The sequence below is a fragment of the Martes martes genome (genome assembly GCF_963455335.1).
Source record: "Martes martes genome assembly, chromosome: Y".
In the NCBI taxonomy this organism is placed as follows: Eukaryota; Metazoa; Chordata; class Mammalia; order Carnivora; family Mustelidae; genus Martes; species Martes martes.
In genome coordinates, this window is record NC_137907.1 from 11229446 (window position 1) to 11299305 (window position 69860).

Consider the following 69860-nt stretch of genomic DNA (forward strand, 5'->3'; position numbering starts at 1 on the left):
AATGTGAGGACGGAAGTCTGAGAACACAAGCTAGGGTGAGATTTCGGGCGAGGGCACTCTGCAGAGGCTGAAATGAGATCTCCTGCATCTGGAGACAGGGCGAAGATCCGACATTGGCTCAGGTTGGAGACTGTGTCCATGATGGCCCCATCAGTAGGTGGGGCCCTCCCGAAGCCTTGGAGGTTTTCCCATGCTGGGAGTTGTGAGATGCTCCAAACCGCAAGGATTCCTACTGTGGGACAGTCGAGTCCTGTGAGATGGCACCAGGACGCCCGATACAGAAAGACTGCAGTGCAGGGTGCTAAGGATGGATGCCTGGGCACCCCACCTCACATTCCAATTGTCTCCTAGCGACAAGGCAGGTTCGATTGCTGGCTCTGGGGGAGCTACGCAGGGCGTTGAGTGGAAATGGACTCTCCTGAGGATGTGTCATAATGTGGGTTTGTGTCCATGGAGACCTAGGAATGTGGCAGTGGCTCTGGGGCCCGGAAGGATTCTCCGAACTTTAGGATTGGACACAGCTCCAAAGAGTAAGTTTCCCCTGTGGAGATGAGAGGTGTTCTGATGGGTGCCTCAGGAAACCTCCGTTTTCTGGTATTGGAATCCAGGCCTCTGAGGAGAGACGCCTGGAAACCAACCCAAGGGTTCAGATGAAGGCCTAACAGACTGTCCGGTTCCAAGTTCTGTCTCTGGGGACATCCGTCTGCTTTTCTGAGTGGAGGCTGTTGCTCAGCTTGTGTCAGATCACCCCTGTGTGTCCAGGGCAGCCTAGACTCTTGGCATGGCCTCGGGGATCTTGGAGCCTTCTCCTAATCTGTAGGTTTGTGGCCAGTGGAATGGGCAGAGTTTCCTTGGAGAGGGCAGGCACAGTCGTGCGCTGTGGCCCCAGGGGCCCCAGCGTTGAGGGTGTGTGGGACAGGGCTGCGGGGCCTGAAGTCTGAAAAGACAAACTCGGCTTAGGTTTGGGGTCTAGGGTATGGCAGGCCCCATCTACCGACCGTGCTGGGAGCTGCTCTGGATTTGAATGAAGGGCTAGTGTGCGTCCTTTTCTCAGGCTTCTGTCTCTGGATTTTGTGAAAAGGAGAGCTGTGGAATGGAGGGGTGGCCTCCTGGGCCATGGATGAGCCTCCCTCTCTGGGGATTTGGCCTGGCTTCCAAGAGTTTCAGGTCATTCTGTGGGAAGGGAGGAGTCCTGTACTCTGCCTCAGGTGTCCCTCCCAAAGAGGGATTCCAGAGCAGAGCCCTGAGTACCGGCGACTGGAAAACCAAAACTCGGGTTAGGATGTCGGCCCAAGGGGCGTGGGAAGCACCCTCTGCGGGCTCTTGGTCCAGCCACGAGAGACCTGATTTGAGCACGAGGCTTATGGTGAGGGTCACAATGCGTCTTTGGGCCCAAGGCGACCCTCAAGCATGGGCGTGGCCTCATGGGGCATGCAGGTTTCTCCTACCCTGAAGGTGGGACACCAGGCCAACAGCAAGGTTTCTTGGATGGGGATGGAGGAGTTCAGATTTCTGCATCAGGTTCCCTCCTGTCCAGTGATTGGAGATAAGGTCTAGGTTCTGAATCCTGAACACCCAGCTTGGTAAGAGATGACAGCCTAAGGTCATGGCCGGTCTGATGTGATGGGTGTCTGTCGGGATGTCAGGGCTCAGGCAGTGTCAGGCAGAGCACGGATGCCCATGGCAACCCCGAGAATTGGAGTGCAGTAGAGCGGCGTGCAGGTGGATCCTAATTGTGTGTTTCTGGGTAGTCGCCTAGGGCAAAGTTTTTCTTCTGGTGGGAAGGCAGACTGCTGTATTGTGGCTCCAGAATTCCCAATCTGGAGGTCTTGGTGGCCAGGAATGTGAGGACGGAAGTCTGAGAACACAAGCTAGGGTGAGATTTCGGGCGAGGGCACTCTGCAGAGGCTGAAATGAGATCTCCTGCATCTGGAGACAGGGCGAGGATCCGACATTGGCTCAGGTTGGAGACTGTGTCCATTATGGCCCCATCAGTAGGTGGGGGCCCTCCCGAAGCCTTGGAGGTTTTCCCATGCTGGGAGTTGTGAGATGCTCCAAACCGCAAGGATTCCTACTGTGGGACAGTCGAGTCCTGTGAGATGGCACCAGGACGCCCGATACAGAAAGACTGCTGTGCAGGGTACTAAGGATGGATGCCTGGGCATCCCACCTCACATTCCCATTGTCTCCTAGCGACAAGGCAGGTTCGATTGCTGGCTCTGGGGGAGCTACGCAGGGCGCTGAGTGGAAATGGACTCTCCTGAGGATGGGTCATAATGTAGGTTTGTGTCCATGGAGACCTAGGAATGTGGCAGTGCCTCTGAGGCCCGGAAGGATTCTCCGAACTTTAGGATTGGACACAGCTCCAAAGAGTAAGTTTCCCCTGTGGAGATGAGAGGTGTTCTGATGGGTGCCTCAGGAAACCTCCGTTTGCTGGTATTGGAATCCAGGCCTCTGAGGAGAGACGCCTGGAAACCAACCAAAGGGTTCAGAGGAAGGCCTAACAGACTGTCCGGTTCCATCTTGTGTCTCTGGGGACATCCGTCTGCTTTTCGGAGTGGAGGGAGTTGCTCAGCTTGTGTCAGATCACCCCTGTGTGTCCAGGGCAGCCTACACTCTTGGGATGGCCTCGGGGATCTTGGAGCCTTCTCCTAATCTGTAGGTTTGTGGCCAGTGGAATGGGCAGAGTTTCCTTGGAGAGGGCAGGCACAGTCCTGCGCTGTGGCCCCAGGGGCCCCAGCGTTGAGGGTGTGTGGGCCAGGGCTGCGGGGCCTGAAGTCTGAAAACTCAAACTCGGCTTAGGTTTGGGGTCGAGGATATGGCAGGCCCCATCTACCGACCGTGCTGGGAGCTGCTCTGGATTTGAATGAAGGGCGAGTGTGCGTCCTTTTCTCAGGCTTCTGTCTCTGGATTTGGTGTCAAGGAGGGCTGTGGAATGGAGGGGTGGCCTCCTGGGCCATGGATGAGCCTCCCTCTCTGGGGATTTGGCCTGGCTTCCAAGAGTTTCAGGTCATTCTGCGGGAAGGGAGGAGTCCTGTACTCTGCCTCAGGTGTCCCTCCCAAAGAGGGATTCCAGAGCAGAGCCCTGAGTACCGGCGACTGGAAAACCGAAACTCGGGTTAGGATGGGGGTCCCAGGGGCGTGGGAAGCACCCTCTGCGGGCTCTTGGTCCAGCCACGGAGAGACCTGATTTGAGCACGACGCTTATGGTGAGGGTCACAATGCGTCATTGTGCCCAAGGCGACCCACAAGTATGCGCGTGGCCTCATGGGGCATGCAGGTTTCTCCTACCCTGAAGGTGGGACACCAGGCCAACAGCAAGGTTTCTTGGATGGGGATGGAGGAGTTCAGATTTCTGCATCAGGTTCCCTCCTGTCCAGTGATTGGAGATAAGGTCTAGGTTCTGAATCCTGAACACCCAGCTTGGGAAGAGATGACAGCCTAAGGTCATGGCCGGTCTGATGTGATGGGTGTCTGTCGGGATGTCAGGGCTCAGGCAGTGTCAGGCAGAGCACGGATGCCCATGGCAACCCCGAGAATTGGAGTGCAGTAGAGCGGCGTGCAGGTGGATCCTAATTGGGTGTTTCTGGGTAGTCGCCTAGGGCAAAGTTTTTCTTCTGGTGGGAAGGCAGACTGCTGTATTGTGGCTCCAGAATTCCCAATCTGGAGGTCTTGGTGGCCAGGAATGTGAGGACGGAAGTCTGAGAACACAAGCTAGGGTGAGATTTCGGGCGAGGGCACTCTGCAGAGGCTGAAATGAGATCTCCTGCATCTGGAGACAGGGAGAGGATCCGACATTGGCTCAGGTTGGAGACTGTGTCCATTATGGCCCCATCAGTAGGTGGGGGCCCTCCCGAAGCCTTGGAGGTTTTCCCATGCTGGGAGTTGTGAGATGCTCCAAACCGCAAGGATTCCTACTGTGGGACAGTCGAGTCCTGTGAGATGGCACCAGGACGCCCGATACAGAAAGACTGCTGTGCAGGGTACTAAGGATGGATGCCTGGGCATCCCACCTCACATTCCCATTGTCTCCTAGCGACAAGGCAGGTTCGATTGCTGGCTCTGGGGGAGCTACGCAGGGCGCTGAGTGGAAATGGACTCTCCTGAGGATGGGTCATAATGTAGGTTTGTGTCCATGGAGACCTAGGAATGTGGCAGTGCCTCTGAGGCCCGGAAGGATTCTCCGAACTTTAGGATTGGACACAGCTCCAAAGAGTAAGTTTACCCTGTGGAGATGAGAGGTGTTCTGATGGGTGCCTCAGGAAACCTCCGTTTGCTGGTATTGGAATCCAGGCCTCTGAGGAGAGACGCCTGGAAACCAACCAAAGGGTTCAGAGGAAGGCCTAACAGACTGTCCGGTTCCATCTTGTGTCTCTGGGGACATCCGTCTGCTTTTCGGAGTGGAGGGAGTTGCTCAGCTTGTGTCAGATCACCCCTGTGTGTCCAGGGCAGCCTACACTCTTGGGATGGCCTCGGGGATATTGGAGCCTTCTCCTAATCTGTAGGTTTGTGGCCAGTGGAATGGGCAGAGTTTCCTTGGAGAGGGCAGGCACAGTCCTGCGCTGTGGCCCCAGGGGCCCCAGCGTTGAGGGTGTGTGTGAAAGGGCTGCGGGGCCTGAAGTCTGAAAACTCAAACTCGGCTTAGGTTTGGGGTCGAGGATATGGCAGGCCCCATCTACCGACCGTGCTGGGAGCTGCTCTGGATTTGAATGAAGGGCGAGTGTGCGTCCTTTTCTCAGGCTTCTGTCTCTGGATTTGGTGTCAAGGAGGGCTGTGGAATGGAGGGGTGGCCTCCTGGGCCATGGATGAGCCTCCCTCTCTGGGGATTTGGCCTGGCTTCCAAGAGTTTCAGGTCATTCTGCGGGAAGGGAGGAGTCCTGTACTCTGCCTCAGGTGTCCCTCCCAAAGAGGGATTCCAGAGCAGAGCCCTGAGTACCGGCGACTGGAAAACCGAAACTCGGGTTAGGATGGGGGTCCCAGGGGCGTGGGAAGCACCCTCTGCGGGCTCTTGGTCCAGCCACGGAGAGACCTGATTTGAGCACGACGCTTATGGTGAGGGTCACAATGCGTCATTGCGCCCAAGGCGACCCACAAGCATGGGCGTGGCCTCATGGGGCATGCAGGTTTCTCCTACCCTGAAGGTGGGACACCAGGCCAACAGCAAGGTTTCTTGGATGGGGATGGAGGAGTTCAGATTTCTGCATCAGGTTCCCTCCTGTCCAGTGATTGGAGATAAGGTCTAGGTTCTGAATCCTGAACACCCAGCTTGGGAAGAGATGACAGCCTAAGGTCATGGCCGGTCTGATGTGATGGGTGTCGGTCGGGATGTCAAGGCTCAGGCAGTGTCAGGCAGAGCACGGGTGCCCATGGCAACCTCGAGAATTGGAGTGCAGTAGAGCTGCGTGCAGGTGGATCTTAATTGGGTGTTTCTGGGTAGTCGCCTAGGGCAACGTTTTTCTTCTGGTGGGAAGGCAGACTGCTGTATTGTGGCTCCAGAATTCCCAATCTGGAGGTCTTGGGGGCTAGGAATGTGAGGACGGAAGTCTGAGAACACAAGCTAGGGTGAGATTTCGGGCGAGGGCACTCTGCAGAGGCTGAAATGAGATCTCCTGCATCTGGAGACAGGGCGAAGATCCGACATTGGCTCAGGTTGGAGACTGTGTCCATGATGGCCCCATCAGTAGGTGGGACCCTCCCGAAGCCTTGGAGGTTTTCCCATGCTGGGAGTTGTGAGATGCTCCAAACCGCAAGGATTCCTACTGTGGGACAGTCGAGTCCTGTGAGATGGCACCAGGACGCCCGATACAGAAAGACTGCAGTGCAGGGTGCTAAGGATGGATGCCTGGGCACCCCACCTCACATTCCAATTGTCTCCTAGCGACAAGGCAGGTTCGATTGCTGGCTCTGGGGGAGCTACGCAGGGCGTTGAGTGGAAATGGACTCTCCTGAGGATGTGTCATAATGTGGGTTTGTGTCCATGGAGACCTAGGAATGTGGCAGTGGCTCTGGGGCCCGGAAGGATTCTCCGAACTTTAGGATTGGACACAGCTCCAAAGAGTAAGTTTCCCCTGTGGAGATGAGAGGTGTTCTGATGGGTGCCTCAGGAAACCTCCTTTTGCTGGTATTGGAATCCAGGCCTCTGAGGAGAGACGCCTGGAAACCAACCCAAGGGTTCAGATGAAGGCCTAACAGACTGTCCGGTTCCAAGTTCTGTCTCTGGGGACATCCGTCTGCTTTTCTGAGTGGAGGGAGTTGCTCAGCTTGTGTCAGATCACCCCTGTGTGTCCAGGGCAGCCTAGACTCTTGGCATGGCCTCGGGGATCTTGGAGCCTTCTCCTAATCTGTAGGTTTGTGGCCAGTGGAATGGGCAGAGTTTCCTTGGAGAGGGCAGGCACAGTCGTGCGCTGTGGCCCCAGGGGCCCCAGCGTTGAGGGTGTGTGGGCCAGGGCTGCGGGGCCTGAAGTCTGAAAAGACAAACTCGGCTTAGATTTGGGGTCGAGGGTATGGCAGGCCCCATCTACCGACCGTGCTGGTAGCTGCTCTGGATATGAATGAAGGGCTAGTGTGCGTCCTTTTCTCAGGCTTCTGTCTCTGTATTTTGTGAAAAGGAGAGCTGTGGAATGGAGGGGTGGCCTCTTGGGCCATGGATGAGCCTCCCTCTCTGGGGATTTGGCCTGGCTTCCAAGAGTTTCAGGTCATTCTGCGGGAAGGGAGGAGTCCTGTACTCTGCCTCTGGTGTCCCTCCTAAAGAGGGATTCCAGAGCAGAGCCCTGAGTACCGGCGACTGGAAAACCAAACTCGGGTTAGGATGGGGGCCCAAGGGGCGTGGGAAGCACCCTCTGCGGGCTCTTGGTCCAGCCACGGAGAGACCTGATTGGAGCACGAGGCTTATGGTGAGGGTCCCAATGCATCTTTGTGCCCAAGGCGACCCTCAAGCAAGGGCGTGGTCTCATGGGCCATGCAGGTTTCTCCTACCCTGAAGGTGGGACACCAGGCCAACAGCAAGGTTTCTTGGATGGCGATGGAGTTGTTCAGATTTCTGCATCAGGTTCCCTCCTGTCCAGTGATTGGAGATAAGGTCTAGGTTCTGAATCCTCAACACCCAGCTTGGGAATAGATGACAGCCTAAGGTCATGGCCGGTCTGATGTGATGGGTGTCGGTCGGGATGTCAAGGCTCAGGCAGTGTCAGGCAGAGCACGGGTGCCCATGGCAACCTCGAGAAATGGAGTGTAGTAGAGGTGCGTGCAGGTAGATCCTAATTGGATGTTTCTGGGTAGTCGCCTAGGGCAACGTTTTTCTTCTGGTGGGAAGGCAGACTGCTGTATTGTGGCTCCAGAATTCCCAATCTGGAGGTCTTGGGGGCTAGGAATGTGAGGACGGAAGTCTGAGAACACAAGCTACGGTGAGATTTCGGGGGAGGGCACTCTGCAGAGGCTGAAATGAGATCTCCTGCATCTGGAGACAGGGCGAGGATCCGACATTGGCTCAGGTTGGAGACTGTGTCCATTATGGCCCCATCAGGAAGTGGGGGCCCTCCCGAAGCCATGGAGGTTTTCCCATGCTGGGAGTTGTGAGATGCTCCAAACCGCAAGGATTCCTACTGTCGAGTCCTACTGGCAGAGTTTCCTTGGCGAGGGCAGGCACAGTCGTGTGCTGTGGCCCCAGGGGCCCCAGCGTTGAGGGTGTGTGGGACAGGGCTGCGGGGCCTGAAGTCTGAAAACTCAAACTCGGCTTAGGTTTGGGGTCGAGGGTATGGCAGGCCCCATCTACCGACCGTGCTGGGAGCTGCTCTGGATTTGACTGAAGGGCGAGTGTGCGTCCTTTTCTCAGGCTTCTGTCTCTGGATTTGGTGTCAAGGAGGGCTGTGAAATGGAGGGGTGGCCTCCTTGGCCATGGATGAGCCTCCCTCTCTGGGGATTTGGCCTGGCTTCCAAGAGTATCAGGTCATTCTGCGGGAAGGGAGGAGTCCTGTACTCTGCCTCAGGTGTCCCTCCCAAAGAGGGATTCCAGAGCAGAGCCCTGAGTACCGGCGACTGGAAAACCCAAACTCGGGTTAGGATGTCGGCCCAAGGGGCGTGGGAAGCAACCTCTGCGGGCTCTTGGTCCAGCCACGAGAGACCTGATTTGAGCACGAGGCTTATGGTGAGGGTCACAATGCGTCTTTGGGCCCAAGGCGACCCTCAAGCATGGGCGTGGCCTCATGGGGCATGCAGGTTTCTCCTACCCTGAAGGTGGGACACCAGGCCAACAGCAAGGTTTCTTGGATGGGGATGGAGGAGTTCAGATTTCTGCATCAGGTTCCCTCCTGTCCAGTGATTGGAGATAAGGTCTAGGTTCTGAATCCTGAACACCCAGCTTGGTAAGAGATGACAGCCTAAGGTCATGGCCGGTCTGATGTGATGGGTGTCTGTCGGGATGTCAGGGCTCAGGCAGTGTCAGGCAGAGCACGGATGCCCATGGCAACCCCGAGAATTGGAGTGCAGTAGAGCGGCGTGCAGGTGGATCCTAATTGGGTGTTTCTGGGTAGTCGCCTAGGGCAAAGTTTTTCTTCTGGTGGGAAGGCAGACTGCTGTATTGTGGCTCCAGAATTCCCAATCTGGAGGTCTTGGGGGCTAGGAATGTGAGGACGGAAGTCTGAGAACACAAGCTAGGGTGAGATTTCGGGCGAGGGCACTCTGCAGAGGCTGAAATGAGATCTCCTGCATCTGGAGACAGGGCGAAGATCCGACATTGGCTCAGGTTGGAGACTGTGTCCATGATGGCCCCATCAGTAGGTGGGGCCCTCCCGAAGCCTTGGAGGTTTTCCCATGCTGGGAGTTGTGAGATGCTCCAAACCGCAAGGATTCCTACTGTGGGACAGTCGAGTCCTGTGAGATGGCACCAGGACGCCCGATACAGAAAGACTGCAGTGCAGGGTGCTAAGGATGGATGCCTGGGCACCCCACCTCACATTCCAATTGTCTCCTAGCGACAAGGCAGGTTCGATTGCTGGCTCTGGGGGAGCTACGCAGGGCGTTGAGTGGAAATGGACTCTCCTGAGGATGTGTCATAATGTGGGTTTGTGTCCATGGAGACCTAGGAATGTGGCAGTGGCTCTGGGGCCCGGAAGGATTCTCCGAACTTTAGGATTGGACACAGCTCCAAAGAGTAAGTTTCCCCTGTGGAGATGAGAGGTGTTCTGATGGGTGCCTCAGGAAACCTCCGTTTTCTGGTATTGGAATCCAGGCCTCTGAGGAGAGACGCCTGGAAACCAACCCAAGGGTTCAGATGAAGGCCTAACAGACTGTCCGGTTCCAAGTTCTGTCTCTGGGGACATCCGTCTGCTTTTCTGAGTGGAGGCTGTTGCTCAGCTTGTGTCAGATCACCCCTGTGTGTCCAGGGCAGCCTAGACTCTTGGCATGGCCTCGGGGATCTTGGAGCCTTCTCCTAATCTGTAGGTTTGTGGCCAGTGGAATGGGCAGAGTTTCCTTGGAGAGGGCAGGCACAGTCGTGCGCTGTGGCCCCAGGGGCCCCAGCGTTGAGGGTGTGTGGGACAGGGCTGCGGGGCCTGAAGTCTGAAAAGACAAACTCGGCTTAGGTTTGGGGTCTAGGGTATGGCAGGCCCCATCTACCGACCGTGCTGGGAGCTGCTCTGGATTTGAATGAAGGGCTAGTGTGCGTCCTTTTCTCAGGCTTCTGTCTCTGGATTTTGTGAAAAGGAGAGCTGTGGAATGGAGGGGTGGCCTCCTGGGCCATGGATGAGCCTCCCTCTCTGGGGATTTGGCCTGGCTTCCAAGAGTTTCAGGTCATTCTGTGGGAAGGGAGGAGTCCTGTACTCTGCCTCAGGTGTCCCTCCCAAAGAGGGATTCCAGAGCAGAGCCCTGAGTACCGGCGACTGGAAAACCAAAACTCGGGTTAGGATGTCGGCCCAAGGGGCGTGGGAAGCACCCTCTGCGGGCTCTTGGTCCAGCCACGAGAGACCTGATTTGAGCACGAGGCTTATGGTGAGGGTCACAATGCGTCTTTGGGCCCAAGGCGACCCTCAAGCATGGGCGTGGCCTCATGGGGCATGCAGGTTTCTCCTACCCTGAAGGTGGGACACCAGGCCAACAGCAAGGTTTCTTGGATGGGGATGGAGGAGTTCAGATTTCTGCATCAGGTTCCCTCCTGTCCAGTGATTGGAGATAAGGTCTAGGTTCTGAATCCTGAACACCCAGCTTGGTAAGAGATGACAGCCTAAGGTCATGGCCGGTCTGATGTGATGGGTGTCTGTCGGGATGTCAGGGCTCAGGCAGTGTCAGGCAGAGCACGGATGCCCATGGCAACCCCGAGAATTGGAGTGCAGTAGAGCGGCGTGCAGGTGGATCCTAATTGGGTGTTTCTGGGTAGTCGCCTAGGGCAAAGTTTTTCTTCTGGTGGGAAGGCAGACTGCTGTATTGTGGCTCCAGAATTCCCAATCTGGAGGTCTTGGTGGCCAGGAATGTGAGGACGGAAGTCTGAGAACACAAGCTAGGGTGAGATTTCGGGCGAGGGCACTCTGCAGAGGCTGAAATGAGATCTCCTGCATCTGGAGACAGGGCGAGGATCCGACATTGGCTCAGGTTGGAGACTGTGTCCATTATGGCCCCATCAGTAGGTGGGGGCCCTCCCGAAGCCATGGAGGTTTTCCCATGCTGGGAGTTGTGAGATGCTCCAAACCGCAAGGATTCCTACTGTGGGACAGTCGAGTCCTGTGAGATGGCACCAGGACGCCCGATACAGAAAGACTGCTGTGCAGGGTACTAAGGATGGATGCCTGGGCATCCCACCTCACATTCCCATTGTCTCCTAGCGACAAGGCAGGTTCGATTGCTGGCTCTGGGGGAGCTACGCAGGGCGCTGAGTGGAAATGGACTCTCCTGAGGATGGGTCATAATGTAGGTTTGTGTCCATGGAGACCTAGGAATGTGGCAGTGCCTCTGAGGCCCGGAAGGATTCTCCGAACTTTAGGATTGGACACAGCTCCAAAGAGTAAGTTTCCCCTGTGGAGATGAGAGGTGTTCTGATGGGTGCCTCAGGAAACCTCCGTTTGCTGGTATTGGAATCCAGGCCTCTGAGGAGAGACGCCTGGAAACCAACCAAAGGGTTCAGAGGAAGGCCTAACAGACTGTCCGGTTCCATCTTGTGTCTCTGGGGACATCCGTCTGCTTTTCGGAGTGGAGGGAGTTGCTCAGCTTGTGTCAGATCACCCCTGTGTGTCCAGGGCAGCCTACACTCTTGGGATGGCCTCGGGGATCTTGGAGCCTTCTCCTAATCTGTAGGTTTGTGGCCAGTGGAATGGGCAGAGTTTCCTTGGAGAGGGCAGGCACAGTCCTGCGCTGTGGCCCCAGGGGCCCCAGCGTTGAGGGTGTGTGGGCCAGGGCTGCGGGGCCTGAAGTCTGAAAACTCAAACTCGGCTTAGGTTTGGGGTCGAGGATATGGCAGGCCCCATCTACCGACCGTGCTGGGAGCTGCTCTGGATTTGAATGAAGGGCGAGTGTGCGTCCTTTTCTCAGGCTTCTGTCTCTGGATTTGGTGTCAAGGAGGGCTGTGGAATGGAGGGGTGGCCTCCTGGGCCATGGATGAGCCTCCCTCTCTGGGGATTTGGCCTGGCTTCCAAGAGTTTCAGGTCATTCTGCGGGAAGGGAGGAGTCCTGTACTCTGCCTCAGGTGTCCCTCCCAAAGAGGGATTCCAGAGCAGAGCCCTGAGTACCGGCGACTGGAAAACCGAAACTCGGGTTAGGATGGGGGTCCCAGGGGCGTGGGAAGCACCCTCTGCGGGCTCTTGGTCCAGCCACGGAGAGACCTGATTTGAGCACGACGCTTATGGTGAGGGTCACAATGCGTCATTGTGCCCAAGGCGACCCACAAGTATGCGCGTGGCCTCATGGGGCATGCAGGTTTCTCCTACCCTGAAGGTGGGACACCAGGCCAACAGCAAGGTTTCTTGGATGGGGATGGAGGAGTTCAGATTTCTGCATCAGGTTCCCTCCTGTCCAGTGATTGGAGATAAGGTCTAGGTTCTGAATCCTGAACACCCAGCTTGGTAAGAGATGACAGCCTAAGGTCATGGCCGGTCTGATGTGATGGGTGTCTGTCGGGATGTCAGGGCTCAGGCAGTGTCAGGCAGAGCACGGATGCCCATGGCAACCCCGAGAATTGGAGTGCAGTAGAGCGGCGTGCAGGTGGATCCTAATTGGGTGTTTCTGGGTAGTCGCCTAGGGCAAAGTTTTTCTTCTGGTGGGAAGGCAGACTGCTGTATTGTGGCTCCAGAATTCCCAATCTGGAGGTCTTGGTGGCCAGGAATGTGAGGACGGAAGTCTGAGAACACAAGCTAGGGTGAGATTTCGGGCGAGGGCACTCTGCAGAGGCTGAAATGAGATCTCCTGCATCTGGAGACAGGGCGAGGATCCGACATTGGCTCAGGTTGGAGACTGTGTCCATTATGGCCCCATCAGTAGGTGGGGGCCCTCCCGAAGCCTTGGAGGTTTTCCCATGCTGGGAGTTGTGAGATGCTCCAAACCGCAAGGATTCCTACTGTGGGACAGTCGAGTCCTGTGAGATGGCACCAGGACGCCCGATACAGAAAGACTGCTGTGCAGGGTACTAAGGATGGATGCCTGGGCATCCCACCTCACATTCCCATTGTCTCCTAGCGACAAGGCAGGTTCGATTGCTGGCTCTGGGGGAGCTACGCAGGGCGCTGAGTGGAAATGGACTCTCCTGAGGATGGGTCATAATGTAGGTTTGTGTCCATGGAGACCTAGGAATGTGGCAGTGCCTCTGAGGCCCGGAAGGATTCTCCGAACTTTAGGATTGGACACAGCTCCAAAGAGTAAGTTTACCCTGTGGAGATGAGAGGTGTTCTGATGGGTGCCTCAGGAAACCTCCGTTTGCTGGTATTGGAATCCAGGCCTCTGAGGAGAGACGCCTGGAAACCAACCAAAGGGTTCAGAGGAAGGCCTAACAGACTGTCCGGTTCCATCTTGTGTCTCTGGGGACATCCGTCTGCTTTTCGGAGTGGAGGGAGTTGCTCAGCTTGTGTCAGATCACCCCTGTGTGTCCAGGGCAGCCTACACTCTTGGGATGGCCTCGGGGATCTTGGAGCCTTCTCCTAATCTGTAGGTTTGTGGCCAGTGGAATGGGCAGAGTTTCCTTGGAGAGGGCAGGCACAGTCCTGCGCTGTGGCCCCAGGGGCCCCAGCGTTGAGGGTGTGTGTGAAAGGGCTGCGGGGCCTGAAGTCTGAAAACTCAAACTCGGCTTAGGTTTGGGGTCGAGGATATGGCAGGCCCCATCTACCGACCGTGCTGGGAGCTGCTCTGGATTTGAATGAAGGGCGAGTGTGCGTCCTTTTCTCAGGCTTCTGTCTCTGGATTTGGTGTCAAGGAGGGCTGTGGAATGGAGGGGTGGCCTCCTGGGCCATGGATGAGCCTCCCTCTCTGGGGATTTGGCCTGGCTTCCAAGAGTTTCAGGTCATTCTGCGGGAAGGGAGGAGTCCTGTACTCTGCCTCAGGTGTCCCTCCCAAAGAGGGATTCCAGAGCAGAGCCCTGAGTACCGGCGAATGGAAAACCGAAACTCGGGTTAGGATGGGGGTCCCAGGGGCGTGGGAAGCACCCTCTGCGGGCTCTTGGTCCAGCCACGGAGAGACCTGATTTGAGCACGAGGCTTATGGTGAGGGTCACAATGCGTCATTGTGCCCAAGGCGACCCACAAGCATGGGCGTGGCCTCATGGGGCATGCAGGTTTCTCCTACCCTGAAGGTGGGACACCAGGCCAACAGCAAGGTTTCTTGGATGGGGATGGAGGAGTTCAGATTTCTGCATCAGGTTCCCTCCTGTCCAGTGATTGGAGATAAGGTCTAGGTTCTGAATCCTGAACACCCAGCTTGGGAAGAGATGACAGCCTAAGGTCATGGCCGGTCTGATGTGATGGGTGTCGGTCGGGATGTCAAGGCTCAGGCAGTGTCAGGCAGAGCACGGGTGCCCATGGCAACCTCGAGAATTGGAGTGCAGTAGAGCTGCGTGCAGGTGGATCTTAATTGGGTGTTTCTGGGTAGTCGCCTAGGGCAACGTTTTTCTTCTGGTGGGAAGGCAGACTGCTGTATTGTGGCTCCAGAATTCCCAATCTGGAGGTCTTGGGGGCTAGGAATGTGAGGACGGAAGTCTGAGAACACAAGCTAGGGTGAGATTTCGGGCGAGGGCACTCTGCAGAGGCTGAAATGAGATCTCCTGCATCTGGAGACAGGGCGAAGATCCGACATTGGCTCAGGTTGGAGACTGTGTCCATGATGGCCCCATCAGTAGGTGGGACCCTCCCGAAGCCTTGGAGGTTTTCCCATGCTGGGAGTTGTGAGATGCTCCAAACCGCAAGGATTCCTACTGTGGGACAGTCGAGTCCTGTGAGATGGCACCAGGACGCCCGATACAGAAAGACTGCAGTGCAGGGTGCTAAGGATGGATGCCTGGGCACCCCACCTCACATTCCAATTGTCTCCTAGCGACAAGGCAGGTTCGATTGCTGGCTCTGGGGGAGCTACGCAGGGCGTTGAGTGGAAATGGACTCTCCTGAGGATGTGTCATAATGTGGGTTTGTGTCCATGGAGACCTAGGAATGTGGCAGTGGCTCTGGGGCCCGGAAGGATTCTCCGAACTTTAGGATTGGACACAGCTCCAAAGAGTAAGTTTCCCCTGTGGAGATGAGAGGTGTTCTGATGGGTGCCTCAGGAAACCTCCTTTTGCTGGTATTGGAATCCAGGCCTCTGAGGAGAGACGCCTGGAAACCAACCCAAGGGTTCAGATGAAGGCCTAACAGACTGTCCGGTTCCAAGTTCTGTCTCTGGGGACATCCGTCTGCTTTTCTGAGTGGAGGGAGTTGCTCAGCTTGTGTCAGATCACCCCTGTGTGTCCAGGGCAGCCTAGACTCTTGGCATGGCCTCGGGGATCTTGGAGCCTTCTCCTAATCTGTAGGTTTGTGGCCAGTGGAATGGGCAGAGTTTCCTTGGAGAGGGCAGGCACAGTCGTGCGCTGTGGCCCCAGGGGCCCCAGCGTTGAGGGTGTGTGGGCCAGGGCTGCGGGGCCTGAAGTCTGAAAAGACAAACTCGGCTTAGATTTGGGGTCGAGGGTATGGCAGGCCCCATCTACCGACCGTGCTGGTAGCTGCTCTGGATTTGAATGAAGGGCTAGTGTGCGTCCTTTTCTCAGGCTTCTGTCTCTGTATTTTGTGAAAAGGAGAGCTGTGGAATGGAGGGGTGGCCTCTTGGGCCATGGATGAGCCTCCCTCTCTGGGGATTTGGCCTGGCTTCCAAGAGTTTCAGGTCATTCTGCGGGAAGGGAGGAGTCCTGTACTCTGCCTCTGGTGTCCCTCCTAAAGAGGGATTCCAGAGCAGAGCCCTGAGTACCGGCGACTGGAAAACCAAACTCGGGTTAGGATGGGGGCCCAAGGGGCGTGGGAAGCACCCTCTGCGGGCTCTTGGTCCAGCCACGGAGAGACCTGATTGGAGCACGAGGCTTATGGTGAGGGTCCCAATGCATCTTTGTGCCCAAGGCGACCCTCAAGCAAGGGCGTGGTCTCATGGGCCATGCAGGTTTCTCCTACCCTGAAGGTGGGACACCAGGCCAACAGCAAGGTTTCTTGGATGGCGATGGAGTTGTTCAGATTTCTGCATCAGGTTCCCTCCTGTCCAGTGATTGGAGATAAGGTCTAGGTTCTGAATCCTCAACACCCAGCTTGGGAATAGATGACAGCCTAAGGTCATGGCCGGTCTGATGTGATGGGTGTCGGTCGGGATGTCAAGGCTCAGGCAGTGTCAGGCAGAGCACGGGTGCCCATGGCAACCTCGAGAAATGGAGTGCAGTAGAGGTGCGTGCAGGTAGATCCTAATTGGATGTTTCTGGGTAGTCGCCTAGGGCAACGTTTTTCTTCTGGTGGGAAGGCAGACTGCTGTATTGTGGCTCCAGAATTCCCAATCTGGAGGTCTTGGGGGCTAGGAATGTGAGGACGGAAGTCTGAGAACACAAGCTACGGTGAGATTTCGGGGGAGGGCACTCTGCAGAGGCTGAAATGAGATCTCCTGCATCTGGAGACAGGGCGAGGATCCGACATTGGCTCAGGTTGGAGACTGTGTCCATTATGGCCCCATCAGGAAGTGGGGGCCCTCCCGAAGCCATGGAGGTTTTCCCATGCTGGGAGTTGTGAGATGCTCCAAACCGCAAGGATTCCTACTGTCGAGTCCTACTGGCAGAGTTTCCTTGGCGAGGGCAGGCACAGTCGTGCGCTGTGGCCCCAGGGGCCCCAGCGTTGAGGGTGTGTGGGACAGGGCTGCGGGGCCTGAAGTCTGAAAACTCAAACTCGGCTTAGGTTTGGGGTCGAGGGTATGGCAGGCCCCATCTACCGACCGTGCTGGGAGCTGCTCTGGATTTGACTGAAGGGCGAGTGTGCGTCCTTTTCTCAGGCTTCTGTCTCTGGATTTGGTGTCAAGGAGGGCTGTGAAATGGAGGGGTGGCCTCCTTGGCCATGGATGAGCCTCCCTCTCTGGGGATTTGGCCTGGCTTCCAAGAGTTTCAGGTCATTCTGCGGGAAGGGAGGAGTCCTGTACTCTGCCTCAGGTGTCCCTCCCAAAGAGGGATTCCAGAGCAGAGCCCTGAGTACCGGCGACTGGAAAACCCAAACTCGGGTTAGGATGTCGGCCCAAGGGGCGTGGGAAGCAACCTCTGCGGGCTCTTGGTCCAGCCACGAGAGACCTGATTTGAGCACGAGGCTTATGGTGAGGGTCACAATGCGTCTTTGGGCCCAAGGCGACCCTCAAGCATGGGCGTGGCCTCATGGGGCATGCAGGTTTCTCCTACCCTGAAGGTGGGACACCAGGCCAACAGCAAGGTTTCTTGGATGGGGATGGAGGAGTTCAGATTTCTGCATCAGGTTCCCTCCTGTCCAGTGATTGGAGATAAGGTCTAGGTTCTGAATCCTGAACACCCAGCTTGGGAAGAGATGACAGCCTAAGGTCATGGCCGGTCTGATGTGATGGGTGTCTGTCGGGATGTCAGGGCTCAGGCAGTGTCAGGCAGAGCACGGATGCCCATGGCAACCCCGAGAATTGGAGTGCAGTAGAGCGGCGTGCAGGTGGATCCTAATTGGGTGTTTCTTGGTAGTCTCCTAGGGCAAAGTTTTTCTTCTGGTGGGAAGGCAGACTGCTGTATTGTGGCTCCAGAATTCCCAATCTGGAGGTCTTGGGGGCTAGGAATGTGAGGACGGAAGTCTGAGAACACAAGCTAGGGTGAGATTTCGGGCGAGGGCACTCTGCAGAGGCTGAAATGAGATCTCCTGCATCTGGAGACAGGGCGAAGATCCGACATTGGCTCAGGTTGGAGACTGTGTCCATGATGGCCCCATCAGTAGGTGGGGCCCTCCCGAAGCCTTGGAGGTTTTCCCATGCTGGGAGTTGTGAGATGCTCCAAACCGCAAGGATTCCTACTGTGGGACAGTCGAGTCCTGTGAGATGGCACCAGGACGCCCGATACAGAAAGACTGCAGTGCAGGGTGCTAAGGATGGATGCCTGGGCACCCCACCTCACATTCCAATTGTCTCCTAGCGACAAGGCAGGTTCCATTGCTGGCTCTGGGGGAGCTACGCAGGGCGTTGAGTGGAAATGGACTCTCCTGAGGATGGGTCATAATGTGGGTTTGTGTCCATGGAGACCTAGGAATGTGGCAGTGGCTCTGGGGCCCGGAAGGATTCTCCGAACTTTAGGATTGGACACAGCTCCAAAGAGTAAGTTTCCCCTGTGGAGATGAGAGGTGTTCTGATGGGTGCCTCAGGAAACCTCCGTTTTCTGGTATTGGAATCCAGGCCTCTGAGGAGAGACGCCTGGAAACCAACCCAAGGGTTCAGATGAAGGCCTAACAGACTGTCCGGTTCCAAGTTCTGTCTCTGGGGACATCCGTCTGCTTTTCTGAGTGGAGGCTGTTGCTCAGCTTGTGTCAGATCACCCCTGTGTGTCCAGGGCAGCCTAGACTCTTGGCATGGCCTCGGGGATCTTGGAGCCTTCTCCTAATCTGTAGGTTTGTGGCCAGTGGAATGGGCAGAGTTTCCTTGGAGAGGGCAGGCACAGTCGTGCGCTGTGGCCCCAGGGGCATCAGCGTTGAGGGTGTGTGGGACAGGGCTGCGGGGCCTGAAGTCTGAAAAGACAAACTCGGCTTAGGTTTGGGGTCTAGGGTATGGCAGGCCCCATCTACCGACCGTGCTGGGAGCTGCTCTGGATTTGAATGAAGGGCTAGTGTGCGTCCTTTTCTCAGGCTTCTGTCTCTGGATTTTGTGAAAAGGAGAGCTGTGGAATGGAGGGGTGGCCTCCTGGGCCATGGATGAGCCTCCCTCTCTGGGGATTTGGCCTGGCTTCCAAGAGTTTCAGGTCATTCTGCGGGAAGGGAGGAGTCCTGTACTCTGCCTCAGGTGTCCCTCCCAAAGAGGGATTCCAGAGCAGAGCCCTGAGTACCGGCGACTGGAAAACCAAAACTCGGGTTAGGATGTCGGCCCAAGGGGCGTGGGAAGCACCCTCTGCGGGCTCTTGGTCCAGCCACGAGAGACCTGATTTGAGCACGAGGCTTATGGTGAGGGTCACAATGCGTCTTTGGGCCCAAGGCGACCTTCAAGCATGGGCGTGGCCTCATGGGGCATGCAGGTTTCTCCTACCCTGAAGGTGGGACACCAGGCCAACAGCAAGGTTTCTTGGATGGGGATGGAGGAGTTCAGATTTCTGCATCAGGTTCCCTCCTGTCCAGTGATTGGAGATAAGGTCTAGGTTCTGAATCCTGAACACCCAGCTTGGTAAGAGATGACAGCCTAAGGTCATGGCCGGTCTGATGTGATGGGTGTCTGTCGGGATGTCAGGGCTCAGGCAGTGTCAGGCAGAGCACGGATGCCCATGGCAACCCCGAGAATTGGAGTGCAGTAGAGCGGCGTGCAGGTGGATCCTAATTGGGTGTTTCTGGGTAGTCGCCTAGGGCAAAGTTTTTCTTCTGGTGGGAAGGCAGACTGCTGTATTGTGGCTCCAGAATTCCCAATCTGGAGGTCTTGGTGGCCAGGAATGTGAGGACGGAAGTCTGAGAACACAAGCTAGGGTGAGATTTCGGGCGAGGGCACTCTGCAGAGGCTGAAATGAGATCTCCTGCATCTGGAGACAGGGCGAGGATCCGACATTGGCTCAGGTTGGAGACTGTGTCCATGATGGCCCCATCAGTAGGTGGGGGCCCTCCCGAAGCCTTGGAGGTTTTCCCATGCTGGGAGTTGTGAGATGCTCCAAACCGCAAGGATTCCTACTGTGGGACAGTCGAGTCCTGTGAGATGGCACCAGGACGCCCGATACAGAAAGACTGCTGTGCAGGGTACTAAGGATGGATGCCTGGGCATCCCACCTCACATTCCCATTGTCTCCTAGCGACAAGGCAGGTTCGATTGCTGGCTCTGGGGGAGCTACGCAGGGCGCTGAGTGGAAATGGACTCTCCTGAGGATGGGTCATAATGTAGGTTTGTGTCCATGGAGACCTAGGAATGTGGCAGTGCCTCTGAGGCCCGGAAGGATTCTCCGAACTTTAGGATTGGACACAGCTCCAAAGAGTAAGTTTCCCCTGTGGAGATGAGAGGTGTTCTGATGGGTGCCTCAGGAAACCTCCGTTTGCTGGTATTGGAATCCAGGCCTCTGAGGAGAGACGCCTGGAAACCAACCAAAGGGTTCAGAGGAAGGCCTAACAGACTGTCCGGTTCCATCTTGTCTCTCTGGGGACATCCGTCTGCTTTTCGGAGTGGAGGGAGTTGCTCAGCTTGTGTCAGATCACCCCTGTGTGTCCAGGGCAGCCTACACTCTTGGGATGGCCTCGGGGATCTTGGAGCCTTCTCCTAATCTGTAGGTTTGTGGCCAGTGGAATGGGCAGAGTTTCCTTGGAGAGGGCAGGCACAGTCCTGCGCTGTGGCCCCAGGGGCCCCAGCGTTGAGGGTGTGTGGGCCAGGGCTGCGGGGCCTGAAGTCTGAAAACTCAAACTCGGCTTAGGTTTGGGGTCGAGGATATGGCAGGCCCCATCTACCGACCGTGCTGGGAGCTGCTCTGGATTTGAATGAAGGGCGAGTGTGCGTCCTTTTCTCAGGCTTCTGTCTCTGGATTTGGTGTCAAGGAGGGCTGTGGAATGGAGGGGTGGCCTCCTGGGCCATGGATGAGCCTCCCTCTCTGGGGATTTGGCCTGGCTTCCAAGAGTTTCAGGTCATTCTGCGGGAAGGGAGGAGTCCTGTACTCTGCCTCAGGTGTCCCTCCCAAAGAGGGATTCCAGAGCAGAGCCCTGAGTACCGGCGACTGGAAAACCGAAACTCGGGTTAGGATGGGGGTCCCAGGGGCGTGGGAAGCACCCTCTGCGGGCTCTTGGTCCAGCCACGGAGAGACCTGATTTGAGCACGACGCTTATGGTGAGGGTCACAATGCGTCATTGTGCCCAAGGCGACCCACAAGTATGCGCGTGGCCTCATGGGGCATGCAGGTTTCTCCTACCCTGAAGGTGGGACACCAGGCCAACAGCAAGGTTTCTTGGATGGGGATGGAGGAGTTCAGATTTCTGCATCAGGTTCCCTCCTGTCCAGTGATTGGAGATAAGGTCTAGGTTCTGAATCCTGAACACCCAGCTTGGGAAGAGATGACAGCCTAAGGTCATGGCCGGTCTGATGTGATGGGTGTCTGTCGGGATGTCAGGGCTCAGGCAGTGTCAGGCAGAGCACGGATGCCCATGGCAACCCCGAGAATTGGAGTGCAGTAGAGCGGCGTGCAGGTGGATCCTAATTGGGTGTTTCTGGGTAGTCGCCTAGGGCAAAGTTTTTCTTCTGGTGGGAAGGCAGACTGCTGTATTGTGGCTCCAGAATTCCCAATCTGGAGGTCTTGGTGGCCAGGAATGTGAGGACGGAAGTCTGAGAACACAAGCTAGGGTGAGATTTCGGGCGAGGGCACTCTGCAGAGGCTGAAATGAGATCTCCTGCATCTGGAGACAGGGCGAGGATCCGACATTGGCTCAGGTTGGAGACTGTGTCCATGATGGCCCCATCAGTAGGTGGGGGCCCTCCCGAAGCCTTGGAGGTTTTCCCATGCTGGGAGTTGTGAGATGCTCCAAACCGCAAGGATTCCTACTGTGGGACAGTCGAGTCCTGTGAGATGGCACCAGGACGCCCGATACAGAAAGACTGCTGTGCAGGGTACTAAGGATGGATGCCTGGGCATCCCACCTCACATTCCCATTGTCTCCTAGCGACAAGGCAGGTTCGATTGCTGGCTCTGGGGGAGCTACGCAGGGCGCTGAGTGGAAATGGACTCTCCTGAGGATGGGTCATAATGTAGGTTTGTGTCCATGGAGACCTAGGAATGTGGCAGTGCCTCTGAGGCCCGGAAGGATTCTCCGAACTTTAGGATTGGACACAGCTCCAAAGAGTAAGTTTACCCTGTGGAGATGAGAGGTGTTCTGATGGGTGCCTCAGGAAACCTCCGTTTGCTGGTATTGGAATCCAGGCCTCTGAGGAGAGACGCCTGGAAACCAACCAAAGGGTTCAGAGGAAGGCCTAACAGACTGTCCGGTTCCATCTTGTGTCTCTGGGGACATCCGTCTGCTTTTCGGAGTGGAGGGAGTTGCTCAGCTTGTGTCAGATCACCCCTGTGTGTCCAGGGCAGCCTACACTCTTGGGATGGCCTCGGGGATCTTGGAGCCTTCTCCTAATCTGTAGGTTTGTGGCCAGTGGAATGGGCAGAGTTTCCTTGGAGAGGGCAGGCACAGTCCTGCGCTGTGGCCCCAGGGGCCCCAGCGTTGAGGGTGTGTGTGAAAGGGCTGCGGGGCCTGAAGTCTGAAAACTCAAACTCGGCTTAGGTTTGGGGTCGAGGATATGGCAGGCCCCATCTACCGACCGTGCTGGGAGCTGCTCTGGATTTGAATGAAGGGCGAGTGTGCGTCCTTTTCTCAGGCTTCTGTCTCTGGATTTGGTGTCAAGGAGGGCTGTGGAATGGAGGGGTGGCCTCCTGGGCCATGGATGAGCCTCCCTCTCTGGGGATTTGGCCTGGCTTCCAAGAGTTTCAGGTCATTCTGCGGGAAGGGAGGAGTCCTGTACTCTGCCTCAGGTGTCCCTCCCAAAGAGGGATTCCAGAGCAGAGCCCTGAGTACCGGCGACTGGAAAACCGAAACTCGGGTTAGGATGGGGGTCCCAGGGGCGTGGGAAGCACCCTCTGCGGGCTCTTGGTCCAGCCACGGAGAGACCTGATTTGAGCACGAGGCTTATGGTGAGGGTCACAATGCGTCATTGTGCCCAAGGCGACCCACAAGCATGGGCGTGGCCTCATGGGGCATGCAGGTTTCTCCTACCCTGAAGGTGGGACACCAGGCCAACAGCAAGGTTTCTTGGATGGGGATGGAGGAGTTCAGATTTCTGCATCAGGTTCCCTCCTGTCCAGTGATTGGAGATAAGGTCTAGGTTCTGAATCCTGAACACCCAGCTTGGGAAGAGATGACAGCCTAAGGTCATGGCCGGTCTGATGTGATGGGTGTCGGTCGGGATGTCAAGGCTCAGGCAGTGTCAGGCAGAGCACGGGTGCCCATGGCAACCTCGAGAAATGGAGTGCAGTAGAGGTGCGTGCAGGTAGATCCTAATTGGATGTTTCTGGGTAGTCGCCTAGGGCAACGTTTTTCTTCTGGTGGGAAGGCAGACTGCTGTATTGTGGCTCCAGAATTCCCAATCTGGAGGTCTTGGGGGCTAGGAATGTGAGGACGGAAGTCTGAGAACACAAGCTACGGTGAGATTTCGGGGGAGGGCACTCTGCAGAGGCTGAAATGAGATCTCCTGCATCTGGAGACAGGGCGAGGATCCGACATTGGCTCAGGTTGGAGACTGTGTCCATTATGGCCCCATCAGGAAGTGGGGGCCCTCCCGAAGCCATGGAGGTTTTCCCATGCTGGGAGTTGTGAGATGCTCCAAACCGCAAGGATTCCTACTGTCGAGTCCTACTGGCAGAGTTTCCTTGGCGAGGGCAGGCACAGTCGTGCGCTGTGGCCCCAGGGGCCCCAGCGTTGAGGGTGTGTGGGACAGGGCTGCGGGGCCTGAAGTCTGAAAACTCAAACTCGGCTTAGGTTTGGGGTCGAGGGTATGGCAGGCCCCATCTACCGACCGTGCTGGGAGCTGCTCTGGATTTGACTGAAGGGCGAGTGTGCGTCCTTTTCTCAGGCTTCTGTCTCTGGATTTGGTGTCAAGGAGGGCTGTGAAATGGAGGGGTGGCCTCCTTGGACATGGATGAGCCTCCCTCTCTGGGGATTTGGCCTGGCTTCCAAGAGTTTCAGGTCATTCTGCGGGAAGGGAGGAGTCCTGTACTCTGCCTCAGGTGTCCCTCCCAAAGAGGGATTCCAGAGCAGAGCCCTGAGTACCGGCGACTGGAAAACCCAAACTCGGGTTAGGATGTCGGCCCAAGGGGCGTGGGAAGCAACCTCTGCGGGCTCTTGGTCCAGCCACGAGAGACCTGATTTGAGCACGAGGCTTATGGTGAGGGTCACAATGCGTCTTTGGGCCCAAGGCGACCCTCAAGCATGGGCGTGGCCTCATGGGGCATGCAGGTTTCTCCTACCCTGAAGGTGGGACACCAGGCCAACAGCAAGGTTTCTTGGATGGGGATGGAGGAGTTCAGATTTCTGCATCAGGTTCCCTCCTGTCCAGTGATTGGAGATAAGGTCTAGGTTCTGAATCCTGAACACCCAGCTTGGTAAGAGATGACAGCCTAAGGTCATGGCCGGTCTGATGTGATGGGTGTCTGTCGGGATGTCAGGGCTCAGGCAGTGTCAGGCAGAGCACGGATGCCCATGGCAACCCCGAGAATTGGAGTGCAGTAGAGCGGCGTGCAGGTGGATCCTAATTGGGTGTTTCTTGGTAGTCTCCTAGGGCAAAGTTTTTCTTCTGGTGGGAAGGCAGACTGCTGTATTGTGGCTCCAGAATTCCCAATCTGGAGGTCTTGGGGGCTAGGAATGTGAGGACGGAAGTCTGAGAACACAAGCTAGGGTGAGATTTCGGGCGAGGGCACTCTGCAGAGGCTGAAATGAGATCTCCTGCATCTGGAGACAGGGCGAAGATCCGACATTGGCTCAGGTTGGAGACTGTGTCCATGATGGCCCCATCAGTAGGTGGGGCCCTCCCGAAGCCTTGGAGGTTTTCCCATGCTGGGAGTTGTGAGATGCTCCAAACCGCAAGGATTCCTACTGTGGGACAGTCGAGTCCTGTGAGATGGCACCAGGACGCCCGATACAGAAAGACTGCAGTGCAGGGTGCTAAGGATGGATGCCTGGGCACCCCACCTCACATTCCAATTGTCTCCTAGCGACAAGGCAGGTTCGATTGCTGGCTCTGGGGGAGCTACGCAGGGCGTTGAGTGAAAATGGACTCTCCTGAGGATGTGTCATAATGTGGGTTTGTGTCCATGGAGACCTAGGAATGTGGCAGTGGCTCTGGGGCCCGGAAGGATTCTCCGAACTTTAGGATTGGACACAGCTCCAAAGAGTAAGTTTCCCCTGTGGAGATGAGAGGTGTTCTGATGGGTGCCTCAGGAAACCTCCGTTTTCTGGTATTGGAATCCAGGCCTCTGAGGAGAGACGCCTGGAAACCAACCCAAGGGTTCAGATGAAGGCCTAACAGACTGTCCGGTTCCAAGTTCTGTCTCTGGGGACATCCGTCTGCTTTTCTGAGTGGAGGCTGTTGCTCAGCTTGTGTCAGATCACCCCTGTGTGTCCAGGGCAGCCTAGACTCTTGGCATGGCCTCGGGGATCTTGGAGCCTTCTCCTAATCTGTAGGTTTGTGGCCAGTGGAATGGGCAGAGTTTCCTTGGAGAGGGCAGGCACAGTCGTGCGCTGTGGCCCCAGGGGCCCCAGCGTTGAGGGTGTGTGGGACAGGGCTGCGGGGCCTGAAGTCTGAAAAGACAAACTCGGCTTAGGTTTGGGGTCTAGGGTATGGCAGGCCCCATCTACCGACCGTGCTGGGAGCTGCTCTGGATTTGAATGAAGGGCTAGTGTGCGTCCTTTTCTCAGGCTTCTGTCTCTGGATTTTGTGAAAAGGAGAGCTGTGGAATGGAGGGGTGGCCTCCTGGGCCATGGATGAGCCTCCCTCTCTGGGGATTTGGCCTGGCTTCCAAGAGTTTCAGGTCATTCTGTGGGAAGGGAGGAGTCCTGTACTCTGCCTCAGGTGTCCCTCCCAAAGAGGGATTCCAGAGCAGAGCCCTGAGTACCGGCGACTGGAAAACCAAAACTCGGGTTAGGATGTCGGCCCAAGGGGCGTGGGAAGCACCCTCTGCGGGCTCTTGGTCCAGCCACGAGAGACCTGATTTGAGCACGAGGCTTATGGTGAGGGTCACAATGCGTCTTTGGGCCCAAGGCGACCCTCAAGCATGGGCGTGGCCTCATGGGGCATGCAGGTTTCTCCTACCCTGAAGGTGGGACACCAGGCCAACAGCAAGGTTTCTTGGATGGGGATGGAGGAGTTCAGATTTCTGCATCAGGTTCCCTCCTGTCCAGTGATTGGAGATAAGGTCTAGGTTCTGAATCCTGAACACCCAGCTTGGTAAGAGATGACAGCCTAAGGTCATGGCCGGTCTGATGTGATGGGTGTCTGTCAGGGCTCAAGCAGTGTCAGGCAGAGCACGGATGCCCATGGCAACCCCGAGAATTGGAGTGCAGTAGAGCGGCGTGCAGGTGGATCCTAATTAGGTGTTTCTGGGTAGTCGCCTAGGGCAAAGTTTTTCTTCTGGTGGGAAGGCAGACTGCTGTATTGTGGCTCCAGAATTCCCAATCTGGAGGTCTTGGTGGCCAGGAATGTGAGGACGGAAGTCTGAGAACACAAGCTAGGGTGAGATTTCGGGCGAGGGCACTCTGCAGAGGCTGAAATGAGATCTCCTGCATCTGGAGACAGGGCGAGGATCCGACATTGGCTCAGGTTGGAGACTGTGTCCATTATGGCCCCATCAGTAGGTGGGGGCCCTCCCGAAGCCTTGGAGGTTTTCCCATGCTGAGAGTTGTGAGATGCTCCAAACCGCAAGGATTCCTACTGTGGGACAGTCGAGTCCTGTGAGATGGCACCAGGACGCCCGATACAGAAAGACTGCTGTGCAGGGTACTAAGGATGGATGCCTGGGCATCCCACCTCACATTCCCATTGTCTCCTAGCGACAAGGCAGGTTCGATTGCTGGCTCTGGGGGAGCTACGCAGGGCGCTGAGTGGAAATGGACTCTCCTGAGGATGGGTCATAATGTAGGTTTGTGTCCATGGAGACCTAGGAATGTGGCAGTGCCTCTGAGGCCCGGAAGGATTCTCCGAACTTTAGGATTGGACACAGCTCCAAAGAGTAAGTTTCCCCTGTGGAGATGAGAGGTGTTCTGATGGGTGCCTCAGGAAACCTCCGTTTGCTGGTATTGGAATCCAGGCCTCTGAGGAGAGACGCCTGGAAACCAACCAAAGGGTTCAGAGGAAGGCCTAACAGACTGTCCGGTTCCATCTTGTGTCTCTGGGGACATCCGTCTGCTTTTCGGAGTGGAGGGAGTTGCTCAGCTTGTGTCAGATCACCCCTGTGTGTCCAGGGCAGCCTACACTCTTGGGATGGCCTCGGGGATCTTGGAGCCTTCTCCTAATCTGTAGGTTTGTGGCCAGTGGAATGGGCAGAGTTTCCTTGGAGAGGGCAGGCACAGTCCTGCGCTGTGGCCCCAGGGGCCCCAGCGTTGAGGGTGTGTGGGCCAGGGCTGCGGGGCCTGAAGTCTGAAAACTCAAACTCGGCTTAGGTTTGGGGTCGAGGATATGGCAGGCCCCATCTACCGACCGTGCTGGGAGCTGCTCTGGATTTGAATGAAGGGCGAGTGTGCGTCCTTTTCTCAGGCTTCTGTCTCTGGATTTGGTGTCAAGGAGGGCTGTGGAATGGAGGGGTGGCCTCCTGGGCCATGGATGAGCCTCCCTCTCTGGGGATTTGGCCTGGCTTCCAAGAGTTTCAGGTCATTCTGCGGGAAGGGAGGAGTCCTGTACTCTGCCTCAGGTGTCCCTCCCAAAGAGGGATTCCAGAGCAGAGCCCTGAGTACCGGCGACTGGAAAACCGAAACTCGGGTTAGGATGGGGGTCCCAGGGGCGTGGGAAGCACCCTCTGCGGGCTCTTGGTCCAGCCACGGAGAGACCTGATTTGAGCACGACGCTTATGGTGAGGGTCACAATGCGTCATTGTGCCCAAGGCGACCCACAAGTATGCGCGTGGCCTCATGGGGCATGCAGGTTTCTCCTACCCTGAAGGTGGGACACCAGGCCAACAGCAAGGTTTCTTGGATGGGGATGGAGGAGTTCAGATTTCTGCATCAGGTTCCCTCCTGTCCAGTGATTGGAGATAAGGTCTAGGTTCTGAATCCTGAACACCCAGCTTGGGAAGAGATGACAGCCTAAGGTCATGGCCGGTCTGATGTGATGGGTGTCTGTCGGGATGTCAGGGCTCAGGCAGTGTCAGGCAGAGCACGGATGCCCATGGCAACCCCGAGAATTGGAGTGCAGTAGAGCGGCGTGCAGGTGGATCCTAATTGGGTGTTTCTGGGTAGTCGCCTAGGGCAAAGTTTTTCTTCTGGTGGGAAGGCAGACTGCTGTATTGTGGCTCCAGAATTCCCAATCTGGAGGTCTTGGTGGCCAGGAATGTGAGGACGGAAGTCTGAGAACACAAGCTAGGGTGAGATTTCGGGCGAGGGCACTCTGCAGAGGCTGAAATGAGATCTCCTGCATCTGGAGACAGGGCGAGGATCCGACATTGGCTCAGGTTGGAGACTGTGTCCATTATGGCCCCATCAGTAGGTGGGGGCCCTCCCGAAGCCTTGGAGGTTTTCCCATGCTGGGAGTTGTGAGATGCTCCAAACCGCAAGGATTCCTACTGTGGGACAGTCGAGTCCTGTGAGATGGCACCAGGACGCCCGATACAGAAAGACTGCTGTGCAGGGTACTAAGGATGGATGCCTGGGCATCCCACCTCACATTCCCATTGTCTCCTAGCGACAAGGCAGGTTCGATTGCTGGCTCTGGGGGAGCTACGCAGGGCGCTGAGTGGAAATGGACTCTCCTGAGGATGGGTCATAATGTAGGTTTGTGTCCATGGAGACCTAGGAATGTGGCAGTGCCTCTGAGGCCCGGAAGGATTCTCCGAACTTTAGGATTGGACACAGCTCCAAAGAGTAAGTTTACCCTGTGGAGATGAGAGGTGTTCTGATGGGTGCCTCAGGAAACCTCCGTTTGCTGGTATTGGAATCCAGGCCTCTGAGGAGAGACGCCTGGAAACCAACCAAAGGGTTCAGAGGAAGGCCTAACAGACTGTCCGGTTCCATCTTGTGTCTCTGGGGACATCCGTCTGCTTTTCGGAGTGGAGGGAGTTGCTCAGCTTGTGTCAGATCACCCCTGTGTGTCCAGGGCAGCCTACACTCTTGGGATGGCCTCGGGGATCTTGGAGCCTTCTCCTAATCTGTAGGTTTGTGGCCAGTGGAATGGGCAGAGTTTCCTTGGAGAGGGCAGGCACAGTCCTGCGCTGTGGCCCCAGGGGCCCCAGCGTTGAGGGTGTGTGTGAAAGGGCTGCGGGGCCTGAAGTCTGAAAACTCAAACTCGGCTTAGGTTTGGGGTCGAGGATATGGCAGGCCCCATCTACCGACCGTGCTGGGAGCTGCTCTGGATTTGAATGAAGGGCGAGTGTGCGTCCTTTTCTCAGGCTTCTGTCTCTGGATTTGGTGTCAAGGAGGGCTGTGGAATGGAGGGGTGGCCTCCTGGGCCATGGATGAGCCTCCCTCTCTGGGGATTTGGCCTGGCTTCCAAGAGTTTCAGGTCATTCTGCGGGAAGGGAGGAGTCCTGTACTCTGCCTCAGGTGTCCCTCCCAAAGAGGGATTCCAGAGCAGAGCCCTGAGTACCGGCGACTGGAAAACCGAAACTCGGGTTAGGATGGGGGTCCCAGGGGCGTGGGAAGCACCCTCTGCGGGCTCTTGGTCCAGCCACGGAGAGACCTGATTTGAGCACGAGGCTTATGGTGAGGGTCACAATGCGTCATTGTGCCCAAGGCGACCCACAAGCATGGGCGTGGCCTCATGGGGCATGCAGGTTTCTCCTACCCTGAAGGTGGGACACCAGGCCAACAGCAAGGTTTCTTGGATGGGGATGGAGGAGTTCAGATTTCTGCATCAGGTTCCCTCCTGTCCAGTGATTGGAGATAAGGTCTAGGTTCTGAATCCTGAACACCCAGCTTGGGAAGAGATGACAGCCTAAGGTCATGGCCGGTCTGATGTGATGGGTGTCGGTCGGGATGTCAAGGCTCAGGCAGTGTCAGGCAGAGCACGGGTGCCCATGGCAACCTCGAGAATTGGAGTGCAGTAGAGCTGCGTGCAGGTGGATCTTAATTGGGTGTTTCTGGGTAGTCGCCTAGGGCAACGTTTTTCTTCTGGTGGGAAGGCAGACTGCTGTATTGTGGCTCCAGAATTCCCAATCTGGAGGTCTTGGGGGCTAGGAATGTGAGGACGGAAGTCTGAGAACACAAGCTAGGGTGAGATTTCGGGCGAGGGCACTCTGCAGAGGCTGAAATGAGATCTCCTGCATCTGGAGACAGGGCGAAGATCCGACATTGGCTCAGGTTGGAGACTGTGTCCATGATGGCCCCATCAGTAGGTGGGACCCTCCCGAAGCCTTGGAGGTTTTCCCATGCTGGGAGTTGTGAGATGCTCCAAACCGCAAGGATTCCTACTGTGGGACAGTCGAGTCCTGTGAGATGGCACCAGGACGCCCGATACAGAAAGACTGCAGTGCAGGGTGCTAAGGATGGATGCCTGGGCACCCCACCTCACATTCCAATTGTCTCCTAGCGACAAGGCAGGTTCGATTGCTGGCTCTGGGGGAGCTACGCAGGGCGTTGAGTGGAAATGGACTCTCCTGAGGATGTGTCATAATGTGGGTTTGTGTCCATGGAGACCTAGGAATGTGGCAGTGGCTCTGGGGCCCGGAAGGATTCTCCGAACTTTAGGATTGGACACAGCTCCAAAGAGTAAGTTTCCCCTGTGGAGATGAGAGGTGTTCTGATGGGTGCCTCAGGAAACCTCCTTTTGCTGGTATTGGAATCCAGGCCTCTGAGGAGAGACGCCTGGAAACCAACCCAAGGGTTCAGATGAAGGCCTAACAGACTGTCCGGTTCCAAGTTCTGTCTCTGGGGACATCCGTCTGCTTTTCTGAGTGGAGGGAGTTGCTCAGCTTGTGTCAGATCACCCCTGTGTGTCCAGGGCAGCCTAGACTCTTGGCATGGCCTCGGGGATCTTGGAGCCTTCTCCTAATCTGTAGGTTTGTGGCCAGTGGAATGGGCAGAGTTTCCTTGGAGAGGGCAGGCACAGTCGTGCGCTGTGGCCCCAGGGGCCCCAGCGTTGAGGGTGTGTGGGCCAGGGCTGCGGGGCCTGAAGTCTGAAAAGACAAACTCGGCTTAGATTTGGGGTCGAGGATATGGCAGGCCCCATCTACCGACCGTGCTGGTAGCTGCTCTGGATTTGAATGAAGGGCTAGTGTGCGTCCTTTTCTCAGGCTTCTGTCTCTGTATTTTGTGAAAAGGAGAGCTGTGGAATGGAGGGGTGGCCTCTTGGGCCATGGATGAGCCTCCCTCTCTGGGGATTTGGCCTGGCTTCCAAGAGTTTCAGGTCATTCTGCGGGAAGGGAGGAGTCCTGTACTCTGCCTCTGGTGTCCCTCCTAAAGAGGGATTCCAGAGCAGAGCCCTGAGTACCGGCGACTGGAAAACCAAACTCGGGTTAGGATGGGGGCCCAAGGGGCGTGGGAAGCACCCTCTGCGGGCTCTTGGTCCAGCCACGGAGAGACCTGATTGGAGCACGAGGCTTATGGTGAGGGTCCCAATGCATCTTTGTGCCCAAGGCGACCCTCAAGCAAGGGCGTGGTCTCATGGGCCATGCAGGTTTCTCCTACCCTGAAGGTGGGACACCAGGCCAACAGCAAGGTTTCTTGGATGGCGATGGAGTTGTTCAGATTTCTGCATCAGGTTCCCTCCTGTCCAGTGATTGGAGATAAGGTCTAGGTTCTGAATCCTCAACACCCAGCTTGGGAATAGATGACAGCCTAAGGTCATGGCCGGTCTGATGTGATGGGTGTCGGTCGGGATGTCAAGGCTCAGGCAGTGTCAGGCAGAGCACGGGTGCCCATGGCAACCTCGAGAAATGGAGTGCAGTAGAGGTGCGTGCAGGTAGATCCTAATTGGATGTTTCTGGGTAGTCGCCTAGGGCAACGTTTTTCTTCTGGTGGGAAGGCAGACTGCTGTATTGTGGCTCCAGAATTCCCAATCTGGAGGTCTTGGGGGCTAGGAATGTGAGGACGGAAGTCTGAGAACACAAGCTACGGTGAGATTTCGGGGGAGGGCACTCTGCAGAGGCTGAAATGAGATCTCCTGCATCTGGAGACAGGGCGAGGATCCGACATTGGCTCAGGTTGGAGACTGTGTCCATTATGGCCCCATCAGGAAGTGGGGGCCCTCCCGAAGCCATGGAGGTTTTCCCATGCTGGGAGTTGTGAGATGCTCCAAACCGCAAGGATTCCTACTGTCGAGTCCTACTGGCAGAGTTTCCTTGGCGAGGGCAGGCACAGTCGTGCGCTGTGGCCCCAGGGGCCCCAGCGTTGAGGGTGTGTGGGACAGGGCTGCGGGGCCTGAAGTCTGAAAACTCAAACTCGGCTTAGGTTTGGGGTCGAGGGTATGGCAGGCCCCATCTACCGACCGTGCTGGGAGCTGCTCTGGATTTGACTGAAGGGCGAGTGTGCGTCCTTTTCTCAGGCTTCTGTCTCTGGATTTGGTGTCAAGGAGGGCTGTGAAATGGAGGGGTGGCCTCCTTGGCCATGGATGAGCCTCCCTCTCTGGGGATTTGGCCTGGCTTCCAAGAGTTTCAGGTCATTCTGCGGGAAGGGAGGAGTCCTGTACTCTGCCTCAGGTGTCCCTCCCAAAGAGGGATTCCAGAGCAGAGCCCTGAGTACCGGCGACTGGAAAACCCAAACTCGGGTTAGGATGTCGGCCCAAGGGGCGTGGGAAGCAACCTCTGCGGGCTCTTGGTCCAGCCACGAGAGACCTGATTTGAGCACGAGGCTTATGGTGAGGGTCACAATGCGTCTTTGGGCCCAAGGCGACCCTCAAGCATGGGCGTGGCCTCATGGGGCATGCAGGTTTCTCCTACCCTGAAGGTGGGACACCAGGCCAACAGCAAGGTTTCTTGGATGGGGATGGAGGAGTTCAGATTTCTGCATCAGGTTCCCTCCTGTCCAGTGATTGGAGATAAGGTCTAGGTTCTGAATCCTGAACACCCAGCTTGGTAAGAGATGACAGCCTAAGGTCATGGCCGGTCTGATGTGATGGGTGTCTGTCGGGATGTCAGGGCTCAGGCAGTGTCAGGCAGAGCACGGATGCCCATGGCAACCCCGAGAATTGGAGTGCAGTAGAGCGGCGTGCAGGTGGATCCTAATTGGGTGTTTCTTGGTAGTCTCCTAGGGCAAAGTTTTTCTTCTGGTGGGAAGGCAGACTGCTGTATTGTGGCTCCAGAATTCCCAATCTGGAGGTCTTGGGGGCTAGGAATGTGAGGAAGGAAGTCTGAGAACACAAGCTAGGGTGAGATTTCGGGCGAGGGCACTCTGCAGAGGCTGAAATGAGATCTCCTGCATCTGGAGACAGGGCGAAGATCCGACATTGGCTCAGGTTGGAGACTGTGTCCATGATGGCCCCATCAGTAGGTGGGGCCCTCCCGAAGCCTTGGAGGTTTTCCCATGCTGGGAGTTGTGAGATGCTCCAAACCGCAAGGATTCCTACTGTGGGACAGTCGAGTCCTGTGAGATGGCACCAGGACGCCCGATACAGAAAGACTGCAGTGCAGGGTGCTAAGGATGGATGCCTGGGCACCCCACCTCACATTCCAATTGTCTCCTAGCGACAAGGCAGGTTCGATTGCTGGCTCTGGGGGAGCTACGCAGGGCGTTGAGTGGAAATGGACTCTCCTGAGGATGTGTCATAATGTGGGTTTGTGTCCATGGAGACCTAGGAATGTGGCAGTGGCTCTGGGGCCCGGAAGGATTCTCCGAACTTTAGGATTGGACACAGCTCCAAAGAGTAAGTTTCCCCTGTGGAGATGAGAGGTGTTCTGATGGGTGCCTCAGGAAACCTCCTTTTGCTGGTATTGGAATCCAGGCCTCTGAGGAGAGACGCCTGGAAACCAACCCAAGGGTTCAGATGAAGGCCTAACAGACTGTCCGGTTCCAAGTTCTGTCTCTGGGGACATCCGTCTGCTTTTCTGAGTGGAGGGAGTTGCTCAGCTTGTGTCAGATCACCCCTGTGTGTCCAGGGCAGCCTAGACTCTTGGCATGGCCTCGGGGATCTTGGAGCCTTCTCCTAATCTGTAGGTTTGTGGCCAGTGGAATGGGCAGAGTTTCCTTGGAGAGGGCAGGCATAGTCGTGCGCTGTGGCCCCAGGGGCCCCAGCGTTGAGGGTGTGTGGGACAGGGCTGCGGGGCCTGAAGTCTGAAAAGACAAACTCGGCTTAGGTTTGGGGTCTAGGGTATGGCAGGCCCCATCTACCGACCGTGCTGGGAGCTGCTCTGGATTTGAATGAAGGGCTAGTGTGCGTCCTTTTCTCAGGCTTCTGTCTCTGGATTTTGTGAAAAGGAGAGCTGTGGAATGGAGGGGTGGCCTCCTGGGCCATGGATGAGCCTCCCTCTCTGGGGATTTGGCCTGGCTTCCAAGAGTTTCAGGTCATTCTGTGGGAAGGGAGGAGTCCTGTACTCTGCCTCAGGTGTCCCTCCCAAAGAGGGATTCCAGAGCAGAGCCCTGAGTACCGGCGACTGGAAAACCAAAACTCGGGTTAGGATGTCGGCCCAAGGGGCGTGGGAAGCACCCTCTGCGGGCTCTTGGTCCAGCCACGAGAGACCTGATTTGAGCACGAGGCTTATGGTGAGGGTCACAATGCGTCTTTGGGCCCAAGGCGACCCTCAAGCATGGGCGTGGCCTCATGGGGCATGCAGGTTTCTCCTACCCTGAAGGTGGGACACCAGGCCAACAGCAAGGTTTCTTGGATGGGGATGGAGGAGTTCAGATTTCTGCATCAGGTTCCCTCCTGTCCAGTGATTGGAGATAAGGTCTAGGTTCTGAATCCTGAACACCCAGCTTGGTAAGAGATGACAGCCTAAGGTCATGGCCGGTCTGATGTGATGGGTGTCTGTCGGGATGTCAGGGCTCAGGCAGTGTCAGGCAGAGCACGGATGCCCATGGCAACCCCGAGAATTGGAGTGCAGTAGAGCGGCGTGCAGGTGGATCCTAATTGGGTGTTTCTGGGTAGTCGCCTAGGGCAAAGTTTTTCTTCTGGTGGGAAGGCAGACTGCTGTATTGTGGCTCCAGAATTCCCAATCTGGAGGTCTTGGTGGCCAGGAATGTGAGGACGGAAGTCTGAGAACACAAGCTAGGGTGAGATTTCGGGCGAGGGCACTCTGCAGAGGCTGAAATGAGATCTCCTGCATCTGGAGACAGGGCGAGGATCCGACATTGGCTCAGGTTGGAGACTGTGTCCATTATGGCCCCATCAGTAGGTGGGGGCCCTCCCGAAGCCTTGGAGGTTTTCCCATGCTGGGAGTTGTGAGATGCTCCAAACCGCAAGGATTCCTACTGTGGGACAGTCGAGTCCTGTGAGATGGCACCAGGACGCCCGATACAGAAAGACTGCTGTGCAGGGTACTAAGGATGGATGCCTGGGCATCCCACCTCACATTCCCATTGTCTCCTAGCGACAAGGCAGGTTCGATTGCTGGCTCTGGGGGAGCTACGCAGGGCGCTGAGTGGAAATGGACTCTCCTGAGGATGGGTCATAATGTAGGTTTGTGTCCATGGAGACCTAGGAATGTGGCAGTGCCTCTGAGGCCCGGAAGGATTCTCCGAACTTTAGGATTGGACACAGCTCCAAAGAGTAAGTTTACCCTGTGGAGATGAGAGGTGTTCTGATGGGTGCCTCAGGAAACCTCCGTTTGCTGGTATTGGAATCCAGGCCTCTGAGGAGAGACGCCTGGAAACCAACCAAAGGGTTCAGAGGAAGGCCTAACAGACTGTCCGGTTCCATCTTGTGTCTCTGGGGACATCCGTCTGCTTTTCGGAGTGGAGGGAGTTGCTCAGCTTGTGTCAGATCACCCCTGTGTGTCCAGGGCAGCCTACACTCTTGGGATGGCCTCGGGGATCTTGGAGCCTTCTCCTAATCTGTAGGTTTGTGGCCAGTGGAATGGGCAGAGTTTCCTTGGAGAGGGCAGGCACAGTCCTGCGCTGTGGCCCCAGGGGCCCCAGCGTTGAGGGTGTGTGGGCCAGGGCTGCGGGGCCTGAAGTCTGAAAACTCAAACTCGGCTTAGGTTTGGGGTCGAGGATATGGCAGGCCCCATCTACCGACCGTGCTGGGAGCTGCTCTGGATTTGAATGAAGGGCGAGTGTGCGTCCTTTTCTCAGGCTTCTGTCTCTGGATTTGGTGTCAAGGAGGGCTGTGGAATGGAGGGGTGGCCTCCTGGGCCATGGATGAGCCTCCCTCTCTGGGGATTTGGCCTGGCTTCCAAGAGTTTCAGGTCATTCTGCGGGAAGGGAGGAGTCCTGTACTCTGCCTCAGGTGTCCCTCCCAAAGAGGGATTCCAGAGCAGAGCCCTGAGTACCGGCGACTGGAAAACCGAAACTCGGGTTAGGATGGGGGTCCCAGGGGCGTGGGAAGCACCCTCTGCGGGCTCTTGGTCCAGCCACGGAGAGACCTGATTTGAGCACGAGGCTTATGGTGAGGGTCACAATGCGTCATTGTGCCCAAGGCGACCCACAAGCATGGGCGTGGCCTCATGGGGCATGCAGGTTTCTCCTACCCTGAAGGTGGGACACCAGGCCAACAGCAAGGTTTCTTGGATGGGGATGGAGGAGTTCAGATTTCTGCATCAGGTTCCCTCCTGTCCAGTGATTGGAGATAAGGTCTAGGTTCTGAATCCTGAACACCCAGCTTGGGAAGAGATGACAGCCTAAGGTCATGGCCGGTCTGATGTGATGGGTGTCGGTCGGGATGTCAAGGCTCAGGCAGTGTCAGGCAGAGCACGGGTGCCCATGGCAACCTCGAGAATTGGAGTGCAGTAGAGCTGCGTGCAGGTGGATCTTAATTGGGTGTTTCTGGGTAGTCGCCTAGGGCAACGTTTTTCTTCTGGTGGGAAGGCAGACTGCTGTATTGTGGCTCCAGAATTCCCAATCTGGAGGTCTTGGGGGCTAGGAATGTGAGGACGGAAGTCTGAGAACACAAGCTAGGGTGAGATTTCGGGCGAGGGCACTCTGCAGAGGCTGAAATGAGATCTCCTGCATCTGGAGACAGGGCGAAGATCCGACATTGGCTCAGGTTGGAGACTGTGTCCATGATGGCCCCATCAGTAGGTGGGACCCTCCCGAAGCCTTGGAGGTTTTCCCATGCTGGGAGTTGTGAGATGCTCCAAACCGCAAGGATTCCTACTGTGGGACAGTCGAGTCCTGTGAGATGGCACCAGGACGCCCGATACAGAAAGACTGCAGTGCAGGGTGCTAAGGATGGATGCCTGGGCACCCCACCTCACATTCCAATTGTCTCCTAGCGACAAGGCAGGTTCGATTGCTGGCTCTGGGGGAGCTACGCAGGGCGTTGAGTGGAAATGGACTCTCCTGAGGATGTGTCATAATGTGGGTTTGTGTCCATGGAGACCTAGGAATGTGGCAGTGGCTCTGGGGCCCGGAAGGATTCTCCGAACTTTAGGATTGGACACAGCTCCAAAGAGTAAGTTTCCCCTGTGGAGATGAGAGGTGTTCTGATGGGTGCCTCAGGAAACCTCCTTTTGCTGGTATTGGAATCCAGGCCTCTGAGGAGAGACGCCTGGAAACCAACCCAAGGGTTCAGATGAAGGCCTAACAGACTGTCCGGTTCCAAGTTCTGTCTCTGGGGACATCCGTCTGCTTTTCTGAGTGGAGGGAGTTGCTCAGCTTGTGTCAGATCACCCCTGTGTGTCCAGGGCAGCCTAGACTCTTGGCATGGCCTCGGGGATCTTGGAGCCTTCTCCTAATCTGTAGGTTTGTGGCCAGTGGAATGGGCAGAGTTTCCTTGGAGAGGGCAGGCACAGTCGTGCGCTGTGGCCCCAGGGGCCCCAGCGTTGAGGGTGTGTGGGCCAGGGCTGCGGGGCCTGAAGTCTGAAAAGACAAACTCGGCTTAGATTTGGGGTCGAGGATATGGCAGGCCCCATCTACCGACCGTGCTGGTAGCTGCTCTGGATTTGAATGAAGGGCTAGTGTGCGTCCTTTTCTCAGGCTTCTGTCTCTGTATTTTGTGAAAAGGAGAGCTGTGGAATGGAGGGGTGGCCTCTTGGGCCATGGATGAGCCTCCCTCTCTGGGGATTTGGCCTGGCTTCCAAGAGTTTCAGGTCATTCTGCGGGAAGGGAGGAGTCCTGTACTCTGCCTCTGGTGTCCCTCCTAAAGAGGGATTCCAGAGCAGAGCCCTGAGTACCGGCGACTGGAAAACCAAACTCGGGTTAGGATGGGGGCCCAAGGGGCGTGGGAAGCACCCTCTGCGGGCTCTTGGTCCAGCCACGGAGAGACCTGATTGGAGCACGAGGCTTATGGTGAGGGTCCCAATGCATCTTTGTGCCCAAGGCGACCCTCAAGCAAGGGCGTGGTCTCATGGGCCATGCAGGTTTCTCCTACCCTGAAGGTGGGACACCAGGCCAACAGCAAGGTTTCTTGGATGGCGATGGAGTTGTTCAGATTTCTGCATCAGGTTCCCTCCTGTCCAGTGATTGGAGATAAGGTCTAGGTTCTGAATCCTCAACACCCAGCTTGGGAATAGATGACAGCCTAAGGTCATGGCCGGTCTGATGTGATGGGTGTCGGTCGGGATGTCAAGGCTCAGGCAGTGTCAGGCAGAGCACGGGTGCCCATGGCAACCTCGAGAAATGGAGTGCAGTAGAGGTGCGTGCAGGTAGATCCTAATTGGATGTTTCTGGGTAGTCGCCTAGGGCAACGTTTTTCTTCTGGTGGGAAGGCAGACTGCTGTATTGTGGCTCCAGAATTCCCAATCTGGAGGTCTTGGGGGCTAGGAATGTGAGGACGGAAGTCTGAGAACACAAGCTACGGTGAGATTTCGGGGGAGGGCACTCTGCAGAGGCTGAAATGAGATCTCCTGCATCTGGAGACAGGGCGAGGATCCGACATTGGCTCAGGTTGGAGACTGTGTCCATTATGGCCCCATCAGGAAGTGGGGGCCCTCCCGAAGCCATGGAGGTTTTCCCATGCTGGGAGTTGTGAGATGCTCCAAACCGCAAGGATTCCTACTGTCGAGTCCTACTGGCAGAGTTTCCTTGGCGAGGGCAGGCACAGTCGTGCGCTGTGGCCCCAGGGGCCCCAGCGTTGAGGGTGTGTGGGACAGGGCTGCGGGGCCTGAAGTCTGAAAACTCAAACTCGGCTTAGGTTTGGGGTCGAGGGTATGGCAGGCCCCATCTACCGACCGTGCTGGGAGCTGCTCTGGATTTGACTGAAGGGCGAGTGTGCGTCCTTTTCTCAGGCTTCTGTCTCTGGATTTTGTGAAAAGGAGAGCTGTGGAATGGAGGGGTGGCCTCCTGGGCCATGGATGAGCCTCCCTCTCTGGGGATTTGGCCTGGCTTCCAAGAGTTTCAGGTCATTCTGTGGGAAGGGAGGAGTCCTGTACTCTGCCTCAGGTGTCCCTCCCAAAGAGGGATTCCAGAGCAGAGCCCTGAGTACCGGCGACTGGAAAACCAAAACTCGGGTTAGGATGTCGGCCCAAGGGGCGTGGGAAGCACCCTCTGCGGGCTCTTGGTCCAGCCACGAGAGACCTGATTTGAGCACGAGGCTTATGGTGAGGGTCACAATGCGTCTTTGGGCCCAAGGCGACCCTCAAGCATGGGCGTGGCCTCATGGGGCATGCAGGTTTCTCCTACCCTGAAGGTGGGACACCAGGCCAACAGCAAGGTTTCTTGGATGGGGATGGAGGAGTTCAGATTTCTGCATCAGGTTCCCTCCTGTCCAGTGATTGGAGATAAGGTCTAGGTTCTGAATCCTGAACACCCAGCTTGGTAAGAGATGACAGCCTAAGGTCATGGCCGGTCTGATGTGATGGGTGTCTGTCGGGATGTCAGGGCTCAGGCAGTGTCAGGCAGAGCACGGATGCCCATGGCAACCCCGAGAATTGGAGTGCAGTAGAGCGGCGTGCAGGTGGATCCTAATTGGGTGTTTCTGGGTAGTCGCCTAGGGCAAAGTTTTTCTTCTGGTGGGAAGGCAGACTGCTGTATTGTGGCTCCAGAATTCCCAATCTGGAGGTCTTGGTGGCCAGGAATGTGAGGACGGAAGTCTGAGAACACAAGCTAGGGTGAGATTTCGGGCGAGGGCACTCTGCAGAGGCTGAAATGAGATCTCCTGCATCTGGAGACAGGGCGAGGATCCGACATTGGCTCAGGTTGGAGACTGTGTCCATTATGGCCCCATCAGTAGGTGGGGGCCCTCCCGAAGCCTTGGAGGTTTTCCCATGCTGGGAGTTGTGAGATGCTCCAAACCGCAAGGATTCCTACTGTGGGACAGTCGAGTCCTGTGAGATGGCACCAGGACGCCCGATACAGAAAGACTGCTGTGCAGGGTACTAAGGATGGATGCCTGGGCATCCCACCTCACATTCCCATTGTCTCCTAGCGACAAGGCAGGTTCGATTGCTGGCTCTGGGGGAGCTACGCAGGGCGCTGAGTGGAAATGGACTCTCCTGAGGATGGGTCATAATGTAGGTTTGTGTCCATGGAGACCTAGGAATGTGGCAGTGCCTCTGAGGCCCGGAAGGATTCTCCGAACTTTAGGATTGGACACAGCTCCAAAGAGTAAGTTTACCCTGTGGAGATGAGAGGTGTTCTGATGGGTGCCTCAGGAAACCTCCGTTTGCTGGTATTGGAATCCAGGCCTCTGAGGAGAGACGCCTGGAAACCAACCAAAGGGTTCAGAGGAAGGCCTAACAGACTGTCCGGTTCCATCTTGTGTCTCTGGGGACATCCGTCTGCTTTTCGGAGTGGAGGGAGTTGCTCAGCTTGTGTCAGATCACCCCTGTGTGTCCAGGGCAGCCTACACTCTTGGGATGGCCTCGGGGATCTTGGAGCCTTCTCCTAATCTGTAGGTTTGTGGCCAGTGGAATGGGCAGAGTTTCCTTGGAGAGGGCAGGCACAGTCCTGCGCTGTGGCCCCAGGGGCCCCAGCGTTGAGGGTGTGTGGGCCAGGGCTGCGGGGCCTGAAGTCTGAAAACTCAAACTCGGCTTAGGTTTGGGGTCGAGGATATGGCAGGCCCCATCTACCGACCGTGCTGGGAGCTGCTCTGGATTTGAATGAAGGGCGAGTGTGCGTCCTTTTCTCAGGCTTCTGTCTCTGGATTTGGTGTCAAGGAGGGCTGTGGAATGGAGGGGTGGCCTCCTGGGCCATGGATGAGCCTCCCTCTCTGGGGATTTGGCCTGGCTTCCAAGAGTTTCAGGTCATTCTGCGGGAAGGGAGGAGTCCTGTACTCTGCCTCAGGTGTCCCTCCCAAAGAGGGATTCCAGAGCAGAGCCCTGAGTACCGGCGACTGGAAAACCGAAACTCGGGTTAGGATGGGGGTCCCAGGGGCGTGGGAAGCACCCTCTGCGGGCTCTTGGTCCAGCCACGGAGAGACCTGATTTGAGCACGAGGCTTATGGTGAGGGTCACAATGCGTCATTGTGCCCAAGGCGACCCACAAGCATGGGCGTGGCCTCATGGGGCATGCAGGTTTCTCCTACCCTGAAGGTGGGACACCAGGCCAACAGCAAGGTTTCTTGGATGGGGATGGAGGAGTTCAGATTTCTGCATCAGGTTCCCTCCTGTCCAGTGATTGGAGATAAGGTCTAGGTTCTGAATCCTGAACACCCAGCTTGGGAAGAGATGACAGCCTAAGGTCATGGCCGGTCTGATGTGATGGGTGTCGGTCGGGATGTCAAGGCTCAGGCAGTGTCAGGCAGAGCACGGGTGCCCATGGCAACCTCGAGAATTGGAGTGCAGTAGAGCTGCGTGCAGGTGGATCTTAATTGGGTGTTTCTGGGTAGTCGCCTAGGGCAACGTTTTTCTTCTGGTGGGAAGGCAGACTGCTGTATTGTGGCTCCAGAATTCCCAATCTGGAGGTCTTGGGGGCTAGGAATGTGAGGACGGAAGTCTGAGAACACAAGCTAGGGTGAGATTTCGGGCGAGGGCACTCTGCAGAGGCTGAAATGAGATCTCCTGCATCTGGAGACAGGGCGAAGATCCGACATTGGCTCAGGTTGGAGACTGTGTCCATGATGGCCCCATCAGTAGGTGGGACCCTCCCGAAGCCTTGGAGGTTTTCCCATGCTGGGAGTTGTGAGATGCTCCAAACCGCAAGGATTCCTACTGTGGGACAGTCGAGTCCTGTGAGATGGCACCAGGACGCCCGATACAGAAAGACTGCAGTGCAGGGTGCTAAGGATGGATGCCTGGGCACCCCACCTCACATTCCAATTGTCTCCTAGCGACAAGGCAGGTTCGATTGCTGGCTCTGGGGGAGCTACGCAGGGCGTTGAGTGGAAATGGACTCTCCTGAGGATGTGTCATAATGTGGGTTTGTGTCCATGGAGACCTAGGAATGTGGCAGTGGCTCTGGGGCCCGGAAGGATTCTCCGAACTTTAGGATTGGACACAGCTCCAAAGAGTAAGTTTCCCCTGTGGAGATGAGAGGTGTTCTGATGGGTGCCTCAGGAAACCTCCTTTTGCTGGTATTGGAATCCAGGCCTCTGAGGAGAGACGCCTGGAAACCAACCCAAGGGTTCAGATGAAGGCCTAACAGACTGTCCGGTTCCAAGTTCTGTCTCTGGGGACATCCGTCTGCTTTTCTGAGTGGAGGGAGTTGCTCAGCTTGTGTCAGATCACCCCTGTGTGTCCAGGGCAGCCTAGACTCTTGGCATGGCCTCGGGGATCTTGGAGCCTTCTCCTAATCTGTAGGTTTGTGGCCAGTGGAATGGGCAGAGTTTCCTTGGAGAGGGCAGGCACAGTCGTGCGCTGTGGCCCCAGGGGCCCCAGCGTTGAGGGTGTGTGGGCCAGGGCTGCGGGGCCTGAAGTCTGAAAAGACAAACTCGGCTTAGATTTGGGGTCGAGGGTATGGCAGGCCCCATCTACCGACCGTGCTGGTAGCTGCTCTGGATTTGAATGAAGGGCTAGTGTGCGTCCTTTTCTCAGGCTTCTGTCTCTGTATTTTGTGAAAAGGAGAGCTGTGGAATGGAGGGGTGGCCTCTTGGGCCATGGATGAGCCTCCCTCTCTGGGGATTTGGCCTGGCTTCCAAGAGTTTCAGGTCATTCTGCGGGAAGGGAGGAGTCCTGTACTCTGCCTCTGGTGTCCCTCCTAAAGAGGGATTCCAGAGCAGAGCCCTGAGTACCGGCGACTGGAAAACCAAACTCGGGTTAGGATGGGGGCCCAAGGGGCGTGGGAAGCACCCTCTGCGGGCTCTTGGTCCAGCCACGGAGAGACCTGATTGGAGCACGAGGCTTATGGTGAGGGTCCCAATGCATCTTTGTGCCCAAGGCGACCCTCAAGCAAGGGCGTGGTCTCATGGGCCATGCAGGTTTCTCCTACCCTGAAGGTGGGACACCAGGCCAACAGCAAGGTTTCTTGGATGGCGATGGAGTTGTTCAGATTTCTGCATCAGGTTCCCTCCTGTCCAGTGATTGGAGATAAGGTCTAGGTTCTGAATCCTCAACACCCAGCTTGGGAATAGATGACAGCCTAAGGTCATGGCCGGTCTGATGTGATGGGTGTCGGTCGGGATGTCAAGGCTCAGGCAGTGTCAGGCAGAGCACGGGTGCCCATGGCAACCTCGAGAAATGGAGTGCAGTAGAGGTGCGTGCAGGTAGATCCTAATTGGATGTTTCTGGGTAGTCGCCTAGGGCAACGTTTTTCTTCTGGTGGGAAGGCAGACTGCTGTATTGTGGCTCCAGAATTCCCAATCTGGAGGTCTTGGGGGCTAGGAATGTGAGGACGGAAGTCTGAGAACACAAGCTACGGTGAGATTTCGGGGGAGGGCACTCTGCAGAGGCTGAAATGAGATCTCCTGCATCTGGAGACAGGGCGAGGATCCGACATTGGCTCAGGTTGGAGACTGTGTCCATTATGGCCCCATCAGGAAGTGGGGGCCCTCCCGAAGCCATGGAGGTTTTCCCATGCTGGGAGTTGTGAGATGCTCCAAACCGCAAGGATTCCTACTGTCGAGTCCTACTGGCAGAGTTTCCTTGGCGAGGGCAGGCACAGTCGTGCGCTGTGGCCCCAGGGGCCCCAGCGTTGAGGGTGTGTGGGACAGGGCTGCGGGGCCTGAAGTCTGAAAACTCAAACTCGGCTTAGGTTTGGGGTCGAGGGTATGGCAGGCCCCATCTACCGACCGTGCTGGGAGCTGCTCTGGATTTGACTGAAGGGCGAGTGTGCGTCCTTTTCTCAGGCTTCTGTCTCTGGATTTGGTGTCAAGGAGGGCTGTGAAATGGAGGGGTGGCCTCCTTGGCCATGGATGAGCCTCCCTCTCTGGGGATTTGGCCTGGCTTCCAAGAGTTTCAGGTCATTCTGCGGGAAGGGAGGAGTCCTGTACTCTGCCTCAGGTGTCCCTCCCAAAGAGGGATTCCAGAGCAGAGCCCTGAGTACCGGCGACTGGAAAACCCAAACTCGGGTTAGGATGTCGGCCCAAGGGGCGTGGGAAGCAACCTCTGCGGGCTCTTGGTCCAGCCACGAGAGACCTGATTTGAGCACGAGGCTTATGGTGAGGGTCACAATGCGTCTTTGGGCCCAAGGCGACCCTCAAGCATGGGCGTGGCCTCATGGGGCATGCAGGTTTCTCCTACCCTGAAGGTGGGACACCAGGCCAACAGCAAGGTTTCTTGGATGGGGATGGAGGAGTTCAGATTTCTGCATCAGGTTCCCTCCTGTCCAGTGATTGGAGATAAGGTCTAGGTTCTGAATCCTGAACACCCAGCTTGGTAAGAGATGACAGCCTAAGGTCATGGCCGGTCTGATGTGATGGGTGTCTGTCGGGATGTCAGGGCTCAGGCAGTGTCAGGCAGAGCACGGATGCCCATGGCAACCCCGAGAATTGGAGTGCAGTAGAGCGGCGTGCAGGTGGATCCTAATTGGGTGTTTCTTGGTAGTCTCCTAGGGCAAAGTTTTTCTTCTGGTGGGAAGGCAGACTGCTGTATCGTGGCTCCAGAATTCCCAATCTGGAGGTCTTGGGGGCTAGGAATGTGAGGACGGAAGTCTGAGAACACAAGCTAGGGTGAGATTTCGGGCGAGGGCACTCTGCAGAGGCTGAAATGAGATCTCCTGCATCTGGAGACAGGGCGAAGATCCGACATTGGCTCAGGTTGGAGACTGTGTCCATGATGGCCCCATCAGTAGGTGGGGCCCTCCCGAAGCCTTGGAGGTTTTCCCATGCTGGGAGTTGTGAGATGCTCCAAACCGCAAGGATTCCTACTGTGGGACAGTCGAGTCCTGTGAGATGGCACCAGGACGCCCGATACAGAAAGACTGCAGTGCAGGGTGCTAAGGATGGATGCCTGGGCACCCCACCTCACATTCCAATTGTCTCCTAGCGACAAGGCAGGTTCCATTGCTGGCTCTGGGGGAGCTACGCAGGGCGTTGAGTGGAAATGGACTCTCCTGAGGATGTGTCATAATGTGGGTTTGTGTCCATGGAGACCTAGGAATGTGGCAGTGGCTCTGGGGCCCGGAAGGATTCTCCGAACTTTAGGATTGGACACAGCTCCAAAGAGTAAGTTTCCCCTGTGGAGATGAGAGGTGTTCTGATGGGTGCCTCAGGAAACCTCCGTTTTCTGGTATTGGAATCCAGGCCTCTGAGGAGAGACGCCTGGAAACCAACCCAAGGGTTCAGATGAAGGCCTAACAGACTGTCCGGTTCCAAGTTCTGTCTCTGGGGACATCCGTCTGCTTTTCTGAGTGGAGGCTGTTGCTCAGCTTGTGTCAGATCACCCCTGTGTGTCCAGGGCAGCCTAGACTCTTGGCATGGCCTCGGGGATCTTGGAGCCTTCTCCTAATCTGTAGGTTTGTGGCCAGTGGAATGGGCAGAGTTTCCTTGGAGAGGGCAGGCACAGTCGTGCGCTGTGGCCCCAGGGGCCCCAGCGTTGAGGGTGTGTGGGACAGGGCTGCGGGGCCTGAAGTCTGAAAAGACAAACTCGGCTTAGGTTTGGGGTCTAGGGTATGGCAGGCCCCATCTACCGACCGTGCTGGGAGCTGCTCTGGATTTGAATGAAGGGCTAGTGTGCGTCCTTTTCTCAGGCTTCTGTCTCTGGATTTTGTGAAAAGGAGAGCTGTGGAATGGAGGGGTGGCCTCCTTGGCCATGGATGAGCCTCCCTCTCTGGGGATTTGGCCTGGCTTCCAAGAGTTTCAGGTCATTCTGTGGGAAGGGAGGAGTCCTGTACTCTGCCTCAGGTGTCCCTCCCAAAGAGGGATTCCAGAGCAGAGCCCTGAGTACCGGCGACTGGAAAACCCAAACTCGGGTTAGGATGTCGGCCCAAGGGCGTGGGAAGCACCCTCTGCGGGCTCTTGGTCCAGCCACGAGAGACCTGATTTGAGCACGAGGCTTATGGTGAGGGTCACAATGCGTCTTTGGGCCCAAGGCGACCCTCAAGCATGGGCGTGGCCTCATGGGGCATGCAGGTTTCTCCTACCCTGAAGGTGGGACACCAGGCCAACAGCAAGGTTTCTTGGATGGGGATGGAGGAGTTCAGATTTCTGCATCAGGTTCCCTCCTGTCCAGTGATTGGAGATAAGGTCTAGGTTCTGAATCCTGAACACCCAGCTTGGTAAGAGATGACAGCCTAAGGTCATGGCCGGTCTGATGTGATGGGTGTCTGTCGGGATGTCAGGGCTCAGGCAGTGTCAGGCAGAGCACGGATGCCCATGGCAACCCCGAGAATTGGAGTGCAGTAGAGCGGCGTGCAGGTGGATCCTAATTGGGTGTTTCTGGGTAGTCGCCTAGGGCAAAGTTTTTCTTCTGGTGGGAAGGCAGACTGCTGTATTGTGGCTCCAGAATTCCCAATCTGGAGGTCTTGGTGGCCAGGAATGTGAGGACGGAAGTCTGAGAACACAAGCTAGGGTGAGATTTCGGGCGAGGGCACTCTGCAGAGGCTGAAATGAGATCTCCTGCATCTGGAGACAGGGCGAGGATCCGACATTGGCTCAGGTTGGAGACTGTGTCCATTATGGCCCCATCAGTAGGTGGGGGCCCTCCCGAAGCCTTGGAGGTTTTCCCATGCTGGGAGTTGTGAGATGCTCCAAACCGCAAGGATTCCTACTGTGGGACAGTCGAGTCCTGTGAGATGGCACCAGGACGCCCGATACAGAAAGACTGCTGTGCAGGGTACTAAGGATGGATGCCTGGGCATCCCACCTCACATTCCCATTGTCTCCTAGCGACAAGGCAGGTTCGATTGCTGGCTCTGGGGGAGCTACGCAGGGCGCTGAGTGGAAATGGACTCTCCTGAGGATGGGTCATAATGTAGGTTTGTGTCCATGGAGACCTAGGAATGTGGCAGTGCCTCTGAGGCCCGGAAGGATTCTCCGAACTTTAGGATTGGACACAGCTCCAAAGAGTAAGTTTCCCCTGTGGAGATGAGAGGTGTTCTGATGGGTGCCTCAGGAAACCTCCGTTTGCTGGTATTGGAATCCAGGCCTCTGAGGAGAGACGCCTGGAAACCAACCAAAGGGTTCAGAGGAAGGCCTAACAGACTGTCCGGTTCCATCTTGTGTCTCTGGGGACATCCGTCTGCTTTTCGGAGTGGAGGGAGTTGCTCAGCTTGTGTCAGATCACCCCTGTGTGTCCAGGGCAGCCTACACTCTTGGGATGGCCTCGGGGATCTTGGAGCCTTCTCCTAATCTGTAGGTTTGTGGCCAGTGGAATGGGCAGAGTTTCCTTGGAGAGGGCAGGCACAGTCCTGCGCTGTGGCCCCAGGGGCCCCAGCGTTGAGGGTGTGTGGGCCAGGGCTGCGGGGCCTGAAGTCTGAAAACTCAAACTCGGCTTAGGTTTGGGGTCGAGGATATGGCAGGCCCCATCTACCGACCGTGCTGGGAGCTGCTCTGGATTTGAATGAAGGGCGAGTGTGCGTCCTTTTCTCAGGCTTCTGTCTCTGGATTTGGTGTCAAGGAGGGCTATGGAATGGAGGGGTGGCCTCCTGGGCCATGGATGAGCCTCCCTCTCTGGGGATTTGGCCTGGCTTCCAAGAGTTTCAGGTCATTCTGCGGGAAGGGAGGAGTCCTGTACTCTGCCTCAGGTGTCCCTCCCAAAGAGGGATTCCAGAGCAGAGCCCTGAGTACCGGCGACTGGAAAACCGAAACTCGGGTTAGGATGGGGGTCTCAGGGGCGTGGGAAGCACCCTCTGCGGGCTCTTGGTCCAGCCACGGAGAGACCTGATTTGAGCACGACGCTTATGGTGAGGGTCACAATGCGTCATTGTGCCCAAGGCGACCCACAAGTATGCGCGTGGCCTCATGGGGCATGCAGGTTTCTCCTACCCTGAAGGTGGGACACCAGGCCAACAGCAAGGTTTCTTGGATGGGGATGGAGGAGTTCAGATTTCTGCATCAGGTTCCCTCCTGTCCAGTGATTGGAGATAAGGTCTAGGTTCTGAATCCTGAACACCCAGCTTGGGAAGAGATGACAGCCTAAGGTCATGGCCGGTCTGATGTGATGGGTGTCTGTCGGGATGTCAGGGCTCAGGCAGTGTCAGGCAGAGCACGGATGCCCATGGCAACCCCGAGAATTGGAGTGCAGTAGAGCGGCGTGCAGGTGGATCCTAATTGGGTGTTTCTGGGTAGTCGCCTAGGGCAAAGTTTTTCTTCTGGTGGGAAGGCAGACTGCTGTATTGTGGCTCCAGAATTCCCAATCTGGAGGTCTTGGTGGCCAGGAATGTGAGGACGGAAGTCTGAGAACACAAGCTAGGGTGAGATTTCGGGCGAGGGCACTCTGCAGAGGCTGAAATGAGATCTCCTGCATCTGGAGACAGGGCGAGGATCCGACATTGGCTCAGGTTGGAGACTGTGTCCATTATGGCCCCATCAGTAGGTGGGGGCCCTCCCGAAGCCTTGGAGGTTTTCCCATGCTGGGAGTTGTGAGATGCTCCAAACCGCAAGGATTCCTACTGTGGGACAGTCGAGTCCTGTGAGATGGCACCAGGACGCCCGATACAGAAAGACTGCTGTGCAGGGTACTAAGGATGGATGCCTGGGCATCCCACCTCACATTCCCATTGTCTCCTAGCGACAAGGCAGGTTCGATTGCTGGCTCTGGGGGAGCTACGCAGGGCGCTGAGTGGAAATGGACTCTCCTGAGGATGGGTCATAATGTAGGTTTGTGTCCATGGAGACCTAGGAATGTGGCAGTGCCTCTGAGGCCCGGAAGGATTCTCCGAACTTTAGGATTGGACACAGCTCCAAAGAGTAAGTTTACCCTGTGGAGATGAGAGGTGTTCTGATGGGTGCCTCAGGAAACCTCCGTTTGCTGGTATTGGAATCCAGGCCTCTGAGGAGAGACGCCTGGAAACCAACCAAAGGGTTCAGAGGAAGGCCTAACAGACTGTCCGGTTCCATCTTGTGTCTCTGGGGACATCCGTCTGCTTTTCGGAGTGGAGGGAGTTGCTCAGCTTGTGTCAGATCACCCCTGTGTGTCCAGGGCAGCCTACACTCTTGGGATGGCCTCGGGGATCTTGGAGCCTTCTCCTAATCTGTAGGTTTGTGGCCAGTGGAATGGGCAGAGTTTCCTTGGAGAGGGCAGGCACAGTCCTGCGCTGTGGCCCCAGGGGCCCCAGCGTTGAGGGTGTGTGTGAAAGGGCTGCGGGGCCTGAAGTCTGAAAACTCAAACTCGGCTTAGGTTTGGGGTCGAGGATATGGCAGGCCCCATCTACCGACCGTGCTGGGAGCTGCTCTGGATTTGAATGAAGGGCGAGTGTGCGTCCTTTTCTCAGGCTTCTGTCTCTGGATTTGGTGTCAAGGAGGGCTGTGGAATGGAGGGGTGGCCTCCTGGGCCATGGATGAGCCTCCCTCTCTGGGGATTTGGCCTGGCTTCCAAGAGTTTCAGGTCATTCTGCGGGAAGGGAGGAGTCCTGTACTCTGCCTCAGGTGTCCCTCCCAAAGAGGGATTCCAGAGCAGAGCCCTGAGTACCGGCGACTGGAAAACCGAAACTCGGGTTAGGATGGGGGTCCCAGGGGCGTGGGAAGCACCCTCTGCGGGCTCTTGGTGCAGCCACGGAGAGACCTGATTTGAGCACGAGGCTTATGGTGAGGGTCACAATGCGTCATTGCGCCCAAGGCGACCCACAAGCATGGGCGTGGCCTCATGGGGCATGCAGGTTTCTCCTACCCTGAAGGTGGGACACCAGGCCAACAGCAAGGTTTCTTGGATGGGGATGGAGGAGTTCAGATTTCTGCATCAGGTTCCCTCCTGTCCAGTGATTGGAGATAAGGTCTAGGTTCTGAATCCTGAACACCCAGCTTGGGAAGAGATGACAGCCTAAGGTCATGGCCGGTCTGATGTGATGGGTGTCGGTCGGGATGTCAAGGCTCAGCAGTGTCAGGCAGAGCACGGGTGCCCATGGCAACCTCGAGAATTGGAGTGCAGTAGAGCTGCGTGCAGGTCGATCTTAATTGGGTGTTTCTGGGTAGTCGCCTAGGGCAACGTTTTTCTTCTGGTGGGAAGGCAGACTGCTGTATTGTGGCTCCAGAATTCCCAATCTGGAGGTCTTGGGGGCTAGGAATGTGAGGACGGAAGTCTGAGAACACAAGCTAGGGTGAGATTTCGGGCGAGGGCACTCTGCAGAGGCTGAAATGAGATCTCCTGCATCTGGAGACAGGGCGAAGATCCGACATTGGCTCAGGTTGGAGACTGTGTCCATGATGGCCCCATCAGTAGGTGGGACCCTCCCGAAGCCTTGGAGGTTTTCCCATGCTGGGAGTTGTGAGATGCTCCAAACCGCAAGGATTCCTACTGTGGGACAGTCGAGTCCTGTGAGATGGCACCAGGACGCCCGATACAGAAAGACTGCAGTGCAGGGTGCTAAGGATGGATGCCTGGGCACCCCACCTCACATTCCAATTGTCTCCTAGCGACAAGGCAGGTTCGATTGCTGGCTCTGGGGGAGCTACGCAGGGCGTTGAGTGGAAATGGACTCTCCTGAGGATGTGTCATAATGTGGGTTTGTGTCCATGGAGACCTAGGAATGTGGCAGTGGCTCTGGGGCCCGGAAGGATTCTCCGAACTTTAGGATTGGACACAGCTCCAAAGAGTAAGTTTCCCCTGTGGAGATGAGAGGTGTTCTGATGGGTGCCTCAGGAAACCTCCTTTTGCTGGTATTGGAATCCAGGCCTCTGAGGAGAGACGCCTGGAAACCAACCCAAGGGTTCAGATGAAGGCCTAACAGACTGTCCGGTTCCAAGTTCTGTCTCTGGGGACATCCGTCTGCTTTTCTGAGTGGAGGGAGTTGCTCAGCTTGTGTCAGATCACCCCTGTGTGTCCAGGGCAGCCTAGACTCTTGGCATGGCCTCGGGGATCTTGGAGCCTTCTCCTAATCTGTAGGTTTGTGGCCAGTGGAATGGGCAGAGTTTCCTTGGAGAGGGCAGGCACAGTCGTGCGCTGTGGCCCCAGGGGCCCCAGCGTTGAGGGTGTGTGGGCCAGGGCTGCGGGGCCTGAAGTCTGAAAAGACAAACTCGGCTTAGATTTGGGGTCGAGGGTATGGCAGGCCCCATCTACCGACCGTGCTGGTAGCTGCTCTGGATTTGAATGAAGGGCTAGTGTGCGTCCTTTTCTCAGGCTTCTGTCTCTGTATTTTGTGAAAAGGAGAGCTGTGGAATGGAGGGGTGGCCTCTTGGGCCATGGATGAGCCTCCCTCTCTGGGGATTTGGCCTGGCTTCCAAGAGTTTCAGGTCATTCTGCGGGAAGGGAGGAGTCCTGTACTCTGCCTCTGGTGTCCCTCCTAAAGAGGGATTCCAGAGCAGAGCCCTGAGTACCGGCGACTGGAAAACCAAACTCGGGTTAGGATGGGGGCCCAAGGGGCGTGGGAAGCACCCTCTGCGGGCTCTTGGTCCAGCCACGGAGAGACCTGATTTGAGCACGAGGCTTATGGTGAGGGTCACAATGCATCTTTGGGCCCAAGGCGACCCTCAAGCAAGGGCGTGGTCTCATGGGCCATGCAGGTTTCTCCTACCCTGAAGGTGGGACACCAGGCCAACAGCAAGGTTTCTTGGATGGCGATGGAGTTGTTCAGATTTCTGCATCAGGTTCCCTCCTGTCCAGTGATTGGAGATAAGGTCTAGGTTCTGAATCCTCAACACCCAGCTTGGGAATAGATGACAGCCTAAGGTCATGGCCGGTCTGATGTGATGGGTGTCGGTCGGGATGTCAAGGCTCAGGCAGTGTCAGGCAGAGCACGGGTGCCCATGGCAACCTCGAGAAATGGAGTGCAGTAGAGGTGCGTGCAGGTAGATCCTAATTGGGTGTTTCTGGGTAGTCGCCTAGGGCAACGTTTTTCTTCTGGTGGGAAGGCAGACTGCTGTATTGTGGCTCCAGAATTCCCAATCTGGAGGTCTTGGGGGCTAGGAATGTGAGGACGGAAGTCTGAGAACACAAGCTAGGGTGAGATTTCGGGCGAGGGCACTCTGCAGAGGCTGAAATGATATCTCCTGCATCTGGAGACAGGGCGAGGATCCGACATTGGCTCAGGTTGGAGACTGTGTCCATTATGGCCCCATCAGGAAGTGGGGGCCCTCCCGAAGCCATGGAGGTTTTCCCATGCTGGGAGTTGTGAGATGCTCCAAACCGCAAGGATTCCTACTGTCGAGTCCTACTGGCAGAGTTTCCTTGGAGAGGGCAGGCACAGTCGTGCGCTGTGGCCCCAGGGGCCCCAGCGTTGAGGGTGTGTGGGACAGGGCTGCGGGGCCTGAAGTCTGAAAACTCAAACTCGGCTTAGGTTTGGGGTCGAGGGTATGGCAGGCCCCATCTACCGACCGTGCTGGGAGCTGCTCTGGATTTGACTGAAGGGCGAGTGTGCGTCCTTTTCTCAGGCTTCTGTCTCTGGATTTTGTGTCAAGGAGGGCTGTGAAATGGAGGGGTGGCCTCCTGGGCCATGGATGAGCCTCCCTCTCTGGGGATTTTGCCTGGCTTCCAAGAGTTTCAGGTCATTCTGCGGGAAGGGAGGAGTCCTGTACTCTGCCTCAGGTGTCCCTCCCAAAGAGGGATTCCAGAGCAGAGCCCTGAGTACCGGCGACTGGAAAACCCAAACTCGGGTTAGGATGTCGGCCCAAGGGGCGTGGGAAGCACCCTCTGCGGGCTCTTGGTCCAGCCACGAGAGACCTGATTTGAGCACGAGGCTTATGGTGAGGGTCACAATGCGTCTTTGGGCCCAAGGCGACCCTCAAGCATGGGCGTGGACTCATGGGGCATGCAGGTTTCTCCTACCCTGAAGGTGGGACACCAGGCCAGCAGCAAGGTTTCTTGGATGGGGATGGAGGAGTTCAGATTTCTGCATCAGGTTCCCTCCTGTCCAGTGATTGGAGATAAGGTCTAGGTTCTGAATCCTGAACACCCAGCTTGGGAAGAGATGACAGCCTAAGGTCATGGCCGGTCTGATGTGATGGGTGTCTGTCGGGATGTCAGGGCTCAAGCAGTGTCAGGCAGAGCACGGATGCCCATGGCAACCTCGAGAATTGGAGTGCAGTAGAGCTGCGTGCAGGTGGATCTTAATTGGGTGTTTCTGGGTAGTCGCCTAGGGCAACGTTTTTCTTCTGGTGGGAAGGCAGACTGCTGTATTGTGGCTCCAGAATTCCCAATCTGGAGGTCTTGGGGGCTAGGAATGTGAGGACGGAAGTCTGAGAACACAAGCTAGGGTGAGATTTCGGACGAGGGCACTCTGCAGAGGCTGAAATGAGATCTCCTGCATCTGGAGACAGGGCGAAGATCCGACATTGGCTCAGGTTGGAGACTGTGTCCATTATGGCCCCATCAGTAGGTGGGGCCCTCCCGCCATGGAGGTTTTCCAATGCTGGGAGTTGTGAGATGCTCCAAACCGCAAGGATTCCTACTGTGGGACAGTCGAGTCCTGTGAGATGGCACCAGGACGCCCGATCGAGAAAGACTGCTGTTCAGGGTACTAAGGATGGATGCCTGGGCATCCCACCTCACATTCCCATTGTCTCCTAGCGACAAGGCAGGTTCGATTGCTGGCTCTGGGGGAGCTACGCAGGGCGCTGAGTGGACATGGACTCTCCTGAGGATGGGTCATAATGTAGGTTTGTGTCCATGGAGACCTAGGAATGTGGCAGTGGCTCTGGGGCCCGGAAGGATTCTCCGAACTTTAGGATTGGACACAGCTCTAAAGAGTAAGTTTCCCCTGTGGAGATGAGAGGTGTTCTGATGGGTGCCTCAGGAAACGTCCGTTTGCTGGTATTGGTTTTCAGGCCTCTGAGGAGAGACGCCTGGAAACCAACCAAAGGGCTCAGATGAAGACCTAACAGACTGTCCGGTTCCATGTTCTGTCTCTGGGGACATCCGTCTGCTTCTCTGAGTGGAGGGAGTTGCTCAGCTTGTGTCAGATCACCCCTGTTTGTCCAGGGCAGCCTACACTCTTGGGATGGCCTCGGGGATCTTGGAGCCTTCTCCTAATCTGTAGGTTTGTGGCCAGTGGAATGGGCAGAGTTTCCTTGGAGAGGGCAGGCACAGTCCTGCGCTGAGGCCCCAGGGGCCCCAGCGTTGAGGGTGAGTGGGACAGGGCTGCGGGGCCTGAAGTCTGAAAACTCAAACTCGGCTTAGTTTTGGGGTCGAGGATATGGCAGGCCCCATCTACCGACCGTGCTGGGAGCTGCTCTGGATTTGAATGAAGGGCGAGTGTGCGTCCTTTTCTCAGGCTTCTGTCTCTGGATTTTGTGAAAAGGAGAGCTGTGGAATGGAGGGGTGGTCTCCTGGGCCATGGATGAGCCTCCCTCTCTGGGGATTTGCCCTGGCTTCCAAGAGTTTCAGGTCATTGTGCGGGAAGGGAGGAGTCCTGTACTCTGCCTCAGGTGTCCCTCCCAAAGAGGGATTCCAGAGCAGAGCCCTGAGTACCGGTGACTGGAAAACCGAAACTCGGTTTAGGATGGGGGTCCCAGGGGCGTGGGAAGAACCCTCTGCGGGCACTTGGTCCAGCCACGGAGAGACCTGATTTGAGCACGAGGCTTATGGTGAGGGTCACAATGCGTCATTGTGCCCAAGGCGACCCACAAGCATGGGCGTGGCCTCATGGGGCATGCAGGTTTCTCCTACCCTGAAGGTGGGACACCAGGCCAACAGCAAGGTTTCTTGGATGGGGATGGAGGAGTTCAGATTTCTGCATCAGGTTCCCTCCTGTCCAGTTATTGGAGATAAGGTCTAGGTTCTGAATCCTGAACACCCAGCTTGGGAAGAGATGACAGCCTAAGGTCATGGCCGGTCTGATGTGATGGGTGTCGGTCGGGATGTCAGGGCTCAGGCAGTGTCAGGCAGAGCACGGGTGCCCATGGCAACCTCGAGAATTGGAGTGCAGTAGGGTGGCGCGCAGGTGGATCCTCATTGGGTGTTTCTGGGTAGTCGCCTAGGGCAACGTTTTTCTTCTGGTGGGAAGGCAGACTGCTGTATTGTGGCTCCAGAATTCCCAATTTGGAGGGCTTGGGGGCCAGGAATGTGAGGACGGAAGTCTGAGAACACAAGCTAGGGTGAGATTTCGGGCGAGGGCACTCTGCAGAGGCTGAAATGGGATCTTCTGCATCTGGAGACAGGGCGAGGATCCGACATTGGCTCAGGTTGGAGACTGTGTCCATTATGGCCCCATCAGTAGGTGGGGCCCTCCCGAAGCCATGGAGGTTTTCCCATGCTGGGAGTTGTGAGATTCTCCAAACCGCAAGGATTCCTACTGTGGGACAGTCGAGTCCTGTGAGATGGCACCGGGACGCCCGATAGAGAAAGACTGCTGTGCAGGGTACTAAGGATGGATGCCTGGGCATCCCACCTCACATTCCCATTGTCTCCTAGCGACAAGGCAGGTTCGATTGCTGGCTCTGGGGGAGCTACGCAGGGTGTTGAGTGGAAATGGACTCTCCTGAGGATGGGTCATAATGTGGGTTTGTGTCCATGGAGACCTAGGAATGTGGTAGTGGCTCTGGGGCCCGGAAGGATTCTCCGAACTTTAGGATTGGACACAGTTCCAAAGAGTAAGTTTCCCCTGTGGAGATGAGAGGTGTTCTGATGGGTGCCTCAGGAAACCTCCGTTTGCTGGAATTGGAATCCAGGCCTCTGAGGAGAGACGCCTGGAAACCAACCAAAGGGTTCAGATGAAGGCCTAACAGACTGTCCGGTTCCAAGTTCTGTCTCTGGTGACATCCGTCTGCTTTTCTGAGGGGAGGCTGTTACTCAGCTTGTGTCAGATCACCCCTCTGTGTCCAGGGCATCCTAGACTCTTGGGATGGCCTCGGGGATCTTGGAGCCTTCTCCTATTCTGTAGGTTTGTGGCCAGTGGAATGGGCAGAGTCTCCTTGGAGAGGGCAGGCACAGTCGTGCGCTGGGGCCCAGGGGCCCCAGCGTTGAGGGTGTGTGGGACAGGGCTGCGGGGCCTGAAGTCTGAAAACTCAAACTCGGCTTAGGTTTGGGGTCGAGGGTATGGCAGGCCCCATCTACCGACCGAGCTGGGAGCTGCTCTGGATTTGAATGAAGGGCGAGTGTGCGTCCTTTTCTCAGGCTTCTGTGTCTGGATTTTTTGTCAAGGAGGGCTCTGGAATGGAGGGGTGGCCTCCTGGGCCATGAATGAGCCTCCTTCTCTGGGGATATGGCCTGGGTCCAAGAGTTTCAGGTCATTCTGCGGGAAGGGAGGAGTCCTGTACTCTGCCTCAGGTGTCCCTCCCAAAGAGGGATTCCAGAGCAGAGCCCTGAGTACCGGCGACTGGAAAACCCAAACTCGGGTTAGGATGGGGGCCCAAGGGGCGTGGGAAGCACCCTCTGCGGGCTCTTGGTCCAGCCACGGAGAGACCTGATTTGAGCACGAGGCTTATGGTGAGGGTCCCAATGCGTCTTTGGGCCCAAGGCGACCCTAAGCATGGGCGTGGCCTCATGGGCCATGCAGGTTTCTCCTACCCTGAATGTTGGACACCAGGCCAACAGCAAGTTTTCTTGGATGGGGATGGAGGAGTTCAGATTTCTACATCAGGTTCCCTCCTGTCCAGTGATTGGAGACAGGGTCTAGGTTCTGAATCCTGAACACCCAGCTTGGGAATAGATGACAGCCTAAGGTCATGGCCGGTCTGATGTGATGGGTGTCGGTCGGGATGTCAGGGCTCAGGCAGTGTCAGGCAGAGCACGGGTGCCCATGGCAACCTCGAGAATTGGAGTGCAGTAGGGTGGCGCCCAGGTGGATCCTCATTGGGTGTTTCTGGGTTGTCGCCTAGGGCAACGTTTTTCTTCTGGTGGGAAGGCAGACTGCTGTATGGTTGCTCCAGAATTCCCAATCTGGAGGGCTTGAGGGCCAGGAATGTGAGGACGGAAGTCTGAGAACACAAGCTAGGGTGAGATTTCGGGCGAGGGCACTCTGCAGAGGCTGAAATGAGATCTCCTGCATCTGGAGACAGGGCGAGGATCCGACATTGGCTCAGGTTGGAGACTGTGTCCATTATGGCCCAATCAGTAGTTGGGGGACCTCCCGAAGCCATGGAGGTTTTCCCATGCTGGGAGTTGTGAGATGCTCCAAACCGCAAGGATTCCTACTGTGGGACAGTCGAGTCCTGTGAGATGGCACCAGGACGCCCGATAGAGAAAGACTGCTGTGCAGGGTACTAAGGATGGATGCCTGTGCATCCCACCTCACATTCCCATTGTCTCCTAGCGACAAGGCAGGTTCGATTGCTGGCTCTGGGGGAGCTACGCAGGGCGTTGAGTGGAAATGGACTCTCTTGAGGATGGGTCATAATGTAGGTTTGTGTCCATGGAGACCTAGGAATGTGGCAGTGGCTCTGGGGCCCGGAATGATTCTCCAAACTTTAGGATTGGACACAGCTCCAAAGAGTAAGTTTCCCCTGTGGAGATGAGAGGTGTTCTGATGGGTGCCTCAGGAAACGTCCGTTTGCTGGTATTGGTTTTCAGGCCTCTGAGGAGAGACGCCTGGAAACCAAACAAAGGGTTCAGATGAAGGCCTAGAAGACTGTCCGGTTCCAAGTTCTGTCTCTGGGGACATCCGTCTGCTTTTCTGAGTGGAGGGAGTTGCTCAGCTTGTGTCAGATCACCCCTGTGTGTCCAGGGCAGCCTACATTCTTGGGATGGCCTCGGGGATCATGGAGCCTTCTCCTAATCTGTAGGTTTGTGGCCAGTGGAATGGGCAGAGTTTCCTTGGAGTGTGCAGGCACAGTCGTGCGCTGTGGCCCCAAGGACCCCAGCGTTGAGGGTGTGTGGGACAGGGCTGCGGGGCCTGAAGTCTGAAAACTCAAACTCGGCCTAGTTTTGGGGTCGAGGGTATGGCAGGCCCCATCTACCGACCGTGCTGGGAGCTGCCCTGGATTTGAATGAACGGCGAGTGTGCGTCCTTTTCTCAGGCTTCTGTGTCTGGATTTTTTGTCAAGGAGGGCTGTGGAATGGAGGGGTGGCCTCCTGGGCCATGGATGAGCCTCCCTCTCTGGGGATTTGGCCTGGCTTCCAAGAGTTTCAGGTCATTCTGCGGGAAGGGAGGAGTCCTGTACTCTGCCTCAGGTGTCCCTCCCAAAGAGGGATTCCAGAGCAGAGCCCTGAGTACCGGCGACTGGAAAACCCAAACTCGGGTTAGGATGTCGGCCCAAGGGGCGTGGGAAGCACCCTCTGCGGGCTCTTGGTCCAGCCACGAGAGACCTGATTTGAGCACGAGGCTTATGGTGAGGGTCACAATGCGTCTTTGGGCCCAAGGCGACCCTCAAGCATGGGCGTGGCCTCATGGGGCATGCAGGTTTCTCCTACCCTGAAGGTGGGACACCAGGCCAACAGCAAGGTTTCTTGGATGGGGATGGAGGAGTTCAGATTTCTGCATCAGGTTCCCTCCTGTCCAGTGATTGGAGATAAGGTCTAGGTTCTGAATCCTGAACACCCAGCTTGGGAAGAGATGACAGCCTAAGGTCATGGCCGGTCTGATGTGATGGGTGTCTGTCGGGATGTCAGGGCTCAAGCAGTGTCAGGCAGAGCACGGATGCCCATGGCAACCCCGAGAATTGGAGTGCAGTAGAGCGGCTTGCAGGTGGATCCTAATTGGGTGTTTCTGGGTAGTCGCCTAGGGCAACGTTTTTCTTCTGGTGGGAAGGCAGACTGCTGTATTGTGGCTCCAGAATTCCCAATCTGGAGGTCTTGGTGGCCAGGAATGTGAGGACGGAAGTCTGAGAACACAAGGTACGGTGAGATTTCGGGCGAGGGCACTCTCCAGAGGCTGAAATGAGATCTCCTGCATCTGGAGACAGGGCGAGGATCCGACATTGGCTCAGGTTGGAGACTGTGTCCATTATGGCCCCATCAGTAGGTGGAGGCCCTCCCGAAGCCATGGAGGTTTTCCCATGCTGGGAGTTGTGAGATGCTCCAAACCGCAAGGATTCCTACTGTGGGACAGTCGAGTCCTGTGAGATGGCACCAGGACGCCCGATACAGAAAGACTGCAGTGCAGGGTGCTAAGGATGGATGCCAGGGCATCCCACCTCACATTCCCATTGTCTCCTAGCGACAAGGCAGGTTCGATTGCTGGCTCTGGGGGAGCTACGCAGGGCGCTGAATGGACATGGACTCTCCTGAGGATGGGTCATAATGTAGGTTTGTGTCCATGGAGACCTAGGAATGTGGCAGTGGCTCGGGGGCCCGGAAGGATTTTCCGAACTTTAGAATTGGACACAGCTCCAAAGAGTAAGATTCCCCTGTGGAGATGAGAGGTGTTCTGATGGGTGCCTCAGGAAACCTCCGTTTGCCTGTATTGGTTTCCAGGCCTCTGAGGAGAGACGCCTGGAAACCAACCAAAGGGTTCAGATGAAGGCCTAACAGACTGTCCGGTTCCATTTCTGTCTCTGGGGACATCCGTCTGCTTTTCTGAGTGGAGGGAGTTGCTCAGCTTGTGTCAGATCACCCCTGTGTGTCCAGGGCAGCCTAGACTCTTGGGATGGCCTCGGGGATCATGGAGCCTTTTCCTAATCTGTAGGTTTGTGGCCAGTGGAATGGGCAGAGTTTCCTTGGAGAGGGCAGGCACAGTCGTGCGCTGTGGCCCCGAGGGCCCCAGCATTGAGTTTGTGTGGGACAGGGCTGCGGGGCGTGAAGTCTGAAAACACAAACTCGGCTTATGTTTGGGGTCGAGGGTATGGCAGGCCCCATCTACCGACCGTGCTGGGAGCTGCTCTGGATTTGACAGAAGGGCGAGTGTGCGTCCTTTTCTCAGGCTTCTGTCTCTGGATTTTGTGTCAAGGAAGGCTGTGGAATGGAGGGGTGGCCTCCTGGGCCATGGATGAGCCTCCCTCTCTGGGGATTTGGCCTGGCTTCCAAGAGTTTCAGGTCATTCTGCGGGAAGGGAGGAGTCCTGTACTCTGCCTCAGGGGTCCCTCCCAAAGAGGGATTCCAGAGCAGAGCCCTGAGTACCGGCGACTGGAAAACCCAAACTCGGGTTAGGATGGGGGCCCAAGGGGAGTGGGAAGCACCCTCTGCGGGCTCTTGGTCCAGCCACGGAGAGACCTGATTTGAGCACGAGGCTTATAGTGAGGGTCCCAATGCCACTTTGTGCCCAAGGCCACCCTCAAGCATGGGCGTGGCCTCATGGGCCATGCAGGGTTCTCCTACCCTGAATGTTGGACACCAGGCCAACAACAAGGTTTCTTGGATGGGGATGGAGGAGTTCAGATTTCTGCATCAGGTTCCCTCCTGTCCAGTGATTGGAGACAGGGTCTAGGTTCTGAATCCTGAACACCCAGCTTGGGAATAGATGACAGCCTAAGGTCATGGCCGGTCTGATGTGATGGGTGTCTGTCGGGATGTCAGGGCTCAGGCAGTGTCAGGCAGAGCACGGGTGCCCATGGCAACCTCGAGAATTGGAGTGCAGTAGGGTGGCGCGCAGGTGGATCCTCATTGGGTGTTTCTGGGTAGTCGCCTAGGGCAACGTTTTTCTTCTGGTGGGAAGGCAGACTGCTGTATTGTGGCTCCAGAATTCCCAATCTGGAGGGCTTGAGGGCCAGGAATGTGAGGACGGAAGTCTGAGAACACAAGCTAGGGTGAGATTTCGGGCGAGGGCACTCTGCAGAGGCTGAAATGAGATCTCCTGCATCTGGAGACAGGGCGAGGATCCGACATTGGCTCAGGTTGGAGACTGTGTCCATTATGGCCCAATCAGTAGTTGGGTGACCTCCCGAAGCCATGGAGGTTTTCCCATGCTGGGAGTTGTGAGATGCTCCAAACCGCAAGGATTCCTACTGTGGGACAGTCGAGTCCTGTGAGATGGCACCAGGACGCCCGATAGAGAAAGACTGCTGTGCAGGGTACTAAGGATGGATGCCTGTGCATCCCACCTCACATTCCCATTGTCTCCTAGCGACAAGGCAGGTTCGATTGCTGGCTCTGGGGGAGCTACGCAGGGCGTTGAGTGGAAATGGACTCTCCTGAGGATGGGTCATAATGTAGGTTTGTGTCCATGGAGACCTAGGAATGTGGCAGTGGCTCTGGGGCCCGGAAGGATTCTCCAAACTTTAGGATTGGACACAGCTCCAAAGAGTAAGTTTCCCCTGTGGAGATGAGAGGTGTTCTGATGGGTGCCTCAGGAAACGTCCGTTTGCTGGTATTGGTTTTCAGGCCTCTGAGGAGAGACGCCTGGAAACCAAACAAAGGGTTCAGATGAAGGCCTAACAGACTGTCCGGTTCCATGTTCTGTCTCTGGGGACATCCGTCTGCTTTTCTGAGTGGAGGGAGTTGCTCAGCTTGTGTCAGATCACCCCTGTGTGTCCAAGGCAGCCTACACTCTTGGGATGGCCTCGGGGATCTTGGAGCCTTCTCCTAATCTGTAGGTTTGTGGCCAGTGGAATGGGCAGAGTTTCCTTGGAGAGGGCAGGCACAGTCGTGCGCTGTGGCCCCAGGGGCCCCAGCGTTGAGGGTGTGTGGGACAGGGCTGCGGGGCCTGAAGTCTGAAAAGACAAACTCGGCTTAGGTTTGGGGTCTAGGGTATGGCAGGCCCCATCTACCGACCGTGCTGGGAGCTGCTCTGGATTTGAATGAAGGGCTAGTGTGCGTCCTTTTCTCAGGCTTCTGTCTCTGGATTTTGTGAAAAGGAGAGCTGTGGAATGGAGGGGTGGCCTCCTGGGCCATGGATGAGCCTCCCTCTCTGGGGATTTGGCCTGGCTTCCAAGAGTTTCAGGTCATTCTGCGGGAAGGGAGGAGTCCTGTACTCTGCCTCAGGTGTCCCTCCCAAAGAGGGATTCCAGAGCAGAGCCCTGAGTACCGGCGACTGGAAAACCCAAACTCGGGTTAGGATGTCGGCCCAAGGGGCGTGGGAAGCACCCTCTGCGGGCTCTTGGTCCAGCCACGAGAGACCTGATTTGAGCACGAGGCTTATGGTGAGGGTCACAATGCGTCTTTGGGCCCAAGGCGACCCTCAAGCATGGGCGTGGCCTCATGGGGCATGCAGGTTTCTCCTACCCTGAAGGTGGGACACCAGGCCAGCAGCAAGGTTTCTTGGATGGGGATGGAGGAGTTCAGATTTCTGCATCAGGTTCCCTCCTGTCCAGTGATTGGAGATAAGGTCTAGGTTCTGAATCCTGAACACCCAGCTTGGGAAGAGATGACAGCCTAAGGTCATGGCCGGTCTGATGTGATGGGTGTCTGTCGGGATGTCAGGGCTCAAGCAGTGTCAGGCAGAGCACGGATGCCCATGGCAAACCCGAGAATTGGAGTGCAGTAGAGCGGCTTGCAGGTGGATCCTAATTGGGTGTTTCTGGGTAGTCGCCTAGGGCAACGTTTTTCTTCTGGTGGGAAGGCAGACTGCTGTATTGTGGCTCCAGAATTCCCAATCTGGAGGTCTTGGTGGCCAGGAATGTGAGGACGGAAGTCTGAGAACTCAAGCTAGGGTGAGATTTCGGGCGAGGGCACTCTCCAGAGGCTGAAATGAGATCTCCTACATCTGGAGACAGGGCGAGGATCCGACATTGGCTCAGGTTGGAGACTGTGTCCATTATGGCCCCATCAGTAGGTGGGGGCCCTCCCGAAGCCTTGGAGGTTTTCCCATGCTGGGAGTTGTGAGATGCTCCAAACCGCAAGGATTCCTAGTGTGGGACAGTCGAGTCCTGTGAGATGGCACCAGGACAACCGATACAGAAAGACTGCTGTGCAGGGTACTAAGGATGGATGCCTGGGCATCCCACCTCACATTCCCATTGTCTCCTAGCGACAAGGCAGGTTCGATTGCTGGCTCTGGGGGAGCTACGCAGGGCGCTGAGTGGAAATGGACTCTCCTGAGGATGGGTCATAATGTAGGTTTGTGTCCATGGAGACCTAGGAATGTGGCAGTGCCTCTGAGGCCCGGAAGGATTCTCCGAACTTTAGGATTGGACACAGCTCCAAAGAGTAAGTTTCCCCTGTGGAGATGAGAGGTGTTCTGATGGGTGCCTCAGGAAACGTCCGTTTGCTGGTATTGGTTTTCAGGCCTCTGAGGAGAGACGCCTGGAAACCAACCAAAGGGTTCAGATGAAGGCCTAACAGACTGTCCGGTTCCATGTTCTGTCTCTGGGGACATCCGTCTGCTTTTCGGAGTGGAGGGAGTTGCTCAGCTTGTGTGAGATCACCCCTGTGTGTCCAGGGCAGCCTACACTCTTGGGATGGCCTCGGGGATCTTGGAGCCTTCTCCTAATCTGTAGGTTTGTGGCCAGTGGAATGGGCAGAGTTTCCTTGGAGAGGGCAGGCACAGTCGTGCGCTGTGGCCCCAGGGCCCCCAGCGTTGAGGGTGTGTGGGAAAGGGCTACGGGGCCTGAAGTCTGAAAACTCAAACTCGGCTTAGGTTTGGGGTCGAGGATATGGCAGGCCCCATCTACCGACCGTGCTGGGAGCTGCTCTGGATTTGAATGAAGGGCGAGTGTGCGTCCTTTTCTCAGGCTTCTGTCTCTGGATTTGGTGTCAAGGAGGGCTGTGGAATGGAGGGGTGGCCTCCTGGGCCATGGATGAGCCTCCCTCTCTGGGGATTTGGCCTGGCTTCCAAGAGTTTCAGGTCATTCTGCGGGAAGGGAGGAGTCCTGTACTCTGCCTCAGGTGTCCCTCCCAAAGAGGGATTCCAGAGCAGAGCCCTGAGTACCGGCGACTGGAAAACCGAAACTCGGGTTAGGATGGGGGTCCCAGGGGCGTGGGAAGCACCCTCTGTGGGCTCTTGGTCCAGCCACGGAGAGACCTGATTTGAGCACGAGGCTTATGGTGAGGGTCACAATGCGTCATTGTGCCCAAGGCTACCCACAAGCATGGGCGTGGCCTCATGGGGCATGCAGGTTTCTCCTACCCTGAAGGTGGGACACCAGGCCAACAGCAAGGTTTCTTGGATGGGGATGGAGGAGTTCAGATTTCTGCATCAGGTTAACTCCTGTCCAGTGATTGGAGATAAGGTCTAGGTTCTGAATCCTGAACACCGAGCTTGGGAAGAGATGACAGCCTAAGGTCATGGCCGGTCTGATGTGATGGGTGTCTGTCGGGATGTCAGGGCTCAGGCAGTGTCAGGCAGAGCACGGGTGCCCATGGCAACCTCGAGAATTGGAGTGCAGTAGAGGTGCGTGCAGGTAGATCCTAATTGGGTGTTTCTGGGTAGTCGCCTAGGGCAACGTTTTTCTTCTGGTGGGAAGGCAGACTGCTGTATTGTGGCTCCAGAATTCCCAATCTGGAGGTCTTGGGGGCTAGGAATGTGAGGACGGAAGTCTGAGAACACAAGCTAGGGTGAGATTTCGGGCGAGGGCACTCTGCAGAGGCTGAAATGAGATCTCCTGCATCTGGAGACAGGGCGAGGATCCGACATTGGCTCAGGTTGGAGACTGTGTCCATTATGGCCCCATCAGGAAGTGGGGGCCCTCCCGAAGCCATGGAGGTTTTCCCATGCTGGGAGTTGTGAGATGCTCCAAACCGCAAGGATTCCTACTGTCGAGTCCTACTGGCAGAGTTTCCTTGGAGAGGGCAGGCACAGTCGTGCGCTGTGGCCCCAGGGGCCCCAGCGTTGAGGGTGTGTGGGACAGGGCTGCGGGGCCTGAAGTCTGAAAACTCAAACTCGGCTTAGGTTTGGGGTCGAGGGTATGGCAGGCCCCATCTACCGACCGTGCTGGGAGCTGCTCTGGATTTGACTGAAGGGCGAGTGTGCGTCCTTTTCTCAGGCTTCTGTCTCTGGATTTTGTGTCAAGGAGGGCTGTGAAATGGAGGGGTGGCCTCCTGGGCCATGGATGAGCCTCCCTCTCTGGGGATTTTGCCTGGCTTCCAAGAGTTTCAGGTCATTCTGCGGGAAGGGAGGAGTCCTGTACTCTGCCTCAGGTGTCCCTCCCAAAGAGGGATTCCAGAGCAGAGCCCTGAGTACCGGCGACTGGAAAACCCAAACTCGGGTTAGGATGTCGGCCCAAGGGGCGTGGGAAGCACCCTCTGCGGGCTCTTGGTCCAGCCACGAGAGACCTGATTTGAGCACGAGGCTTATGGTGAGGGTCACAATGCGTCTTTGGGCCCAAGGCGACCCTCAAGCATGGGCGTGGACTCATGGGGCATGCAGGTTTCTCCTACCCTGAAGGTGGGACACCAGGCCAGCAGCAAGGTTTCTTGGATGGGGATGGAGGAGTTCAGATTTCTGCATCAGGTTCCCTCCTGTCCAGTGATTGGAGATAAGGTCTAGGTTCTGAATCCTGAACACCCAGCTTGGGAAGAGATGACAGCCTAAGGTCATGGCCGGTCTGATGTGATGGGTGTCTGTCGGGATGTCAGGGCTCAAGCAGTGTCAGGCAGAGCACGGATGCCCATGGCAACCTCGAGAATTGGAGTGCAGTAGAGCTGCGTGCAGGTGGATCTTAATTGGGTGTTTCTGGGTAGTCGCCTAGGGCAACGTTTTTCTTCTGGTGGGAAGGCAGACTGCTGTATTGTGGCTCCAGAATTCCCAATCTGGAGGTCTTGGGGGCTAGGAATGTGAGGACGGAAGTCTGAGAACACAAGCTAGGGTGAGATTTCGGACGAGGGCACTCTGCAGAGGCTGAAATGAGATCTCCTGCATCTGGAGACAGGGCGAAGATCCGACATTGGCTCAGGTTGGAGACTGTGTCCATTATGGCCCCATCAGTAGGTGGGGCCCTCCCGCCATGGAGGTTTTCCAATGCTGGGAGTTGTGAGATGCTCCAAACCGCAAGGATTCCTACTGTGGGACAGTCGAGTCCTGTGAGATGGCACCAGGACGCCCGATCGAGAAAGACTGCTGTTCAGGGTACTAAGGATGGATGCCTGGGCATCCCACCTCACATTCCCATTGTCTCCTAGCGACAAGGCAGGTTCGATTACTGGCTCTGGGGGAGCTACGCAGGGCGCTGAGTGGACATGGACTCTCCTGAGGATGGGTCATAATGTAGGTTTGTGTCCATGGAGACCTAGGAATGTGGCAGTGGCTCTGGGGCCCGGAAGGATTCTCCGAACTTTAGGATTGGACACAGCTCTAAAGAGTAAGTTTCCCCTGTGGAGATGAGAGGTGTTCTGATGGGTGCCTCAGGAAACGTCCGTTTGCTGGTATTGGTTTTCAGGCCTCTGAGGAGAGACGCCTGGAAACCAACCAAAGGGCTCAGATGAAGACCTAACAGACTGTCCGGTTCCATGTTCTGTCTCTGGGGACATCCGTCTGCTTTTCTGAGTGGAGGGAGTTGCTCAGCTTGTGTCAGATCACCCCTGTTTGTCCAGGGCAGCCTACACTCTTGGGATGGCCTCGGGGATCTTGGAGCCTTCTCCTAATCTGTAGGTTTGTGGCCAGTGGAATGGGCAGAGTTTCCTTGGAGAGGGCAGGCACAGTCCTGCGCTGAGGCCCCAGGGGCCCCAGCGTTGAGGGTGAGTGGGACAGGGCTGCGGGGCCTGAAGTCTGAAAACTCAAACTCGGCTTAGTTTTGGGGTCGAGGATATGGCAGGCCCCATCTACCGACCGTGCTGGGAGCTGCTCTGGATTTGAATGAAGGGCGAGTGTGCGTCCTTTTCTCAGGCTTCTGTCTCTGGATTTTGTGAAAAGGAGAGCTGTGGAATGGAGGGGTGGTCTCCTGGGCCATGGATGAGCCTCCCTCTCTGGGGATTTGCCCTGGCTTCCAAGAGTTTCAGGTCATTGTGCGGGAAGGGAGGAGTCCTGTACTCTGCCTCAGGTGTCCCTCCCAAAGAGGGATTCCAGAGCAGAGCCCTGAGTACCGGTGACTGGAAAACCGAAACTCGGTTTAGGATGGGGGTCCCAGGGGCGTGGGAAGAACCCTCTGCGGGCACTTGGTCCAGCCACGGAGAGACCTGATTTGAGCACGAGGCTTATGGTGAGGGTCACAATGCGTCTTTGGGCCCAAGGCGACCCACAAGCATGGGCGTGGCCTCATGGGGCATGCAGGTTTCTCCTACCCTGAAGGTGGGACACCAGGCCAACAGCAAGGTTTCTTGGATGGGGATGGAGGAGTTCAGATTTCTGCATCAGGTTCCCTCCTGTCCAGTTATTGGAGATAAGGTCTAGGTTCTGAATCCTGAACACCCAGCTTGGGAATAGATGACAGCCTAAGGTCATGGCCGGTCTGATGTGATGGGTGTCGGTCGGGATGTCAGGGCTCAGGCAGTGTCAGGCAGAGCACGGGTGCCCATGGCAACCTCGAGAATTGGAGTGCAGTAGGGTGGCGCGCAGGTGGATCCTCATTGGGTGTTTCTGGGTAGTCGCCTAGGGCAACGTTTTTCTTCTGGTGGGAAGGCAGACTGCTGTATTGTGGCTCCAGAATTCCCAATTTGGAGGGCTTGGGGGCCAGGAATGTGAGGACGGAAGTCTGAGAACACAAGCTAGGGTGAGATTTCGGGCGAGGGCACTCTGCAGAGGCTGAAATGGGATCTTCTGCATCTGGAGACAGGGCGAGGATCCGACATTGGCTCAGGTTGGAGACTGTGTCCATTATGGCCCCATCAGTAGGTGGGGCCCTCCCGAAGCCATGGAGGTTTTCCCATGCTGGGAGTTGTGAGATTCTCCAAACCGCAAGGATTCCTACTGTGGGACAGTCGAGTCCTGTGAGATGGCACCGGGACGCCCGATAGAGAAAGACTGCTGTGCAGGGTACTAAGGATGGATGCCTGGGCATCCCACCTCACATTCCCATTGTCTCCTAGCGACAAGGCAGGTTCGATTGCTGGCTCTGGGGGAGCTACGCAGGGTGTTGAGTGGAAATGGACTCTCCTGAGGATGGGTCATAATGTGGGTTTGTGTCCATGGAGACCTAGGAATGTGGCAGTGGCTCTGGGGCCCGGAAGGATTCTCCGAACTTTAGGATTGGACACAGTTCCAAAGAGTAAGTTTCCCCTGTGGAGATGAGAGGTGTTCTGATGGGTGCCTCAGGAAACCTCCGTTTGCTGGAATTGGAATCCAGGCCTCTGAGGAGAGACGCCTGGAAACCAACCAAAGGGTTCAGATGAAGGCCTAACAGACTGTCCGGTTCCAAGTTCTGTCTCTGGTGACATCCGTCTGCTTTTCTGAGGGGAGGCTGTTACTCAGCTTGTGTCAGATCACCCCTCTGTGTCCAGGGCATCCTAGACTCTTGGGATGGCCTCGGGGATCTTGGAGCCTTCTCCTATTCTGTAGGTTTGTGGCCAGTGGAATGGGCAGAGTCTCCTTGGAGAGGGCAGGCACAGTCGTGCGCTGGGGCCCAGGGGCCCCAGCGTTGAGGGTGTGTGGGACAGGGCTGCGGGGCCTGAAGTCTGAAAACTCAAACTCGGCTTAGGTTTGGGGTCGAGGGTATGGCAGGCCCCATCTACCGACCGAGCTGGGAGCTGCTCTGGATTTGAATGAAGGGCGAGTGTGCGTCCTTTTCTCAGGCTTCTGTGTCTGGATTTTTTGTCAAGGAGGGCTCTGGAATGGAGGGGTGGCCTCCTGGGCCATGAATGAGCCTCCTTCTCTGGGGATATGGCCTGGGTCCAAGAGTTTCAGGTCATTCTGCGGGAAGGGAGGAGTCCTGTACTCTGCCTCAGGTGTCCCTCCCAAAGAGGGATTCCAGAGCAGAGCCCTGAGTACCGGCGACTGGAAAACCCAAACTCGGGTTAGGATGGGGGCCCAAGGGGCGTGGGAAGCACCCTCTGCGGGCTCTTGGTCCAGCCACGGAGAGACCTGATTTGAGCACGAGGCTTATGGTGAGGGTCCCAATGCGTCTTTGGGCCCAAGGCGACCCTAAGCATGGGCGTGGCCTCATGGGCCATGCAGGTTTCTCCTACCCTGAATGTTGGACACCAGGCCAACAGCAAGTTTTCTTGGATGGGGATGGAGGAGTTCAGATTTCTACATCAGGTTCCCTCCTGTCCAGTGATTGGAGACAGGGTCTAGGTTCTGAATCCTGAACACCCAGCTTGGGAATAGATGACAGCCTAAGGTCATGGCCGGTCTGATGTGATGGGTGTCGGTCGGGATGTCAGGGCTCAGGCAGTGTCAGGCAGAGCACGGGTGCCCATGGCAACCTCGAGAATTGGAGTGCAGTAGGGTGGCGCCCAGGTGGATCCTCATTGGGTGTTTCTGGGTTGTCGCCTAGGGCAACGTTTTTCTTCTGGTGGGAAGGCAGACTGCTGTATGGTTGCTCCAGAATTCCCAATCTGGAGGGCTTGAGGGCCAGGAATGTGAGGACGGAAGTCTGAGAACACAAGCTAGGGTGAGATTTCGGGCGAGGGCACTCTGCAGAGGCTGAAATGAGATCTCCTGCATCTGGAGACAGGGCGAGGATCCGACATTGGCTCAGGTTGGAGACTGTGTCCATTATGGCCCAATCAGTAGTTGGGGGACCTCCCGAAGCCATGGAGGTTTTCCCATGCTGGGAGTTGTGAGATGCTCCAAACCGCAAGGATTCCTACTGTGGGACAGTCGAGTCCTGTGAGATGGCACCAGGACGCCCGATAGAGAAAGACTGCTGTGCAGGGTACTAAGGATGGATGCCTGTGCATCCCACCTCACATTCCCATTGTCTCCTAGCGACAAGGCAGGTTCGATTGCTGGCTCTGGGGGAGCTACGCAGGGCGTTGAGTGGAAATGGACTCTCTTGAGGATGGGTCATAATGTAGGTTTGTGTCCATGGAGACCTAGGAATGTGGCAGTGGCTCTGGGGCCCGGAATGATTCTCCAAACTTTAGGATTGGACACAGCTCCAAAGAGTAAGTTTCCCCTGTGGAGATGAGAGGTGTTCTGATGGGTGCCTCAGGAAACGTCCGTTTGCTGGTATTGGTTTTCAGGCCTCTGAGGAGAGACGCCTGGAAACCAAACAAAGGGTTCAGATGAAGGCCTAGCAGACTGTCCGGTTCCAAGTTCTGTCTCTGGGGACATCCGTCTGCTTTTCTGAGTGGAGGGAGTTGCTCAGCTTGTGTCAGATCACCCCTGTGTGTCCAGGGCAGCCTACATTCTTGGGATGGCCTCGGGGATCATGGAGCCTTCTCCTAATCTGTAGGTTTGTGGCCAGTGGAATGGGCAGAGTTTCCTTGGAGTGTGCAGGCACAGTCGTGCGCTGTGGCCCCAAGGACCCCAGCGTTGAGGGTGTGTGGGACAGGGCTGCGGGGCCTGAAG